At 44.2% G+C, this 72,089-nt stretch overlaps 2 protein-coding genes and 1 non-coding gene across 3 annotated transcripts in view; 1 reads left to right on the forward strand and 2 right to left on the reverse strand.

Moving 5' to 3' along the window:
• Positions 1–303: 303 nt before the first annotated feature.
• Positions 304–33,164, reverse strand: pkd2 (polycystic kidney disease 2). The gene is made up of 15 exons (XM_060851572.1): positions 32,534–33,164; positions 26,429–26,542; positions 20,623–20,756; positions 19,497–19,747; positions 18,270–18,494; positions 13,567–13,795; positions 12,847–13,017; positions 11,246–11,427; positions 10,322–10,442; positions 9,594–9,692; positions 6,167–6,288; positions 5,961–6,078; positions 5,086–5,249; positions 2,699–2,846; positions 304–1,787 (listed from the first exon to the last, which is right to left on the reverse strand). The coding sequence occupies exons 1-15, from the start codon at positions 32,883–32,885 to the stop codon at positions 1,560–1,562; spliced, it is 2,658 nt and encodes an 885-aa protein (XP_060707555.1). The 5' UTR covers positions 32,886–33,164; the 3' UTR covers positions 304–1,559.
• trnal-cag (transfer RNA leucine (anticodon CAG)) lies at positions 6,861–6,942 on the forward strand. Its single transcript has one exon. It is a non-coding gene; the product is annotated as a tRNA-Leu (tRNA).
• A 38,017-nt stretch (positions 33,165–71,181) lies between the features above and the next one.
• The window catches only part of LOC132833346 (DNA damage-inducible transcript 4-like protein), a 4,765-nt gene continuing 3,857 nt past the window's right edge, over positions 71,182–72,089 (reverse strand). The window contains exon 2 of the mRNA XM_060851535.1: positions 71,182–72,089. This exon is cut by the window's right edge and continues 782 nt beyond it. The gene's annotated coding sequence lies outside the window, so the exon portion shown is untranslated.

The following is a 72,089-nucleotide window of genomic DNA, read 5'->3' on the forward strand; positions in this document are numbered from 1 at the left end:
AATACTAGGCTGCCATGTAGTCATTTCTACCACAATGCATTACCATACCTTCACTTACATTAAGCTCCATCTACCAAGACTCGTGCCTGGTTTCTTCATGAGGGGGTCTGGTGGTGCACCAGTAGTGCCCTTGTCTCTGGCTGTGGAGATCCAGATTCAATTCCCACATGTTCCAGAAGTGTGTAATAATATGTCTGAACAGGTTTAGAAAATATATCTATTCCTCACGCCCTGTCCGACATTGGCTACACAAAAAATACAGGTAGACAATTAATTGTGCAGAAGTTTTTCTTTATTGAGTAAAGTGCTTGAATATAACAGGCCTCTAACCTAAAAAATCCACTATTAAAATGGAAGACTCGTGATCTAAAATTAAGTTGTAGTTCTACCACATGGTTCTAAAAACTAAAAATGAGTTGTTACATGATACATGCTTATATAATTAAATTAAAGCTCATATTTGGGATTATAAAATGCAGGGAATACAAAAACCCAAACTCGACAAAACTAGACACTTTATGCATTGGTACGCACAGCGTCAAGACACAACATGGATACCCATGAGATTACGCACTCCAAAATGAAGTTTGTTAAAGGTTCCTACACATCACATATTAACAGGCTTTATTTGGTTCATAAAAGTTGTGTGATGCATTAATAGGTACAAGTAAATTCTTATTCAACATCACTTGCATAATGTTAAATCTAGGCTATTTAGGAAAAAGTATACAATAGGTAGAAAGACATTTTTACAAGTTGTCTTTACATTTGGCGATAGGCACACTCCTTCTCAATTTGAAAATGTAACTGTTTAAATACAAATACTTTCTTAAAAAAAGGTTTAGATTTGCTCTGGTCTCTTATTTGGAAATGGAATTGTTTTTAATCTAATACAAAAAATATCTGTGTTGGATCTATAAGCAAATAAAGTTCCCAAATAAATTTATAAAACAAACATATGTAACATGTTTACTTAGACTGTTTCCATGTAATTCCTGTCCTGTCAGAGAGGCCCAGTGATAAAGAAACATATCACTCGTGTGAGATGTGATAAAAGTACTAAAGGAAAACCCCTAAGGCTGTAATTGTTTGCAACCTCTGTTCAGTAACGAGGGTTTTAAAAAAAATTTCCTCACAATCAATGTGCGTAAAAGCAGCAGGTCTGCATATGTCTGAAATGGATCTGGCCACATAATTTTTTTGCCTTTGAAAATTCTTATTACATTTGCCAGACAAAAACAAAAATTGTGTTAAGAGAAAACTTTTATTCATACACTGATGCATTCAACTGTGAACCTCTTTGAATTCCTGGGTGAAATGTGCAGGCAATTCTTTCGTTCTGAATGATAAGAGAGTGTACAAAAATTCATGATTATATATTTTGTGATTCACCCCAAACAGTGTTGTGTGCATTCATTCAAGCTCAGCTGATCAAGGCACAACTCGGTAAAAAAGTGATTTGAAATTAAAATGCAAAAATACTGACATACTGTCAAACAGCCATGACAATATAGGTTCAGGGATGTATGAGGGGATTAACTGACCATGGCATTAACAGACTAAACATGGCTGGCCCCTACCCCCCCAGCTTCCAGGCCATCAGTAGACTGAGAGGAGGATGGGCGAGAACTGCGGGAGCGGGATCTCCCATTTATTCCCAGAGGTGTTCCCAGATGCTGACTCAGCTGCGACACGGTCTCATCAGACTCCCAGCGTTCCAACTCCTCCCTCACCAGACGCTCCATTTGCTCTCGGTGAACGTCATTGTCACGACCCAGTCGCTCATCCTACAAGACAATTCATTAGCTTTGTATGCAATTTTACAGGGCTGCCTTTCCCAGAATTCCAAGCCCTCCCACTACAAACAGAAGGAATGTGCAACATTATCACCGAGCTTCCCTTTCTCACATTTGTTAGACGGGCTTAGAAATGAAAAGTGGAGTTTGTCATTTATTCACTTGAGTGCAAAGTAGTGTATGGAGAGTGGAGTTTGATGTAAAATAAAAATAGAAATTGCTGGAGAAACTCAGCAGATCTGGCAACATCAGTGGAGAGAGAAACACAGTTAAACTTTCACACCTGAAATGACTCATTTGGAGACACAGACGCAGCCAAAGCTGTTCAGCTTCTCCAAGGCTTTGTTTTTATTTCAGATCTCCAGTATTTTGCTTTTATTTGGATATATAAAGCCAGATTCAATCAATTCAACTCCAGTATGTCAGCATGTTTTCCTACTTTTTAAGAGGGAGCCATTCAACCCCCTCAAACCGGTTCTGCCACTCAATTAGATGATGGCTGAATTCAGCTCACGTCTGCACTGGTCACCAAATACCCATTTGATTCTAGATGAACCTTTCCACCCAGAGGTTAACAGGTATTTGGAACCCATTGCCTAGAAGTGTGGTAGATGCTGATGCCCATAAAACATTTAACTTATCTAGATGAACACTTGAAATGCCACAGCACACAAGGACATGGAGCACTTGCCTAAAAATGGGATTCAAATAGATGAGTGCCTGATGGTCAGTGTAGAAATGATGGGCCAAAAGGCCTCATCCCTGCAGTAAAAACTCTTGACTCTAATTAAAAAAAACAAAACCCACTACGGCCAAGATAATAGAGACCAGCAACACCAAGTTGACTGTTAACACCAAATACTGTAAATCCGTTTATGCTCCTAAATATTAAATAGGTTCACCTCTGTCACACCATCGAGCAATCTGCCCAGCACATCTCGCCTTTTCAGCTTGGCTCTCTCCATGGCCTCCAGCTTCACAATCACTGCGTCGATTTTTGACACAATGCTTCCAATGGAATGCTCCATTCGATCCACACGCCTCACCAGCCTGAACATCAAGGAATCGGGTCATTTGCTTTACAAACTGTTCCCAGCACTTATCACAAAATAAGCCTACTCATCTGGGAAGATGTTTTATTAATGTGGATGGCCTCTACTTTGTTCAATAAAGGTTTTACATCACAGAAACAGGCTATTCTGCCAGACCAGCCCATGCTATGTTTCATACGAGTTTCCTCTCATCACATTCCCTCTGTTCTTTCATCACCTTCCCAGTCCGTACTCCCTCACGTGCTTTCTCTTTAGACAACTTAATAATCCCAGATTGCTGTTTGGTGAATCCTAATATCCATTCTTACATTAATTTAAAATCCATGTCAGAATATTTGAAACCAACATCCTTTAAAAGTTAGCAAAGTTCCTTTCTTTTCATCTTCTGTTTCACTATTACTAAAGCAAAGGATCCCATTCCCCTTATCAGCCACCTCCCGGCCGATATACTGCTGACATCAAACATTTGGTTATCTACATATCCAGGTCTCTCGATTTCTATATTGCCTTTAAAATGCAGCTATTTCCTAATTTGTGGGCGGCACGGTGGCACAGTGGTTAGCACTGCTGCCTCACAGCGCCTGAGACCTGGGTTCAATTCCTGCCTCAGGCGACCGACTGTGTGGAGTTTGCACGTTCTCCCCGTGTCTGCGTGGGTTTCCTCCGGGTGCTCCGGTTTCCTCCCACAGTCACAAAGATGTGCAGGTCAGGTGAATTGGCCATGCTAAACTGCCCGTAGTGTTAGGTAAGGGGTAAATGTAGGGGTATGGGTGGGTTGCGCTTCGGCGGGTTGGTGTGGAGTTGAGCCGAAGGGCCTGTTTCCACACTAAGTAATCTAATCTAATCTACCTGTTCAGCCACATTATGACACATCTTTCATGCAGATAGGCCTAAAACCTAGGCCTCCTGGCTCAGAGATACTACCACTGCACTAAAGCCTTCTTCCTTTAAATTGGACCACCTAATTAGCAACCTTTCTTATTGTTCACACAAGTGATAACATCACTTGAATTGATAGATTAATTTCAAACAGCATTAATCTGTCCAATGCCACTAGGTTTTGTGATAATGGCTGGTTAAATCACAAAAACTAAAGACATTAATAAGTTTATTAAAGATTAAGCAGCAGCACGCAGAGGCTATTACCTGTTGGACCACGTAGCATCAGGTTGATTAGAAAATATAAACTATAAAGGTTGCGATTAGTATCCGTACCTGAGCCGGGAGACCTGGGTTCAAGTCATATCTGTTCCAGAGAAGTGCATTAACATCTCTTAACAGCTCGATGAGCAAGTATCATATACAGGAAGCAGCTAGTGTATCTACCTCTGAGTCAAGATGCCTGATTTCAACTCCCAGCTACTCCAGAGGGGTGTCATAACGTCTCTGAACGGGTTAATTTGAGAATATTGATATGTAGGTAGTGGGAGTGTTGTGGCACAGTGATAGTGTTCCTAACTGTGAACCAAGAAGCCCAGGATCAAGTTACATCTGCTTTATGGATGTCTAATACTATCTCTGAACAGGTTGATCAGAAAATAACAATGGACAGGTATTCGAGGCTCTTGTGGTGCAGTTGTAATATTTCTATCTCGGAGGTCAGGGATCAAATCCTACCTGTTCAATAAAGGTTTGTAAGAGCATCCTGAATAGGCTGACTAGAAAATTATTGTCATATTTCTATACAGGTAGCACCTGTAAAATTCAGGTTAAAAAGGAGCTATAAGATAGAGTTTATTGACCACTCAATCAAAAACAGTTGTCTTGGTTTCTTGTCTCATATACCATTCCAAAATCTGTTACTCTGCGCCTTAACTTACTACTTTTACATTTGTGAAAATGAATTGTGGGTACCATTTGCACCCTATCCCCAACTGATTAGCTCTCTCGGTCATTTTAAAAAGGCAGTGAAAAGTTTAGTCACATGTGAGGCAGACTTGGTAAAAAGGGCAGATTTCCTTTGCTGAAGGACATTAGTGAACCAGATTTTTAAACTAACCAGTTAACAATGGTTATATAGGCACCCTTAGAGGGTTTTCTTAAAAAGCCAGACTGTACTGAATTCAAATCTCTCCACCTGCCATGGTGGGTTTCAAGCCCATGTCCCTAAAGCAATAGGTGGGGGCTGTGCACCTCAGTCCAATGACATTATCACTGCACCATCAGCTCCAAGTCTATAGAAAATCAGTACAGTTGTAAATTATGCTCTAGATTGGGTCGATAAATGAAATGCTTACACTTGAAACTCTTCATATGATACCCCACTGGAGCTGCTGCCTCTCCTCCTTGAGCTATGCCCACTATCGTCTTCATCTTCTTCCTCAGAATCATCCATACTCCGCGGGAAGCTCCGGCCACTCGCTGACCGAGGCAGTGAGCTCCTATCCAAGTCCAAATCATCCTTTAAAACAAAGCGGAATACTCGGTGGCTAAATTTATATTGCTACCCTGATTGAATTGGAATCTACACACACACACACACACACACACACACACACTCTACTTTCTTGAATTTGACACCAGTTTGTAAATTAATACAGTGCAATACTCTTCTCACACTCATAAACAAGGCATCTTTTCTAGTTTGTACAGATTTAAGAACATCACATGGCTTCATGATTTACCATGAATTCCTAGAAGATTTCATCTCCTTGATGTTGGTTAAAAATAAAATAAAATGAGTCACTGGAATGTGTGCTCAGACCATTAATAATACTTTGTTGAGGCGGTTACCTTGATTGTTGGATGGCTGGACTGCGGTGCAAAGTGACACTAACTGCATGGAGCCAGGTCTGGCACCAAAGGTCCTGCCTGCTCGGTCTTTCCCTTTGGCAGAGACATGGTGACCCTCATGTGAAACCACCACCAGTCGTCTCTCTCTGTCTCGCTATATAATCATCAGCCCTACGGTCCAGTAGGACTATACCCTCTTGACCCCCATTATCTTTCACTTCATTAATCCAGTATCTGAAATAGATTTAACTAATCTTACTAATTTACAAAAAAAGTTACATTTGCACATGATGGCACCACAGGCTGATTTACAGATTTATTTAACATATAAAGTACATTCCAACTTACACAAATGAAGCAAAGATGATGATTAACTCACCCTCTCCTTCTCCAAGTCGTCCCTCATCTGTTGACGTTCATGTTCTGTCAGCTCCTGATCACCATCCTGATCATATTTGGCAAAGATTGCTTCTATCTCTGCATCAGTATGACCCTTCCTACAGAGTGAAAATTGCATTTTAAAAAAAAATAACTGCATACCAACTGGGAAAAAGAAATCTTCCAAGATGACAATTTTCACAGTACCCCTTCAGATCCTGACGTAACTCATCAAAGTTTAGTTTTCCTCCAGCTTGACGCAGAGTCTCAGTAATGTCATCTACTGTAGTCTTCCTCAGCCGGAGCTTCACCATAGCCTTGCTGCATCCCTGGTTTAGAAAGAGAGTTGCAGCCAGGATGAACTTTCATATGACAAGATAATAAGTTGGAAAGCAGTTGGATTGAAGATCAACACATAATGAGCAGCCAAGACTTTGGTAACCAGACAAGTTGTGTTGTACTCAAAAGTTTCATGTAGTGAATATTTACTTTCTTTTGTATGCATGAGTGGTATTTATTGCATGCATACCACTTAGCAGAAATCTTGACTGCACAGTTAAATATCCCTACCCAAAATGGAGGGCACTGACTCACTGAACTGAATCTCTTTGTGACTCCAGGCCTAATGTTTGCAATTAAGCCATGCTCATGCAAGTCAATCCTGGATTAAGAATATACTTTAGCCGCGGTGGCAACAGGATTCTGCATAATGATGTGACTACCGAAACACTGCTAATTAAACAGATAGAATACAAAAGTGGGTACCTGTGGGAAAACTGTGGCTTATTCAGAATAAAAAGATTCATTAGACAAACCCTTTCTATTTATGGCTGAATTAATCGAAAACAAAACCAGCGGTTCAGACAGCATCTGTAGAGAGACAGCCAGCTAACATCTTTCTGGTGGTGTGGCCGAGCGGTCTAAGGCGCTGGATCCAGATTCCAGGCCTGCAAGGGGCGTGGGTTCGAATCCCACCACTGCCATTTCCGCTGGTCAACTCCACCGCCGCAGCGTTGTTAAAATGCTGCTTCGATCCCTGCTGCGTTGATGTGCCAGGGGAATAAACTGTGGTGTGGAAACGTGAATATTGTAAAGTCTCTCTGCTGCCATGATGGTGTTCGCCTCCCCTGCAGAAAATCGCAAACAGCTCAGCGCTTGGTTTACGTTCCAGGCAAGTTGTGTTTTAATGGGCGGCACGGTGGCACAGTGGTTAGCACTGCTGCCTCACAGCGCCTGAGACCTGGGTTCAATTCCCGACTCAGGCGACTGACTGTGTGGAGTTTGCACGTTCACCCCGTGTCAGCGTGGGTTTCCTCCGGGTGCTCCGGTTTCCTCCCACAGTCCAAAGATGTGCGGGTCAGGTGAATTGGCCAAGCTAAATTGCCCGTAGTGTTAGGTAAGGGGTAAATGTAGGGGTATGGGTGGGTTTCGCTTCGGCGGGTCGGTGTGGACTTGTTGGGCCGAAGGGCCTGTTTCCACACTAAGTCTAATCTAATCTAATCTAATCTAATCTTGAATCTAGATCAAAGTTGATGGCGAAATGTGAATTAAGTGTTTAGGACAAAATCAAGGCAGGATTTTTCCATAAGACATCAGTGCTCCAGGGCAGGGTAGGCATGGTATATAACACGTATGTAGTTCTCAGTGAATTAAGCTTTTGAATACCTTTGGTTTCTGGTACCCAAAGTCACTAGCTTCATAAACAATTAGTGCCACATGTATCTTCATAAAACAGCATAATAATAACCACACAAGTAATGAGCCAAACCTTTGGCGATAAATCTAAGTAAGCTTCAAATCAGAACTGCAACAATACAGAATAGTGTCAGTGTGCCATGAATTGAAGATTAAATCTGTAGAATGCAACATGCCAGCTAGTGGAACAGTTCAGGGTGAGTTTTAAGCAGCCAAATCCAGAATGTGGTTTCAGAGCTGCTCCTGGCACAGATTGCACGGTGGTGCTAATGACGTTTCTTGTGAAATACTTAACTGAGTATAATTGTTTCTAATAGCAATTAAACATTTTGTCTGAAACATTCGGCACCAAATCAGACCAACAATTATTAGCTTCTAAATACAAAACATTGCAGCAGTTATAAACTTTTCTGTTCACTCATGGCAATCACTGTCTGGGCACAGCATTTACTACCGTCCCTAGTTGCCCCCCTGAACTGCTGCAGTCCATGTGCTGTAGGTAGACCCGCAATGCCCTTAGGGTAGGAATTCCAGGATTTTGATCCAGTGAGAGTGAAGGAATGGTAATATATTTCCAAGTCAGGATGGCGAGTGGTTTGGAGGGAAACTTGCAGAGGGTGATGTCACCATCTATCTGCTGCTCTGTCTATCTAGATGGTAGTCGCCGTGGGTTTAGAAAGTGCTGCCTAAGGATTTTTGTTGCATTTCTTAGTTAGGAGAGTGACAGATTCTGGAGCACAGGTCTGGTACTATCACCAGAATGATGTCAGGGTTCATAGGCTTTGCAGTATCCAGTACCTCAAACCAACGAATCAGAACAAAAGAGAGTGAATGGAATTAGACAAAGACTAGCATCTACAATATTGAGGATCACTGCATGCAGCAGAGATGGATCATTCACTTGGCACTTCTGGCAGAAGACTGGTGCAAATGTTTCAGCCTTCTTTTTTGCGCTGACGTGCTGGGCTTCTCCATCATTGAGGAGGAGGATATTTGTGGAGCCTCTTCCTCCAGCAAGTTGTTTAAATAGTCCATCACCATTCACAACTGGATGCGGCAGGACTGCAGAGCTTGAGCTAATTCATTGGTTGTGGGCTCACTTAGCTCGGTCTAACACTTGCTGCTTGGTAGCTTCATCAGGTTGTCAGCTCATTCTTTTAAGGTACATGTGATTCTGCCCCTATCATGCCCTCCTGCACTCTCCATGGAACCAGGGCTGATCCCCTGGTTGAGTGGGGCTATGCCAGGTCATGAGTCTGCAGATTATGCTGGAGTCCAATTCTACTACTGTTGATGGCTCACAGCACCTCATAGATACCCAGTCTAGAATTGCTTGATCTGTTCTAAGTTGAGACAGTGGTAATGCTATACAATACACTAGAGGCTATTCTCACTGTGAAGACAGAATGTTTTGTTTTAATTCATTCACAGGAATGAGGGCACCACTGACTGGACCAGCATTTATTGCCCTCTCCAATTGCCCAGAGGGCAGTGAAGAGTCGACCACATTGCTATGAGGCTGGAGTCACATGTAGGCTAAACCAGTAAGGACAGCAGCTTCCTTCCTTGAGGACATTAGTGAACCAGATGGTTTTTCCTGACAATCGACAATGGATTAATGATTAGTAAACTATTTCAAATTATTATTGAATTCAAATTCCACCATCTGCCAGGGCAGGATTTGAACCCGGGTCCCTCAGTCTCAGGATTAACAGCCCAGTAATGATACCATCGCCACTTTTGTGTTTTGTAAATTATTACTAGGATTACAAACTTGAACACATTGTAAGGCAGCAACATATTAAGTGGCCAGAGGACATTCTCAATCACAAAAACAATCATTAAACCCTACAACTATGTCCCCTAATGCAGAGTGCGCAAAACAATATGGTTTTCTACTGAAGCAAAGCCACATTATAGCAAAAAACAAAACCAATACCTTCTTGATAAGGTCAGTGAGTTCCATCTCATTTTTCTGCTGAGCCATGTCAGATTTCACTTCAGAGTAGGTGTCGTTAATAATGGCCAAAAACACGTTCTGGTGAAATGCACAGAAATCAAGTGAAAGACAAAATCTCAAGTAGAAATAAAACTAAATTATAAATGGAAACAATTTGTTTCACAATATGTTAGCAAATCGCCTTGGCATTGCTCACGGGGAGTCAGCAACATTAGAATGTTAGGAGCATTATGAACAATGCTCCCCTAAGTACCTGAATATTTGAAAACCTAGGACTGCTACACATTCTCCTCCAAACAGCAAAGGTATATATAAAGGATTGGGCTATTTTTACAAACTGAGAGATACTAAGAGTTATTAAAGCCAGGTCTTTGTAATAATCTTGCCTGTTTTGAAGTTTGAAGCTTAAGGTAACTCTTGACAGAACTGCACTTGAATCCAGTGTGTAAAGTATTAATTCAGATGGAATGATGGTTCTAATGAATTTGAGCCCAACTATCTTCTGCTGACTGGATCAGCACCTGATTAGCAGCCAAAGGCCACGCACTGGCAGGCTGTGAGGCAGCATCAGAGTAGACACTCACATGTAAAGATGGGTCTTGTAGTAACAGAAAATAATCAAACTAACCAAGCATGTTGCAAGTAGCATATTCGGATTTTTTAAAAACTATATACTTCCTTCAGAGATGACTGCATTTAAGACTCACCAAGAGAATAAAGAAAACGAAGAACACAAAAGTGACAAAATAAACTGGTCCCAGAATCCGGTCAGCTTCTTCAATTTTGGCAAAATCAAAATCTCCCAAAATGATGCGAAATTGAGTAAAACTACAAAAAGGGATAGAAAAAGAAAAAGAGAATACGAGGGAAAAATATTAGTTTTGCCACTTTTACTTCTCTGTCACCTCCACTTACATTTGATATCAATGAGGAATAGATAAAGACGACAGAATATGTTTTTGACAAGGGAGATCATTTCTCCATTGTTGGTAATTTATTTGTACAATGAGTTTTATTGACTAATACATAGTCAAAAATTGTCATTTTCTATGACAAATATTCCAATCTCAATATCTACATAGACTACATTAGCGCACACACACACACTAACTCGAAGTACCAGGGAATGTTGCTAGAGTCGCAACTAGCTAAAGCACCCTTTTCTTTAAAATATTCAGAAGCAGACAATAGTCCCATTTTGTCAAAAACAGCACAGACTTATAGATCCAAACAGATGGAGGGAGACCTGGAGGACTCAGGATACAAAACAGTGGAAAAAAAAAATCACTGTTTTATTTCAGGGAATCTTGTTAATCCATGAACCAGAATCAAGTTACTGCATAAAAGACTGGGGATGGAGAACTTTAAATTTACATAAAAGGGATTTAAGTTAATAACCAGGAAATAGCGGTGAGAGTGCCCAGTGCCAAATGAGTGAAAGACAGATGAGAGTGAAAGATCTTGCATGCACATATAAAAAAAACATAAAACAAAAAAAGCATTTCTAGATGGGTTGACACAGGAAAAGAAACACATAAATGTACAAGAAAATATAAAACAAGTTATAATTTTGAACTCTCCATCTGAGTCAGACTCAAATTCCCATTCTTGGCTAAAAATAAGACACTTACATGCAAGTGTGGAAAGTGTTGAAGTCATCAACCTGAGGGCCAAAGACTAGGTATGCCAACTGAGCGTAAGCCAAGAAAACAATAAAAAACATGATGGCAAATCCTATAATGTCTTTGGCACAGCGAGACATGGTAGAAGACAACTGTGTCATGGTCTTATTGATACTAATAAATTTGAAGATCTGTGAAAATAAAAAGTTTAGGTCATAAATCCATTTCACTTAATTTAACTCAAGTGTACTGAAAACCTTAAATGGCATCTCCCCATTATTAACTGCTGACCCAACCAGCAAATGTCATAGAGTACAAATATATCATTAGTGTCAAGGATTCCAGTGGTGCAGTGGTAATGTCCCTTCCTCTCAACCAGTAGACACAGGTTCAAATGATAGATGTGCTACAGGTATGTCATAAAATGTCTGAATAGGTTGATTAGAAACATCTATCACTGTTCCTTTAGTGTCGCTGGGTCAAATTCTGGAATTCTCTCCCTCACGACATTGTGCATCTACTTACAGGGTCTGCAGCAGTTCCAGAAGGCAGCTCATCACCACCTTCTCAAGGGCAACTAGGGATGGGCAATGAATGTGGGCCCACCAGCAATGCCCACATCCTCTGAACAAGTGAAGACAAAGACCAGGATTTGGCCATTCTGTCCCCAAGTCTGCTCTATCATTCAGTCTAACCACATTCGCTCCAGACCTTGCTAATACCCTTAAAACAAATAAACAAAAATGAATCTCAGGATTGAGTTTTAAATTGCTTCCCATAAACTCACTGGAGCGAAAATGTTCCACATTTTCATTCACCTTTATGTGAAGTGCTTCCTAACATCACCCTTGGGTTTAGCTTTCAATTTAAAATCCCATGACAGAGTAAATAGTTTCTCTGTATCTATTCCACGAAATCATTTAATTGTCTGAAACACTTCAGCTGAATCACCCGTCACCCAGTTATGGAAGGAATGTTGTAATATCATCACTGGACTCATACTTGAGAAAACCAAGTTAATACACTGAGTCATCAGTTCAAATCCCATAGCAGCACCACAGGAAAGGTACATTCAGTTGATTAGTTTGGTCTCGGACAGTGAAACCCATCTGGTTGACTGATGTAATTAAGTGACAGAAACCTGATTGTCCTTACCAGGCCTGGTCTACATGATTCCAGACAAACAGCAATGTGGCTGAAGTTTAACTATCTTCTGAACTGACCCTACTGAGACACTCAGTTCAGTCAGGAATGGGCAATAAATGCTCACTTTGTCAAAGATAGCAATGCCCAATGAAAGAACAAACTTAAAAAATACAGTATTCATCCAGCTCCCACCCTTTCAGGAGCAATGACTACTGTATGAATGAAAATACAGCCATGAAGTGGGGTTAGTAACCTATCGCCATGCAGCAGTTCACTGTAACATGTGGGCCAAATTTTAGCATCTTATACCCACCCTCATAGTTCACTATCCACATTTAAACATAAACATAATCATTATTACAACTTAATTGAAAATAAATGAAATCAGGAAGTTAGGAGTTTAAAAGGTTGATCAAGGAACTTAATCTGGATGTTCAAGTTGTATAACCTGGCTGTATACATACCTTAATCCATACAAAAAATATAACCATTGCTGCCATGTTGTTAAACTGAATCTGCCAATAAGCTAGAGATTCAAGATTGGGGTATGAATTCTGGTTCTCCAGTGACTCGCCCAAAAGCTCATTCACTATTGATGTGCGATAGATATTGATGCAAATTGCTATCAAGGATAACTGGAAAACAAGAAATTAAAACAATTACCTAAACCATTGAGTCAACATCACAAAGTTATACAACTTGAGTCAAGCAATGCTTATTTGGGATGAGGACGGGAGGGCACAAGAACCCAAAAATGAGAAGTTATGGTAATACTCATTGAGCACTCAACCAACACAAGATCCATGTGTGCAGTACCACTACAGAGGGTGTCCAGAGGAGGAGGAGGAGTTAATTGTTTTAAGGTACAATATTGCACAAGTGAGGAGACAGGATATGCAAAAATGCCTCATATACTTTTCCAGGTCCCAGAAATGAAGGCCTGAGAAACTAGCAGGGGCGAGAATTTCCTATGTTAAAACAGTGATTACACTTTGCCAGCTGTAAAGTGCTTTGACATCCCGAGATCACAAAAGGTTCTATTAAAATGTAAGGTTTTCTCGTTTCTATAAGTAGTGTTGCTGGCAGAAGGTCTTTCTTTCATTTCGCTAGTAATGTTAGTTAGTAATTTGAGGTTCCAGCACAAAATGCAGGAAAATAATTTCTTTCCACGGATGGACACTTACCACAATAATCACAACATCCAAACAGTTCCAAACACTCTTGAAGTAACATAACTTGTGAATATAGATCTCCAGAATCTCCTCAATTATGTAGTAAAATATGAAAATACAGAAGGCAAGTTCACAAGCTGCCAGGAAATAGTCAAATGAGGATACATAGCGAATGAGTTTCACTGTCTGAAACTGCCATGATGAAAGAGCCCCGCCTGTTGCTGGAAATTCAACCACCAACCTAGGCAAGTGGGACAAAAAGATCATTTTTGAAAGATAGGACTAACATCACTTAATTCCTGATTTAACAGAGATTATATTAAAACAAAGTACATACAACAAATTGTGAATGGTCAAGATACATCACACAACCCACAGAGTTAGATGAATAAAGGTTAGAACTATCTAAAGCAAGTCCCCTGATTTCCCTCGATTATTCTGGACTACTGTCTACAATTGTGGTTCTCTTACATAAAGGAAGGATATATTTGCATTGGAAGCAATTTAGCGAGGGTGAACCAGCCTTAATCCTGGGATGATGGGGTGGTCTTATCGGGTTTCAACTCATTGGAGTTTAGAAGAACAAGGAGTGATTTACAGAAACAGATTCCAAGAAGCTGAGATAAGATCAATGATGGAAAAATGTTTCCTTTCATAGGAGGGGCACAGATTTAAAATAAGGGGTTCCACATTGAAGACAGCAATGAGAAGGAATGTATTTTCTGTCAGGAGATGAACAATTTTCAGCATCACCTTTTGTGCAGTGAGCAGTAGAGGCTGGGTCATAAAATACATTCAAGACTGAGTTAGATAGACTTTGAATGAGAAGGAAGAGAAGGGTCATGGGACACCGTCAGGAAAGTGGAGTCCTGATGGTACTGAATGGAGAAGCAGATTTGATGAGATTGACAGCCTAAGACTGATCCCATTCCTTCAGATCTTATGTAATCAGACACAATTAACTGAAAGAAAACACTGTCAAAATTCAAAATGCTCTCTGGCAATTAGGTATATTGCCAACTTGAAAACAAATGAACTTTCTGCAAATATCATTTGTTACTTTTGGTTGAAGTGACAAATAGCTGAATAATTGCCAAATGAGGGAGAGGTTTGTTGTGAACTGCACTTTCACCGAGGAATCAGAGCAACCCCTAGAAAAATGGTGCCACCAGGTATTCCAACCACCCCTCCAAGAGGACCTAATAGTGCAGAAAATTAGGAGGATTCCTGCAGAAATTCCAGATCATGATATATTGTAGAAGCCAATCTTATTTGACCATACTCAATAATTTTACAGAAGGGAACAATCTTGCCCACAAAGCACCTAAGGAACATATACACAATTCTAAAAGTGGTTGCTGGGCCACTGTTTCTCTACCCACAGATGCTGCCAGAACTGCCGAGCTTCTCCAGCATAGTTTGCTTTCGATCACCAACGTCCACACTCCTTTGTTTTTCTCTCTAAGAAACATGAACAGCAGCATTGCCAATAGTTTCAATCACTTCAAGATTCCAAATGTGCTTGATGTATATTCACTTCTTTGTATTTCTTCACAGCTGTCACCTTCTGGTTTAGGTCAGAAACCACATGACACCAGGATATAGCCCAACAACTTTATTTGAAATCTCTTCACCTGATGAAGCAGCAGCACTCCGAAAGCTTGTTAAATAAATCTGTTGGACTATAACTTGGTGTCATGTGTCTTCTGACCTTGTCCGTCCAATCCAACACCAGCTCCTCCACATCACACTTTGATTTCTCATACTTGTAGATATTAAAAAGGCCTCCATTGCATTTAATACTTACTTGAGGTCCCACGATTAACCTGCATTTAGACTAACGTTTGCCTTTTTTTAAAAAAAAGGCAGAATATTTTATAATAATTTGAACTAAGGCTTGTTTTTAAAAATGTCCAAATTCTACTTTAACCCCTTCACTAACGACAGAAAATGATGAATGTACGTCCTCTTCAAACTTTGTTACTTATAATTTAAATTATGCAAAACTGATGATTTTTGTTCAATTAAACTTGGATTAGAGTGGTGCTGGAAAAGCACAGCAGTTCAGGCAGCATCCGAGGAGCAGGAAAATCGACGTCTCGGGCAAAAGCCCTTCATCAGGAAAGAGGCAGAGTGCCTGAAGGGTGGAGAGATAAATGAGAGTGGGGTGGGGGTGGGGTGAAAGTAGCATGGAGTACAATAGATGAGTGGGGGTGGGGATGAAGGTGATAGGCCAGGGAGGAGGGTGGAGTGGATAGGTGGGAAGGAAGATAGGCAGGTAGGACAGGTCATGGGGACAGTGCTGAGTTGGAATTTGGAACTGGGGTGAGGTGGGGGAAGGGGAAGTGAGGAAACTGGTGAAGTCCACATTGATGCCCTGGGGTTGAAGTGTTCTGATGCGAAAGATGAGGTGTTCTTCCTACAGGCATCTGATGAGGGAGCAGCAATGAAGGAGGCCCAGGACCTCCATGTCCTCGGCTAACTTGGGGGGGGGGGGGGGGGGGGGGGGGGGGTGGAAAAGAGTTGAAATGTTGGGCCACAAGGTGGCGTGGTTGATTGGTGTTGGTGTCCCAGAGATGTTCCCTAAAGCGCTCTGCTAGGAGGCATCCAGTGTCCCAAATGTAGAGGAGATCGCATTGGGAGCGATGGATACAATAAATGATATTGGTAGATGTGCAGGTAAAACTCTGATGGATGTGGAAGGCTCCTTTGGGACCTTGGATGGAGGAGAGGGAGGAAGTGTGGGCACAGGTTTTGCAATTCCTGCGGTGGCAGGGGAAGGTGCCAGGACAGGAGGGTGTGTTGTTGGGGAGCGTGGACCTGACCAGGTAGCCATGGAGGGAACGTTCTTTGTGGAAAGCAGAAAAGGGGTGGGGAGGGAAATATATCCCTGGTGGTGGGGTCTGTTTGGAGGTGGCGGAAATGTCGTCAGATGATTTGGTTTATGCGAAGGTTGGTAGGGTGGAAGGTGAGCACCAGGGGGTTCTGTCCTCGTTACAGTTGGCAGGGTGTGGTCTGAGGGCGGAAGTGCGGGATGTGGACGAGATGCGTTGGAGGGCATCTTTAACCACGTGGGAAGGGAAATTGCAGTCTCTAAAGAAGGAGGCCATCTGGTGTGTTGTGTGGTGGAACTGGTCCGCCTGGGAGCAGATATGGCGGAGGCAGAGGAATTGGGAATACGGGATGGCATTTTTGCAGGAGGTAGAGGTGTAATCCAGGTAGCTGTGGGAGTCGGTTGGTTTGTAAAAAATGTCAGTGTCCAGTCGGTTGTCATTAATGGAGATGGAGGGGTCCAGGAAGGGGAGAGAGGTGTCAGAGGTGATCCAGGTAAATTTAAAGGTCAAGGTGAAATGTGTTGGTGGAATTGATGAATTGCTCAACTTCCTCGCGGGAGCACGAGGTGGCGCCAATGCAATCATCAATGTAGTGGAGGAAGAGGTGGGGAGTGGTGCCAGCGTAACTACGGAAAATGGACTGTTCTACGTAGCCAACAAAGAGACAGGCATAGCTGGGGCCCATGCGTATGCCCATGGCTACCCCTTTGGTCTGGAAGAAGTAGGAGGATTCGAAGGAGAAATTGCTAAGGGCGAGGACCAGTTCAGCCAAACGAATGAACGAGTGTGTTAGTGGAAGGGTACTGTTGGGGACATCGGGAGAGGAAGAAACAGAGGGCTTGGAGGCCCTGGTCATGGCGGATGGAGGTGTAGAGGGACTGGAAGTCTTGGAGGAGGTGGAGTACGTGGGTGGTGTCTCGAACGTACGTGGGGAGTTCCTGGACTAGAGGGGGATAGGACAGTGTCGAGGCAGGTAGAGAAGAGTTCAGTGGGGCAGTACGAGGAGGTCTCCCACAGCACATTTTTTTTTTTACAAACCCACCGACTCCCACATCTACCTGGATTACCCCTCTTCCTATCCTACCTCCTGCAAAAATGCCATCCTGTATTCCCAATTCCTCCACCTCCACCATATCTGCTCCCAGGAGGACCAATTCCACCACAAAACACACCAGATGGCCTCCTTCTTTAGAGACCGCAATTTTCCTTCCCATGTGGTTAAAGACGCTGTCTAACGCATCTCCTCCACATCCTGCACCTCTGCCCTCAGACCCCACCCCTCCAACCGTAACAAGTTCAGATACCCCCCCGATCCTCACCTTCCACCCTTCGCATAAACCAAATCATCCAACGACATTTCCACCACCACCAGGGTTATATTTCCCTCCCCACCCCTTTCCACCTTCCGCAAAGACCGTTCCCTCCGTGACTACCTGGTCAGGTCCACACCCCCCAACAACCACCCTCCCACCTGGCACCTTCCCCTGCCACTGCAGGAATTGCAAAACCTGCACCCACACCTCCTCCCTCACCTCATCCAAGGCCCCAAAAGAGCCTTCTACATCTATCAAAAGTAGATACTGCCTGAACTGCTGTGCTTTTCCAGCACCACTTTAATCCAGAATCTGGTTTTCAGCATCTGCAGTCATTGCTTTTACCTTAGATTAAACTTGTTCAATTCCAAATAATGCTGACATATCATTTATAGCAATAAACCAAACTGCAGAGCACAACACAGGTAGAAAAACATTTTCCTTAAATATAGCAGAATTTCACCTCCTGTAAAAGTCAGGACATTTTTCTTTTACAAAAGAAAAGCCACTGAGTTTGAAGCTTCCTGCATATATGACAAACAAGAAAAGCATTTAAAACTGATCATACCTGATCACACAAAACAAGTTAATGTTAGCATTGTAGACGGAGAAAGTAATAAACACAACCCTGGTGCCTCGATCAAGCCAGAGGTTCTCTTTCAGCAGTTTTAACTTGGTCATTGTCTCATCTCTATTCCTTGCCAGGTCCAGGTAATATCCAGCTCCACTGTAGGTCGCAATTAACCCCCAGTAACGGGTCTCTTTCAAATCTTCTTCACTTGTATAAATCCAGCTGGTTTATTTTGCAAAGTGAAGTGAAATAATTACCTCATAAAAATCTGATTGCAACAGAACATGTAAAACTTTAAGTACACTTTCACATAATTCACTAAAGCAGCCATTCTTTGCAAGTGACCAAGGATTATGTGTTCCAGACTTTTTGACTACAGAAGATATCACAATTGACTCTGATATCATCTACAACAAATTGCCACAAAATTACTCTTTCTTAGATCAAGAAACAACAAATAACAGCAACAATACTTGTTAAGTATTTTTGGTGCCCGAACTGCTTTCAGCATCACAGGGCCTGAGCTACTGCCTGGCTGAGATCAGTCAATTCAGTCCAGGCACAGAAATCAAATCTGGGCGTCAGCAAAGTGTGGTTACACTGACCCAATGTGAAAAAACAACTGTGATTATTTGAAAGTAATACAGTGAATTATCTTAACTGATTAACTGGAAGAATTAGAACCAGCTGATAGACGGCAACGTAATGGAACTTGTGTGTCAGTGGAGCCCATGTTTTGATCCCCACAGAGGAAGCTGAAATGGAAAGTGATCCCATACTCCCAAGAAAGTGTACCACAACAGGGGTGAGTCAGTAACAGGACAGCACCACAGTAAACCCAACTCATTCCAGTTAAGGTTATAGACTACAGCATTTCCCTTTGTTTCCTTCTCTGAAATATTTAGGGTGTCGACGCATTTTGCTGCAAATGCAGTCAAAGCACAAAATTAAATTCATATGCTAAGCACAAAACCTCTCATACAGGATAATGCTGACAGGGAGAACAGTCAAAGTGATTGCATCACCACTAGTGCAAATGCCAAATGTTCCATTAAGAAAATTAAAAATCAGATCCAAACAACTTCTCACAGCTGCCCAGCAGACGTCATTGTCATTTCAAGATTATGTTTTCCATTGTGCAGTACAGTATTTCAGACAGTCATCACTCATTATGAAGAATTTTCACAAAACTATAGCAGAAATTAAAAATAAAATGATACATACGCTGTTTTATCCATCAGGCCAAATGGTGATGTATCTTCATTTGCAACTGAATAGACATCATAGCATTCCTTGATTTCATCTTTCAGATCTTCATGTATTTTACATGATTCATTCTTCACTTTCAGCTGCCTTATGCGAGGCACTCCCAAAAGCAGATTTTCATAGTAAATGAAGCTTCTGTTCTCAGCCAGTGTTTCATTATTATACCACATATCCCAATAAAGTCCATCTAACAAAGGGCCTTCTGCAAACTAGGAAAGATGATATTTAACACACACACACTGGATTATTCCCAATCATCTGTGAAATGTATCAATACCTAAAGGGTCTTTTGAAAGTATATATGCATACTTTTCTTTGAATCTGTAATTTCAAATGAAGACTCTTCCAGCTCCCCTCGCTTCACCACACCGCCCCCCCCCCTCCCCCCCAACCACTATATGTCGTGTAGTTGACCCAGAGGGCTGTTGGAGAGTGAATTTAGGTGGACTCAGGATGCTATTGGGGAGTAAATTTGAGGATTTTGACCCAGTATCAATGAAGGGATGTAGTTCCAATTCAAAATAGGATGAGGGGACTTTCAGGTAGTAGTGATCCCATGCATCTGCTGCTCTAATCCTTCCTTACTTTTATTATTGCAGTCTCTCTCAAACCTGGCTTCCAGATGCCATATTTGTCAAACATCTTTATCAATATTTTCCATCACAAAAATCCAGGTTATTACTTATAGTAGACAGAAACTATTCACCAAACGTTTTGTTATTTAAATTCTGTAACACTTCTCAACATATCTTTCCTCAGACATCCTCCAATTTAGTTTTATGAAGGGAGGTTTTTAAGAAGTTTTTTTAAATTGATTTTTTTAAAAAGCTATTCCAACCCCACTTCCAACAAATAGAAAACCCTTTGGTAAATGACAAAGGCACTTCAAGAAGGTGTCCAACTCTAGTTTTCTTGCAATAAAACAACACTTGGATATACCCAACTTACAGTAACTTTAAAACTAAGGCCACCAGATAATCTACAATATAAATACATACAAGTACGAGAATATGAATCATGGTTCATTATGCTTTGTGGTTGTATTTAACTCCTTACATTTGAAGTGTTCAAACTGCAACAGTACCTTCCAGAAATCATCCATGTTGGACACACTTCTGAAGTTGGTGTTTTCGTTTTTGGAAAAGGGAGTATCTAGGAAGAGACTGGCCATGACTTTGGTATAGTAGTACATATTGGAGCTGACCATTCCATAGGTCACTGTAACACAAGTGCAAACATATATGGAAACTTTATTACAAATGTTCATTCTACAGATTTTAAGGCATATAAACATTTTCAACCAGTTGGGATCCTCATGACAGTGCACATGAATACAGTGCTGTACAAGTTTAAGTAACTGGGACTGTTGAATTGGAATATTTTAGCGGCTCAATATCAAGTTGTGAGAAATTAACATAGACATACGCCACTGCATAGACCCGCTCATTCAAATGCATGGCTAATGTTATTGATTTATCTCTAGAATAAAGCTTAACTGGAGCCCTAATCTATTTTAAAGGCTGCATGTAGTGACACCTTCAGTCCCAGCTAGAATGGAGGCCATGTCTTATCTTTCCTCTGTCAATCACAAACAAAATTTGAAGTGAAATGCAAGATGCAAAAGGTTGGATATGAATTGCAAAGCAAGTTAGTTAAATTTATCTTTTCAATTTCTTACTTCAAAAACCTAGATGATAAATGGCAAGGTTTATCTCAAGAGCTAAAGAACTAAATGGCATTAAACCCATTTCTTAAAGAAACCTCACAGGCAATGTGAGTAACGCCACAGGAAATTTTTTTTTAAACTATTCATTACTAACGATTAACTATTTGCATAAGGAAGGTGATAGCCTACTGGTATTATCACTGGACTATTAATCCAGAAACCCGGGTAATGCCCTGGGGACCTGGGTTTAAATTCCACCAATGGCAGATGATGGAATCTGAAACTAATAAAAATCATGCATTAAACTTCTAACGATCATATTTGGCTATCCTAAGAACACGTGCAGTTTGGAGTTTGCAAACTGTATCAACAGGAATTACAAACATCCTGAGAGGATACAAGAATTTCTTAGCTCTTTCCATAAGACAAACTTGGGATTGAATTCCAAATGTTATTTTAAGCAAGGGATTGGTCAATGGTAAAATGCCCTTTTCTATTACAATCTGCCCAGGCAGACAGTAGTCATTTTGGTGGTTCTTGTCATGGGAAGGAATCTACATGTTTACTGTGAATTAATTGTCTTTGCTCGGTCATTCACTTTTATATTGGTTTTATATCAAGTTAGAAAACTTCCCCAACACTCTCAGGCTTGAGGAAATTTTATGTTTAAACTTAAGAGTAGCACATTCAATAACCTTGTGTGCTTTAGCACGTAATTTATGGAAATTTTTGTTTGCTACGGATTGTATAAGTCAGCAAACTCACCAGCAGAGCACAAAGATACATTTAGCATTTCAATGCTTCTGATTCCAAAACCTCTAGACCTTAAGCTCAGTAATGACAGGCCTCTTTCAAGTGCTTGCAGATCCCAAGACATCCCCAAGTTATGTCAATGTCCTAGCTCATGCTGAATGGCATTCAACCCATCTCTTAAAGAAACCTCAGGCAATGCGAGTCATGCCACAGGAAATTTATTTTTTTTTAAAACTATGCATTGCTAACTATTAACTATTCACATAAAGGAAGGTGATAGTCTACTGGTCTTATACTGGACTATTAATCCAGAAACCCAGGTAATGCCCTGGAGACTTGGGTTTAAATTCCACCAATGGCAGATGGTAGAATTTGAAACCAATAAAAATCATGGATTAAACGTCTAATGGTGATAGTGAAGCTTTTGCCAATTGTTGGAAAAACTCATCTGGATCACTAATGTCCTTTAGGGAAATCTGCCATCCTCACCTGGTCTGGCCTATGAGAGGTGTCAGGTCTATAGCAATGTAGTTGACTCTCAACTGCCCTTGGGGCAATTAGAGATAGACAATAAATACACATGCCAGCAAGAACAAGGTCAAACAACACATGCCAAAGTTTCACAATGTACAGGCAGCCGCCAGTTTCGTATCAGCAAGAGATTTTGAATCCTAAAACAATGAAACAAAAAAATTTGGTACAGAGTGAAGAAATCAAAATTAGAATTAAAATCCCTACAGTGTGGAAATGGGCCCTTCAGCCCAACAAGGTGACACCGAGCCTCCGAAGTGTAACCCATCCAGATCATTCCCCTATATTTATCCCTGGCTAATGCACCTAACCTCCACATCCCTGGACACTCTGGGCAATTTAGCATGGCCAATTCATCTAACCTGCACACCTTTGGATTGTGGGAGGAAACCGGAACACCCAGAGGAAACCCATGTAGACACGGGGAGAACGTGCAAACTCCACACACAGTCGCCCAAGGCTGGAATCGAACCCAGGTCCCTGGTGCTGAGAGGCAGTAGTGCCAACCACTGAGCCACAGTGTTGTCCCAAAATGAGGAAGGGATGTCAAACTTTATAAGAAAGTAAGCAGTTAGATCACGGAATCCTTTGCTGTATGGAGCAGGCCATTCAGCCCCTTAACTCCACACTGACCCCCTGAAGAGCATTCCATACACACCCACCCCTCTCAACCCTGAATTTCCCATGGCTAACCCATCTAACCTGCACATCCTGGCATAGTATCAGCAATTTAGCATGACCAAACCACCTAATCTGCACATCCTTAGACTGTGGGAGGAAACACGCAGAGACGTTTAAAATCCACACAATCGCCCGAGGTTGGAATCAAACTTGGGTCCCTGGCGCCGTGAGGCAACAGGGCTAACCACTGAGCCACTGTTCCACCCTGCGTTATGACTCAGCTACAGCACTTCCTATATCTCTGGGCATTACAATTTCTAAGAAAGTCATGGCCTTGGAGAAGCTGCAGAGGAAAGTTACTGTCAAGAGTGTGGTGCTGGAAAAGCACAGCAGGTCAGGCAGCATCGACAGGAGAATCGACATTTTGGGCAAAAAGCCTAGCATATGCACTCCTCACTTTCACCTAGAGGAAGGTTACTGATACTTGGGATGAGGGACTTCATCTGGGCAGAGTACAGAAGCTGGGATTGTTTCCTTCACAGCAGAGAATCCCAGAAGCAAAAAATAATCAACATTAGAGGGGTATTAATGGAAGCAATGTGAGAAGCTTCCCTTTGGGAGATCTTTTTCTTAAAAACATATCAACTTACTATGACCTGAAATACGTTGCCTTAAAGAATGGTACAAACAGATTCTACAGTAATTTTGCAAAGGGAACTGGAAATCTATTTGATTAGAAAAAGAATTGCTGGGCTACAGGGAAAGAGGAGTGAGATTGATGGGATGCCCTCATTCCTGATGAAGAACTCATGTTCAAAACATTGACTGTCCTGCTCCTTGGATGCTGCCTGACCAACAGTGCTTTTCTAGCAGTACACTTTTTGACTGGGATACCTCAAGAGTCAGCAAAGACAAGAAATGGTCTTGTGCACTGTATAATCCCACAGTTCTAAGTTTATCCTATTCCAGAGTGTCAAATCATTCCCCTGAATCCGATCAGGTGGTTTTACCAGCTGGTTAAATTTTTCAAGATGAACAATCTCAACCGATATAAACTTTACTGAATCCATCCTGAACACAAGTGAAATTAGTCTTTTTGCAACCAGAGGGTAGGGTGTAACTCACTGGAGTAGAAATCCATGGGGTGGGGCATCTTACTCACTGGAATAGAAATCTAGAGGTTCAGACTAATGTGCTGACATGGATTCAAAACCCATCGGGACAGCTGACCACATTTAAATTACATTAATACTCTTGGAATGTAGTCTCAGTAGTGGTGCCAATCTGACTCACTAACATCCTTTATGGAAGGAAATCGATTGTCCGCATCTGACCTGGCCTATGTATCACTCCAAAAGTATAGCAATGGGGCTGACTCTTAATTGCCCTCAAATTGTCGAGCAAGCCACTCAGATCAAGGGCAGTTAGGAGATGGGCAACAAATGCTTGCCTTGCCAGTGATGCCCACATCCCTCAAAAGAATTAAAAAACACATCAATTTCTATCCACCTTCAACAGCACAACAGCAGTCTACAAAGAGAAAAAAAGCTGAAGAATTCCCTTTGAATAGTTAACAATTTTAAAACGCTAAAGAAAAATGGAAGAACTGCAGATGCTGGAAATCAGAAACAAAAACAGAAATGGTTTGTAAAATAAGCAAATCTGGCAACATCTGTGGAGACAAATCAGAGCTAATATTTCGGGTCCAGTGGCCCATCTTCAGAACTCAGTTCAATTCTGAAGGGTCACTGGAGCAGAAACATCGGTGTGATTTCTGATCTCTGCTTTGTGGCTAAGGAGGATAATGGCTTGTTGATCTTTCCGAAAATGTTTGAGTACAGGAGCAAGGTAGTCTTACTTCAACTGTGCAGGGCCTTGGTGAGACCACACCTGGAGTACTGTGTGCTGTTTTGGACTCCTGAACCATACATAGAGTGCAGAGAAGGTTCACCATAGATTCCTGGGACTGTAGGTTTGCTGTATGAGGAGAGATTTAGGTTGACTGAGCCTCATTGGAATTCAGAAGAATGAGAATGGATTTCATTTAAATGTATAAAGTTCTGACAGGATTGGACAGACTGGATATAGGGATCATGCTCCTCCTTGTACACTGATTCAGAACAAGGGGTCATGTCTCTGGATACAGTGAAGGTCATTTTGGACTAAACAGAGGTGAAATTTCTTGCTCAGAAGGTGATGACCCTGCAGAATTGTCTTGTACAGAAAGCTGTGGAGCTGACGTAACTGAATATACTTAAAAGAAAGAAATAGATAGATTTCTAGAAGTTAAAGGTGTCAGTGGATATAGGGAGAGAGCAAGATATGAAACAGAAGATCAGTCATGAAGGAGCAGGCTTGATGGGTCAAATGGTGTCCTCCTGCAGTTATTTTCTATACTTTTTATTGCATATTCTGTAGTTTGGTCACTTGTATGAGGGATGCCTCAGTCTTGGCTAATTGTGATAAATACTATTATCTAATCTAGTGCACAAACTTGTTGCGTTAATCCAGCATTTTCTGCTTGTTGGAACACATGCACATTTCTGCTTCTCCCTCCAACCCTAGGCCTAAACCTCTGGGAATGGAAGAAAATTATGAGAATCTCAGGATCAAGCAAACAATTGCTCATCCATCCAAGCTGACCTGCCTCTTAATGAGCTATAAATTCATATAATACTGCAGGTGGAATGAAATGCTGAATTTATACGGAGAGAAAAATACCTACATGCATAGAAAAGTGGGAAAAAACCCTCAAAAAGAAAACAGTCCTGATAGAATGGCAGAGTGGTTGGTACCACTGTCTCATAGAATCCATGTTTGATTCCAGCCTTGGGCAATTGTCTGTGTGGAATTTGCACGTTCTCCTCATGGGGGGGGTCCAGTTTCCTCCCATAGTCCAAAAATGTGGAGGTTAGGTGAATTGGCCAGGCTAAACTGCTGTGTGTGCGCTGACTATGTCGGTTAACTATGGCAAATATGCCGTTACAGGGATAGGGTGGGAGTCTCAATGAGCCGAATGGCCTCGATCTACACTGTAGGGATTCTACAATTCTTTCCAATGATTTCTATTAGCATAACAGATGGAAAGCAGACTCACATGAAATATTGCTGCTTCTACAATTTCAAAAATTTAATTAGGATATTCCTAATCTTACTGAAGTCAATGAACTTTTGTGGCCAACACTTGGAAAAGATTCCATTGTTATGAACAAATTTCAAAATCACCATATAGAGAACACACATCATTCGGAATGTATAGAACTCAAAATAATACCACTATTTCTTTTGGCTCAACTAAGCAACTAGAGATTCCACTTACAGACACACAAAATCACCAGGAAAATACTATAGGTCACCAACTCTCGCAGCATTCTCTTCAGGTATCTTTCTCTGCTCACAGGGTGATCCACAGTCAGTCGTGTTCCCCATAAAGCTTAAAAATGAATAAAACAGGAAAGCATCATGAACTTTCGTAAAATCAGGCTACACAAAATTCAGCAACATTAAAAGTTTCAAACAGTTATAAACCAGTATACCATTCCAAAGAGGGTTATTACAAAGCAAAAAGATTTAGACTTCAAACTTTAGAGCACAAATACACATCAAAAGATCAAATTCCACAAATGTTTAAAATACCATAGTGATATAGCTTTGATGAACCACAAAAGCAATTTTTAGATGAACCCAACCACTGCATGATGTATCACGTCACATTCTCTTGCTTTAGCGTTTTGGATACACCACAAAACCATTCAAAGGTTTCCCTTAGCTATCAATGTTCCATCAGGATATCGTACTCTGTCAAATAGCCTAAAGTCGAATGAGCAACACATCCACTGACCTCCCCGACAATCAGAGATTTTACATATATTATTTGCTCACGGGAAGCAGGTGCCAACGACTGAGCCAGCATTTATCGGTCATTCCTAAATGCACTGTAGAAGGTGACTCCACTGAAGAATGTTTGGTATTTAACAATGGTGCTTCTTAGGAGGATTTCTGGATTTATCCAAGGAAAAGACTAACATTTAATAAATTAAGGTAAAGCCACTGCAGTCTTACCAGACAATTGGACTGTTTTCTCAAGAGAGAGAAGATTGGCAGGGGAGAGGGATCAGGTGATGGGAGAGATTGGGAAAGAGTCTTTCATGACAATCTCGGTTGGTGCAGGAATTGAAAACACACTGTTGGTATCACTCTACATCACAAAGCAACTGTCCAGCCAACTAAACTAAACAACCCCCAAACACTCAATATAACCACCGGTACAAAGTGGGAAATAGCTGTGTCAGGGAGCTGCAACTGAACAACAAAGCAAAAGGTCACAAAATCAAAGTTGACATGAACAGATCACATTCCTACCGGCTGGGCAGACGGAACTGTTTCTTATGGAACCAAACACATTTCAATAATAACCTCAAAGTTTAACAGTGAATCTAGTTTCTGATGAAATACAACTTTTAAAAATTTTAAATTAGTGCTTAAAAAAGCCAAATATCCACTGCGCCTGTCTCAATGCATACCTGCCAGTTAGGCATAGATGATTATTGCTGCGTTAGGCCTGGCCTTTTCTTTGAGGTTTAATGGGGGTTTGGCAATGCCTCACCATTTGAACAAACTGCCACCCCAGTCTAAATTTATTCCCAATAAGTCATAGAGGCTTACAATACAGTAAAAAAATAGCCCATTGCCTCCACACCATTCAAAACAAAGCACCTGAGTATTCCAATCCCATTTTTGAGCCTTGACCCCTAGCCCAAAGAGAGCAAGAGATTTTAGGGAGGGAATGCCAGAGGTCATAGCTCCAGACAACTGAAGTCACAGCCATCAACGGTGGAATGATGGAAAGTATGGGTTGCCTGACAGGCCAGAATTGGAGGAGGGCAGAGGTCTCAGAGGATTATAGGAGGTTAAGAGATAAAAGGGGTGGGGTGTAGGGACTGGAAGAGGTTACAGAAATAGTGAGGGGTGTAAGGATGAGAGGATCTTACAGATATAGGGAGGGCTAAAGGGACTGGATGAGGTTCCAGGGATAAGTTGGGGTGTATAGGCTGGAGGAGATTACAGAGAAAGGAAGAAATGTAGGGGCTAGAGGAGGTTAGAGATAGGAAGGGAGAGAAACCATGGAGGAATATGAAAAATGAGAGAGAAATTTGAAGTCAAGATAGATAGAGGCCAGGAGTGGGTAAGGACATTCAGTTTCTGTCATAAAAGATACAAAAATAAATGTATTGTTTGTTTATAGGATTTGGGTGTCACTGCCCGGGTTTGTAGTTATTGTCCATTCCCCAGCAGCAGGGTATGTTATGGTGGCATGGTGGCTCAGTGATTAACAGAGCTGCCTCAGTGCCAGGGACCTGGGTTCGATTCCAGACTTGGGTACTGTCTGTCTGGAGTTTGCATATTCTCCCCATGTCTGTGTAGGTTTCCACCGGCTGCTCTGGTTTCCTCCCACAGTTGGTTTCCATTTGACTCTTTCTTCCTGCATTTCATTTTAGATTTAGCATATCATTAAACAACTGAAACCTTCCTCTAGACATTAGACATCCCGGATTCAATACTCGGAAAATATGCAGAAGATTGAAATTCAGGCCGAGTGCTAAGTTTAAACTATCCCCACTGTAAGAAAAGTGCCTGTACTTTGAAGTAACTGATTGTAAGCACAGCACCTAGGGGATTCTGAGACACATAAGGCAATGCAATCCAAGCTCTTCTTTAGTACAAGAGCAAGCACAATTATCACATTTTCAGATTAATTGCTTGGAACTTTCAATGTGCTAGGAATATATTTCTTCTCCCATACTCAGTGGCACAGCTTCTCTAAGCCAATTAGATTTTAAACATTTGTGGAAATTGTCACAGTTAACACTAGGAATAATGAACTTTGATTCTACTGTGCATTAAAAACAACTTGTGGAACACATAACATACTTTTACAAACTTTGTTCCAATTTTCAAGCCCAAACTATGAAAAGTCATTTTTATAAACTTTTTGAAAAGTAATAACAGAAAAAGTTACATTACTATTCACAAACCTCACAAAAGTGTTACAATTTTTCATGTCCAAACGTTTTGCAGTGAAAGTTTGTTAAAGACATTTGCAATGAATGGTGAATCCAGAGCCAGGGGTCAGAGTTTCAGGATACAGGATAGACCACTTAGGCTTGAGAAAAAAAATTCCTTATTCAAAGGGTAGAAAACCTACCGAATTCTCTCCCACAAAAGGTGGCAGAGGTCAAGTCATTGAATACATCTAAGAAACAGATAAACTTTTTTCAGATTTTAAAAATATCAAGGGTATGGGGAGAAAGGAGTCAAATAGTATTCAGGTAGAGAATCAACCATGATCATATTGAAGGGAAGAGCAGGCACCAAGTGCCAAATGGCATACTCTTGCTCCTAACTTTTATATGTTCCTATATTAAAATCTGTTTTTAAATATTTATGACATTATGTTAAAAATTATTTTGCATAAAGTGCAAAACATTTGAAAACCACAACACACTTCTACAAACTTCAAAGACAATAGTGTCATTTTAACTTTTTTTTGTAAATTTCTTTTAAAAGTTTATGACCCAGTGTATGGAAAGGGGCATGTTAGATATCCAACTTCTCTTTGGAAATGGGGCTTGAATTTGTTCCAGAGTGGTAGGTCTTATCCCACATTGATTTTTTTGTTGTTGTAAACAATCTTTTCTTCTGTAACGTCCAGAGAAGCTTCACTAGGTTCATCTTAGATATGGAGGGACTGTCTTATGAGGAGAAAATGAATAAGTCAGGCCTTTCCCATCGCAATTTAGCAAAACGAGGCAATCGTATGGAGACATGCAGAATTCTTGAGGGAGTTAACAAGAAGTGTGTAAAGGTTGTTTCTCCGTGTGGCACATTCTAAAACCAGAGGGTATAATCTCAGAAATAAGGGGTCACACATTTAAATCGAGATGAGAAGGAATTTGTAGAATTCTTTACCACTCTTATGGTTGGATCATCAAATATATTGGGGCAGCACGGTGGCTCAGTGGTTAGCAATGCTGCCTCACGGCACCAGGTACCCAGATTCTATTCAACCCTTGGACGACTGTCTGACTGGAGTTTGCATATGAGAACGTAGAACATTACAGCGCAGTACAGGCCCTTTGGCCCTTGATGTTGTGCCAACCTGTGGAACCAACCTGAAGTTCATCTAACCTACACTATTCCATTCTCATCCACATGCCTATCCAATGACCATTTAAATGTCCTGAAAGTTCACAAGTCTACTACTGCTGTAGGCAGTGCATCCCAAGCCCCTACTACTGAGTAAAGTAACTACCTCTGACATCTGTCCTATATCTATCATCCCTCAACTTAAAGCTATGTCCCCTTGGACTAGCCATCACCATCTGAGGAAAACGGCTCTGACTGTCCACCCTATATAACCCTCTGATTATATGTCTCAATTAAGTCACCTCTCAACCTTCTTCTCTCTAAGGAAAACAGCCTCAGGTCCCTCAACCTTTTCTCATAAGACCTGCTCTCTTCACCAGGCAATATCCTAGTAAATTTCTTCTGAACCCTTTTCAATGCTTCCACATCCATCCTATAATGCGGTGACCAGAGCCGTACGCATTACTCCAAACGTGGTTGCATCAGAGTTTTGTACAGCTGCAGCATGCTCGCACGGTTCCAAAGCTCAATCCCTCTACCAATAAAAGCTAACGCATTATACGCCTTCTTAAAAAACTTATCAATCTGGGTGGCAACTTTCAAGGATCTATGTACCTGGACTGAGATCTCTCTGCTCATCTACACTACCAAGAAATCTTACCATTAGCCCAGTACTCTGCATTCCTGTTACTCCTTCCAAAGTGAATCACCTCACACTTTTCCACATTAAACTCCATTTGCCACCTCTGCAGTTTATTTATGTCCCTCTGTAACCTACAAAATCCTCTGTCACTATTCACAACTCTACCGACTTTAGTGTCATCTGCAAATGTACTAACCCATCCTTCTCTATCCTCATGCAGTCATTTATAAAAATGACAAACAACAGCGGTCTCAAAACAAATCCTTACGGAACCACAGTGGTAACTGAACTTCAGGATGAATATTTCCCATCAACCACCACCTTCTGTCTTCTTTCAGTTAGCCAATCTCTGATCCAAACTGCTAAATCACCCTCAATCCCATGCCTCTGTATTTTGTGCAATAGCTTACTGTGGGGAACCTTATCAACTGCTTTACCCGCATCCACCTGTTTGGTCACCATCTCAAAAGAATTCAATAAGGTTTGTGAGGTACAACTCCCCTTCACAAAATCGTCTCGACTATCCATGAGCAACTTATTCCTCTCTAGATGATTATAATTCCTCTCGTATAACCCTTTCCAACACTTTACCCATAACCGAAGTAAGGCTCACTGGTCTATAATTTCCAGGCTTATCTCTACTCTGTTTCTTGTACAAGGGAACATTTGCTATCTTCTAATCTTCTGGTACTATTCCTGTAGACAATGGCGACAAAAAGCTCAAAGCCAAAGGCTCAGCTATCTCCTCCCTGGCTTCCGAGAGAATCCTAGAATAAATCCCATCCGGCCAGGGAACATATTTTTACACTTTCCAGAATTGCAAACACCTCCTCCTCCTTATGTGCCTCAATCAGATCTCAGTGCGCAGGTACATAGATCCTTGAACGTTGCCACCCAGGTTGATACGGTTGTTAAAAAGGCATACGAATGTGTTAGCTTTTATCGGATTGAGTTTTGGAACCATGAGATCATGCTGCAGCCATACATGTTCTCCCTGTGGCTGTGTGGGTTTCTGCTCGGTGCTCCCGTTTCTTCCGACAGTCCAAAGATGTGCAGGTTAGGGTGGATTGGCCATGCTAAATTGCCCCCATAGTGTTCAAAGATGTATGGGCGAGGTGGATTAACCATGGGGTTGCAGGGATGGGGGGGGGAAAATGGGTCAGTGTGGACCTGTTGGGCCAAATGGCCTGTTTCCACACTTACCCTAACTATCCCTCACCCCCTCCACCTCCCCTTACACCAATCCCCAGTCCTGAAGAAGGATTACACCCGAAGCGTTGACTTCATCATCTCCGGATGTCGCCTGGCCTGCTGTATTCTTCCAGCCTCCTGCTTGTGTACCTTCTCCGAGCCGCATTCCCAAGGACAGGCTCTCACCCAAAATGTCGATTCTCCTGCTCCTCGGATGCTGCTTGACTGGCTGTGTTTTTCCAGCAACACCCAACTCTGATCTGCAGTCCTCACTGGCACCTACATGCTATGAAGTTGGAGGCTGACACAGGAAGATTATGGGGAAAGGAAGCGAAGTAAGAGTGGAGGATTTTCAGATCATTCAGTTGAATGACAGAGCAGACTAGATGGGCTGAATGGCCTGTTTGTGCTCCTGTGTTTTATGCTCTCGTTTGTCTCACTCACCTCGGGCTTTCTGCAGGAGGCTCCGGGGTAGGGCTGCCCGGAGCTGCTGCTGCTGCTGGTCCTCAGGACCAGGGCCGGGGCCGGGGCCGGGGCCGGCCTCTCCCCGGCTATCCGAGCCTCCCGTCCCGCTGCTGGCGCTGATCCCGGCCCAGTCCAGCTCCTCATCACCGGGCTCGTATCCCGGGTTCTCCCGGCTCCAAGCCTGGCGGGAGGAGGCCGAGTCCGGAGCTCGGATCCGCCGCATCTCCAGCTGTTCGGTTCCCTGGGTGCGGGACCCGGCAGCCGGGGTGAACCGGCCTCCTCCCCCCGCCGGTGCTGCTAGCGGCGGCTGAGGCCGCACCCGGGAGCTCATGGCTCGGGCCCGGGCTCCTCACTGCCAGCCCCAGGCTGCGCGTCGCCCCTAGCAACCGACTAGGCCGCAGGCTTCCCCTACTCCCACAGCCGGCCTTGCCGTCGCTTTTCTTCTTTATCCCCACCGCGGGAGCAAATCAATCCGAGCCCGTCATTCTCGGGTAGCAGACCCCCTCACCCACCGCCGGGTTACACATAAACCAAAATAAACATCCCGCTTCTCTGAGAAATATAGGCCGCGGCTTCCCCTCCCGGTCACAGGCCGCAATCCGGAGGTGGACCAATCACAGCCCGGCATTGGGCAGATGGGCGGGACTATCGTCACCGCTAGCCAGTCGGATTCAAGTCGGTCTCCGCTAAGACCAATCAGCGGTTGGTACCACCCAAGAGATGGGCGGGAAATTGACTCACTCAATCGTCGTCCGGCTGCTGGGCGAATAAACCAATCACTACCCGGATTTCGGATGAGTTAATTGATCGGTCTTTGATGGGCAGGCCGAGTGACCAACCATAGCCGAGATCTTGTCAGAGGCGGGACCAGGAGCCGATCAACCCTATCAACTGCCAGTGATTGACGGGCAGTTTGACCAATAGTATCCCAAGTGGTCGGTGTCCGAATGCGCAGGTAGTACAGGAGACCATTCAGCCCGTCGTGGCAATGCTGGCCCTCCCCGCCATAAGTGTTGGTGCAGCCAGTGACGCCTATATCCCAGGAGTGAAGTACTTCAAAATGCCCTCTCGGTTTCAGTAAGGCTTTCAACAAGGTCCCTCACGGTAGACTCATCCAGAAGGTTAAGGTGCATGGGATCCATCCACTAATATCATTTATTGTATCCATTGCTCCTGATGCAGTCTCCTCTACACTGTGGAGACTGGACGCCTCCTAGCAGAGCGCTTTAGGGAACATCTCCGGGACACCCGCACCAATCAACCACACCGCCCCGTGGCCCAACATTTCAACTCCCCCTCCCACTCTGCCGAGGACATGGAGGTCCTGGGCCTCCTTCACCGCCGCTCCCTCACCACCAGACGCCTGGAGGAAGAACGCCTCATCTTCCGCCTCAGAACACTTCAACCCCAGGGCATCAATGTGGACTTCAACAGTTTCCTCATTTCCCCTTCCCCCACCTCACCCTAGTTCCAAACTTCCAGCTCAGCACTGTCCCCATGACTTGTCCGGACTTGTCCGACCTGCCTAGCTCCTTTTCCACCTATCCACTCCACCCTCCTCCCTGACCTATCACCTTCATCCCCTCCCCCACTCACCTATTGTACTCTATGCAACTCTCTCCCCACTCCACCCTCCTCTAGCTTATCTCTCCATGCTTCCAGCTCACTGCCTTTATTCCTGATGAAGGGCTTTTGCCCGAAACGTCAATTTCGCTGCTCGTTGGATGCTGCCTGAACTGCTGTGCTCTTCCAGCACCACAGATCCAGAATCTGGTTTCCAGCATCTGCAGTCATTGTTTTTACCTCCATGGTGATTTGGCTACTTGGATTCAGAATTGGCTTGCCCATAAAGGGTAGAGGGTAGTGGTGGAAGGGTTTTTTTCTGGCTGGAGGTTTGTGACCAGTGACATTCCGCAGTGATCCGTACTGAGACCTCTGCTGTTTGTGGTAATATATAAGTGACTTTGGTCAAAATGTAGATGGGTGATTTCGTAAGTTTGCATTTGACGCAAGGGTTGGTGGATTGTGGATGGTATAGAAGGTTGTCAAAAGAAACTGTGGGATATAAATCAGTTGCAGATATAGGCAGAGAAATGACAGATGTAATTTAATGTGGGTAAGTGTGAGGTGCTGCACTTTGGGAGATCAAAGATTAAAGGAAAGTATACAGTTAATGCCAAGACCCTGAGCAGCTTTGATGTACCGAGAGATCTTGGGGTTCAAGTCCATAGCTCCTTGCAAATGGCCATTCAAGTAGATGGATGGTAAAGAAGGCGTATGGGCACACTTGCCTTTATTGATCAAGGAATTGAGTACAAGAGTCAGGATGTAATTTTGCACCTTTCTCAGACTTTGGTTAGGCCACACTTACAGCACTATGTTCAATTCAGGTCACCACATTTCAGGAAGGATGTGGAAGCTTTGGAGGGTGTGCAGAAGAGGTTTATCAGGATGCTGTCTGGATAACAGGCTATGAGCTATTAGGGGAGGCTAGAAAAATTCAGGTTGCTTTCTCTAGAGTCGCGGATGCTGAGATGAGACTTGATAGAAGTCTATAAAATTATGAGATGTGTAGATAGAGTTGATGGCTAGAATTTCTTTTCCCCAGACTTGTAATGTTTAAAACTAGGGGTCATGTAATTACGGTAAGAGGGGGAATATTCAAAAGAGTTGAGGGGCAAGTCTATTTCACATAGAGTGGTCGCACTCTGGAATGAGCTGGCAGGGTGGTGGTGGAGGCAGATTTAAAGGGCTTTTAGATAAGATAGGAGCGTTTATGAAACTTTTAGGTAAGCACCTGAATGTGCAAGAATGGAGGGGTATGGACCAAGGGCAGGCAGAAGGGAGTTGTTTAATTTGCTGCCATGTTTGGCACAACATTATGGGCCGAAGGTACTGTTCCTGTGCTGTATTGCTCTATGTTCTATGAATATCTCATTGGAACCTGCCTCCATCACATTTTCAGACCCTAACCATTTGCTAATTTGCAAAATACTTTAAAACTATGCCCTCTAGTTATGGATTCTTTTACAACTGTGTATAATTTCTTCCTACCACTCTGTCCACACCCCTCCATGATTTTGAAAACTCCATCAAATTTCCCCTCTGCCTACTCCTACTCAAGGACAACAGTCCCAACTTCTCCAATCCTTCCTCATGACTGATGTCTCATTTGTGAAACCATTCTTGTAAATTGCTTCGACACTCTCTCCGGTACATTCATGTTCTTCCTGTAACAAGGAGGCCATTCAGTCGCTCCTATCAAGCCCAGCAGTCATTGGCTGAATATTTTGGATTATCTTTTTAAGTAACATTTATTAGAGGAATAAATTCTTCTAATATATCAACTGACAACAGTACACAAATAATCTTTGAGTGAACCATCTGAAGAGATCCCATTTTATCCATTGATCACCATTCAAATTTCCCCTTTCCAAATATTGATTAAATTCTCTTCTGAATGTTATCGCTAAATCTGCATTAGCCATCCCTTCAGAAGGTCATTAAGAATGAACATCTCCTCAGTCCATTGCCTTAACTCTGTATCCACTCACTACTGACTCTCCCAGTAATATGTGTGTGTGTGTGTGTGTGTGTGTGTGTGTGTGTGTGTGAGAGAGAGAGAGAGAGTGTGTGTATGTGTGCATTAAACAGTCATTGCCTTCATTTACCAGGAGGCTGCAGTATCTACCAAGATATTTGTATCTGGGGCTGTGCCTTTTGCAGAGGCAGACAGCATATCCACACGACATCCAGAGCTGAGTGAGAATCTCAGTAAGCAAAGGTCGGCCTTGCAATCTAAGCAATCCGTACTTTCTATTCGGAGCAGTAACCAGACAGCTTTTCCACCAGATAGCATTTGGAGTCTCAATTGCTTATCGGTTAAAGGCCCATCGTTCAACAGCAAAAACTGTGACAACCCTTATTAAAGGCAATTTTCAATTCTCAAGACAGTGGTGACTTTGCATGGGGGTGACATTATGATTTCCTAAATATCCTGCTCTAACCTCCTCAATAATGGTTTCTAACAATGAAGGATGTTAGGCTCACTGCCCGATAGGTTTCTGTCCCACTTTTCCTGAACAAAAAGCGCGACAGTTATTTTCCCACTGCTGGGACATTTCCAGAATTGAAGGAATTTTAAAGGATTATAACGAATGTGTTGACAATCTGTGCAACCACTTCTTTGAAAACAGTATGGTGTAGTCCATCTGGTCTTGGATACCTGCCAGCCTTTAGCTGCAGTCATTTCCCCAGCACCATCTCCCTGGTGATGGGGATTGTTTGAAGTTACTTCCTTCTTCTTCACATCATGATTTTCAAGTATTTTTGATAGTAAGATATAGGAGCAGGATTAGACATTCTGTCCATCGAGTCTGTCCATCATTCAACCATGGCTGCACTGTTTCTCAGCCCCATTCTCCTACCTTCTCCCCAACCAAGAACCTGTCTATCTCTGTCATAAATACACTCAATAACTTGGCCTCCACAGTCCTCTACAGCAATGAGTTCCACAGATTCACATCATTCTGGCTGAAGCAATTCCTCCTCATCTCAATTCTAAAGGTTTGTCCCTTCGCTTTGAGGCTGTGCCCTCTGGTCCTAGTCTCTCTCATTAGTGGAAACATCATCTCCATGTCCAACCTATCCAGACATCCCAGTACTCTGTAAGCTTCCATGAGATCCCCCTCATCCTACTCAACTCCATCAAGTACACATCCAAAGTCATAGAATCATAGAGATGTACAATATGGAAACAGGCCCTTGGATCCAACTCGTCCATGCCAAAAAGATAATCTATATTAACCTAGTCCCATTTGCCAGCATTTGGCCTATATCCCTCTAAACCCTTCCTATTTGTACATCCATCCAGATGCCTTTTAAATGTTGTGATTGTACCAGAATCCACCACTTCCTTTGGCAGTTTGTTCTATACATGGATCACTCTCTGAGTGAAAAAGTTGCCCCTTAGCTCCCTTTCATATCTTTCCTCTCTCACCCTAAACCTATGCCCTCTAATTCTGGACTCCCCCATCCCAGGAAAAAGACCTTGTCTGTTTATCCTATCCATGCCCCTTATGATTTTATAAGTCTCTACAAGGTCACCCCTCAGCCTCCGATGCTCCAGGGAAAACAGCCCTAAACTATTCAGCTTCTCCCTATAGCTCAAACCCTTTAACCCCAATAACATCCGTGTAAGTCTTTTCTGAACCCTTTCAAATTTCAAGAGTCCATTCAACCCTTTCAAGAGTCCTTGACCGCTCCTCATACGTCAAGGCTTTCATCCCCAAGATCATTCTCATCACCCTCCCGTTGACCCCCTCCAATGCCCACCACTTCCTTCCTTAGATACATTTGCCAAAACTTCTCACAATGTTCCAAATGCCATCAGACCAGAGCCGTATACAGCCTCAGCAGTACATCTCTGCTCTTGTATTCTAATGCTCTTGAAATAAATAGTAACATTGCATTTGCTTTTCGAACGGCCATCTGAACCTGCATGTTAACCTAAACTAGGGCCCTCAAATCCCTTTGTGCTTCAGATTTCTGAAGCTTTTCCCAATTTAGAAAATTGCTTCTATTCTTCCTACCAAAGTGCATAACTTAACACTTTACCACAGTGGGTTCCATCTGCCACTCCTTTGCTCACTCTCTGAGCCTGCAGCCTCCCTGCCTCCTCAGCACCACCTGCCTCCTCAGCACTACCTGCCCCTCCATCTAGGTTTGTATCATTTGTAATCTTAGCACCAGTGTCCTCCGTTCCTTCATCCAGATCGTTAATGTATAACATGAATAGTTGTCCAAATGCTGATTCCTGCAAGGTCCCGAGTCACCAGCGACCCACTCTCTGCCCTCTGCCTTATTAAAGGTCTTCTTGAAATCCAAATATATCACATCCACTGGCTCTCCTTTGCCTAACTTGCTTGTTACCTCCTCAAAGAATTTGAACAGATTTATCAGGCATGACCTCCCCTGGGTGAAACTGTGTTGCTTCATCCCTACTTCCAAGTGCTCTTATAATGGATTCAAAACTCGGACCAAGGTCAGGCTTAACCAACATATAGTCTCTTGTTTTTTGCCTCCTTACCTTCTTAAACAGAGGTGTTCCATTAACCATTTCCCAGTTCACTTGGAACTCCAATGATTCCTGAAAGATCACCACCAATGCCTCTACACTCTGTGTGCATTTATGTACAACACCCTCAGGCCTGTATTGACTGTCCCCCTTCTCATCGTTGTCCTCTTATCTGCTGTTCCTGAAGCTAGGTTCCTGACTGTTTCCATACTCTCTGCCCTATTATCTGTCCTGGAAACTTCCCCTCACCACACACTATTTGGTTTAAAACCCAATCCCCAGCCCTAATTATGCGATTCATCAGGAATCCGGTCCCAGCCTGATTCAGGTTGACGTCATTTCATCACAACAGCTCCCTCCTTCCTCAGGATTGGGGCCAATGTTCCAAGAATTTGAAGTTGTTTCTCCCACACCAAACTTTGAGCCACACGTTTACCTCCTTAATTTTGTTCAATCAGAGTGAAAACGTACAGTTAGTTTAACAGCCTCCAACTTACCCCAGCTCTCAGCATAACCAGCCCACTCATAAGTCCCCATTGTCACCTCTCTAGATTTTCATCTTTCTTGGCCTACCATCAATAATCCCTTTGTCCATCTCTTTCTTCTCCCCCTCACCCTCTTCCTCTCCTTCTCTCCTCTCTCAGCTCTCACCATCTAACTGTTTACTCGTTTACGCCCCCACCTCATCATCATGATAAATCCCACCTTTTTCTAACTGCTATCAGTTCTGAAGAAGGGTCACTGGACTCAAAATATTAATTCTGCTTTCTCTCCACAGATACTGCCAGATCTGCTGAGTTTCTCCAACACTTTCTGTTTTTGTGACAATTCAGTATCAAGTAGCATCTTTTAAAGGACCATGATCTGAAACCACGATTAAATGCTCGTTAGCAGTCATTAGGTAAAGTCAGCACAGTCCTCCCGGACTAAAGGGAGGCTCTCTCATTGGAGAGAGAGAGATGGCTGGTGGGGGTTTAACTGATGGTCACTATGTATCAGGGTGAGGGGAGACATTGGGAGGGAAAGTGATGGATGGTAACCTCATTTGGTTCAGGGATTGAACCCATGCTCTTGGTGTCACAAGTGTGTTTTATGATGGTCCTGAAAGATCAATGAGCGACGTCCTCCTGTTGGTGAATCCTGTTCCCACCAGCATCCACAGATCCATCGTTCACAATTAGTCAGGTTATGGAAGACAGCTCCTTTAGTTTGTATGAACTGAGAAGATATTCCAAGCTTCCTCCACAATGGTTGCTTTGCAAATCAACTCTTGTTAAATCTGGGATAAAACCTGAAAGTTATTTGAAGGTGACTTGGCATGATGCAATGCAGTTTGTTTTTGAGGAGACACCGTCTACGATGTCACTCCTGCACAAACGATATCAGGAATAGAGCATGCTCGGAATCCTGTGGTCTCCCACAACCACAAACCTCCACATACTGATTGGCCATGTTCTGTTCCTTTCAATGTCTTCATGAGGATGTGCATGTCACTGGCTGGGCCAGTGTTTGTTGTGTATCCCTTATTACCAGGGAACAGTCAAGAGTCAACTCCGTTGTAGTGGGTGTGGAGTCACATGTAGGACAGACGAGGTAAGGAAAGGCATTCATCAACGAGATAGGGTTTTCCAACAATTGACACACCAGGAAATGTCACACAGTCAGGGAGGAGAGATCCCACCCAGAGTGAGGCACAGCCGGAGCTCCCAGGAAAATTGGAGGTAGTGTGGGAATTTGGTAAGGGAGTGAGTGTTGCTTTTTGCTGGCTTTTGTTGGATCATAGTTTGTAAGTTTTTTTTTAAAACGTAGTTTTTTTTAGTAACAGAATAAACTGAGGACTAGGAACAAGCAAACTGTAAGTTTATTAGTTAGTGATAACTACTAATTTGACTATCTATTACAGATTACTTTCAGATTGAAGATAAATACAGGAACTATTTACAGGTTGCAATCTGAAAGACCAGTACGATTTTTTTAAGAGTCAAATTACGAACAATGTAAATCAAGCAGAGATCCAGGGCCAGGTGATGTGTTGTAGCTGCACGATGTGGGAGCTGGTGGAGCCCATTGTGCTTCATAGCGACCATATCTGTAACAAGTGTTGGTTGTTTGAGGAACGCTGGCTCAGAGTCGATGAGCTGGAGTCTGAGCTTCAAACACTGCGACACATCAGGGAGAGGGAGGGTTAGCTGGATGCTGCATTTCAGGAGGCAGTCACATCCCTTAGATTAACAACGTCAAATTCAGTCAGTGGTCAGGGACACGAGGGTGTGACTGTAAACGAGGCAAGTAGAGGGATCCAGGGGGTCGTGTTGAAGGAGTCTCAGCCCCTGAGCTGGTCTAACAGGTTTGAGATTCTTGCTCCCTGTGTGGGTGAGAGTTGAAAATGTGTTGCTGGTTAAAGCACAGCAGGTTAGGCAGTATCCAAGGAATGGCTGGAGAGGGAAGATGAACTAACTGACCATAGCACCATGATACAGGCAACCATTCCAGAGGGAGGAGAAAAGAGAAACGTAGCTGTAATCGGGGTTAGTATAGTCAGGGGAATAGAAACTGTTCTCCGTGGCCAGGATCAGGAGTCCCGAAGGCTGTGTTGCCTGCCTGGTGCCCAGGTCCAGGATATCTCACCTGGGCTTCAGAGGATCTTGGAAAGGGAGGGGAACGATCCAGTTGTTGTGGTCCACGTGGGTACCAACGATACAGGTAGAAAGAGAAAAGAGTTTCTGCTGAGGGAATATGGGTAGCTAGGGGCTAAATAAAAAAGCAAAACTGAAAAGGTAATAACCTCCAGATTACTGACTGAGCTATGAGCTAGTTAAAGAGGTGTTCACCTTAGCTGTTCACTGAGCTGTTCACCTTAATCTCTACTCCAAGGTTGTAAATTCTCATTAAAATGAGAGTAACATCAAACTTTCAACAGCCCATCACAACTCCAGAGCAATCCAAAATTCAACCAAAACTATGCCTGCCCTTCCTAACACCCACTATATTGAAATACAATGGTTCTATCCACTACAGAACCCAAATTTCTAAATAATAACAATCAAATATCATCTCCCCTTCATCACACTGTATCCTCTGTCTTACAGAGTAACTCCTGTTATGCTCAGTAAACTACCCTCACAAGGGACCTCTTACCTTTCCTATTTCTTATGTCATTCGAAATAGAATCCAAGTCTTATTCTTTCTTGCGCACACCATCTCTCACGAATGAACCATTTACATCTTTTATAAACCTCGTCACCTTTTCCTCACTTACTACACTTTCAAAATACCGAATGCCTTTCATATTCAGGTCCCAGAGTAGGTACTCTGCAACAATGTCTTTGAGTTGATTTAATAATCAATTCCATCAACGTCAAACCTATTTATTTCTGTCTGGGAACAGGGGAAATGTTCAAAGATTTGCTTGTAGTACTGTAAATGGATCAAACAACCAGGCCCCCCTCATCCCCCACACTCCCCACCCCCCACCCCCCTCTCTCTCTCACACACACACACACTCCTACCTCACTGGGACATGATTAGGGCTCATTCAGGAGTGCCCCAACCACAGCAAGAGATCAGGAACATGACATTGAGGCATCAGACACAGTTCACAAACCCCTGCTCCACATGAGGCAGAATGTGTGAATCACCCTCATGGCACTCAACAGCTATCTCAGAACCCACTGAGAACGACCTCTCCTCCTGAAGCACTGCCAAGGAAAGAAAGGAACCTGAGTCTGTCCACGTTCTCCTTCAGTAACAAACTTAACTAATTATTTGAGAATGCATCATTTTCAATGCTTTGTGTTATTGGAAATAGATTACTACCATAAATTAAGATGTCTCTGATTACAAGCATGTGCTACATGGATAGCCAAGCGCAGAATTAGCCATGAGGTCAAAACAGACTTGGAAATGTAATCTTTCACATTACTGTGTAAAAGTGAAAACGAGAGGTGTACCCACTCTCCTCTGGACCTTATCAATGTGATGTGATCCTTTTTCCAAGCTGGAGTCAGCTGCACTGTCACATGTTTCTGATGTGTGGAAGTGGTAAACAAACAGTCCTAGGCTGGTCCAGATATCAATATCCTCCAGCCCACCTCCAGCAGTTACTATAAATATGGGAAGTGTGCTTTACTCACAGAGCAGTTCTGAATCTCAGCCCTGGCTGTCTACCTGGGAACTACCAGTGGTGACAATCAAAGTTCCCATTCAAAGGTTGAGTGAAAGGTGCCTCAGACATTACAAGGATATCCACATGTCAATCACAGATTCAATACGAGAGAATCTTTGTTTAAGGTGTCCCACGTGCTGTGGATTCTTGCACGAAGTCACTGTAATCTATTGCCCAATTTGAACACTCAGCAGTTGTCCCATTTTGTCAGTGATCTCTCAAGCTGAGTTGACAGGTACAGCAGAGAACTGATGGAATCAGGGGTCAGAGGAACTGAACGCATCACAACAAAAGATTTAGAACATAGAACATAGAACATAGAAGGATACAGCGCAGTACAGGCCCTTCGGCCCTCGATGTTGCGCCGACCGAATCCTACCTAGCCTATACTAGCCCAATAACTTCCAAATGCCTATCCAATGCCCGCTTAAATGACCATAAAGAAGGAGAGTTCACCACTGATACGGGCAGGGCATTCCATGAACTCACAACCCGCTGTGTGAAGAATCTACCCCTAACATCTGTCCTATACCTACCACCCCTTAATTTAAAGCTATGTCCCCTAGTAACACCTGACTCCATTAGCGGTAAAAGGTTCTTAGTATCTACCCTATCTAAACCCCTAATCATCTTATACACTTCTATCAGATCTCCCCTAAACCTTCTCTTCTCCAATGAGAACAGCCCCAAGTGCCTCAGCCTTTCCTCATAAGATTTTCCTACCATTCCAGGCAACATCCTGGTAAACCTCCTCTGCACTCGTTCTAAAGCTTCCACATCCTTCCTATAGTATGGTGACCAAAACTGCACACAATACTCCAGATGAGGCCGCACCAGAGTCTTATACAACTGCAACATGACCTCAGGACTCCGGAACTCAATTCCTCTGCCAATAAAGCCCAGTACACCATATGCCTTCCTCACAGCACTATTTACCTGGGTGGCAACTTTCAGAGATCTGTGTACATGGACACCAAGATCCCTCTGCTCATCCACACTACCAAGTAGCCTACCATTAGCCCAGTAATCCATCATCTTGTTATTCCTACCAAAGTGAACGACTTCGCACTTAGCTACATTGAATTCCATTTGCCACATTTCCGCCCAGCTCTGCAACTTATCTATATCCCGCTGTAACTTACCACTTCCTTCCTCACTATCCACAACTTCACCGACTTTTGTGTCATCCGCAAACTTGCTTACCCAGCTTTCAAGTCCTTCCTCTAGATCATTTATAAAGATAACAAAAAGCAATGGTCCCAAAACAGATCCTTGTGGTACACCGCTAGTAACTGCGCTCCAAGATGAACATAATCCATCAACTACTACCCTCTGTCTCCTTCCAGCCAGCCAATTCCTAATCCAAACCTCTAATGTATCCTCAATGCCATACCTCCGAAGTTTTAGCATTAGCCTACCATGGGGAACCTTATCGAACGCCTTACTAAAATCCATATACACAACATCTACTGCTTTACCCTCATCCACTTCCTTGGTCACCTTCTCAAAGAACTCAATAAGGTTTGTGAGGCACGACCTGCCCTTCACAAAACCATGCTGGCTATCCCTGATCACGTTATTCCTACCCAGATGTTCATAAATCTTATCCCTTACCATTCTCTCCAAGACTTTGCCCACCACTGAAGTCAGACTCACTGGCCTATAGTTGCTAGGGCTATCCCTACTCCCTTTCTTGAACAATTTGTATTTATTTCACAGACATCCTGAAACTCCCAAAGAGCTTCACAACCAGTTTGTGCTGAGTTTGATCTCACAGGCAGCCGTGTGGTATTATTCAAACAATCAGCTCTTTTTAAAGTGATGTTAGTTGAGGGATCACTTTCAGGTAGGTAGGGCACTATGGGGTCCCTCCACCACCACCCCACCCTCCCAAAAATCACACCATGGGATTATCTGCATCCCCGCAAGAGGATGGGCAGAGCTTTGTTTTCAGCTCTCGTCTACTAGTGCAGCCAACTATGCAGTAGCCTCTCAATACTGAGAGCATCAGTTAAAAATCACACCACACCAGGTTATAGTCCAACAGGTTTAATTGGAAGCACTAACTTTCGGAGCACTGCTCCTTCACACAACCACCTGGTGAAGGAGCAGCGCTCCGAAAGCTAGTGCTTCCAATTAAACCTGTTGGACTATAATCTGGTGTTGTGTGATTTTTAACTTTGTCCACCCCAGTCCAACACCGGCATCTCCAAATCATGAGAGCATCAGTGTGGACCTTATTAATCAAACCACAAAGCTGGGTTTGACTCCACAGCTTTCAGAAGACAACATACACCCTTGAATCCACTGAGGGCCTACAGCTTTGAGGAGGTAGCGGGATTGTAGACATATCCCTGGACTTGTAATTCAGATCCTGAGCTAATGGGTTTAAATCCCACCATGGCAGATGGTGATACTTAAACTTAACTTTTGTTTAAAATCTGGAATTAAATGCAAACCTCACGGTGACCAGATTTGTTAAAAACCCTACATTGACATCCTTTTAGCAAGGAAACCTTTCATCTTGACCTGCTGTGGCCCACATGTGGCTCTAGACGCACAGTAATGTGGCTGACTCTGAACAACCCTCTGGGCAGTCAGGGATAAGCAATAAATGCTGGCCCAGATAGCGACACCCACATCCCATCAACAATTTTGTTTTTAAAACAGTCATGAATATTTTTCTCTGCTGATTATTTTTTGTCAGAATTACACCTCTTTCTCTTAATATTGCGAGGCAACAGGATGCCTGGAAATGACCAAGAAATGATTGTCCAGTTTAACTAGAAAAGGTGTTTATCCCACATCCATGGATATGTACACTGTGAGGTAACAGCGATGCTGTAACATCGAGACTGTGATACGTGTCAGAAACAGGCATTTATCATGAAAAAGGGTCTCATTTTATATTTACATTTCTACAGTACCTTTAATGTAGTTACAGATCATCCCTTTATGTCACCATAATCTTTTAAATGTCACAGTGCTTCATGGAGGGATAAAGGAAGAGGTTAATCTGACTGATTTTCCTGAGAGTTTATAATGTAGCGAGGGATGAGGGTATTACGGGGCAATCCTGGAGGGCAGGGCCTAGGCAGCTCGGAGGAGTGAGTGAAATTGTGGCACATTCAGTTGGCAGAATCAAAGGAATTTCAGTTCTCGGAGGGTTGTGAATCTGGAGGAGATGATAGAGAGGGGGAGGACAAAACCAGGGATGAAATGTTTAAAATTGTACCAGTATTTTTGTTTTTTCCACTGGTTACCAATTATTTATTTATCTGTGCGACTTAACTCTGTGATCTGGCTGTATTCCATGCCAGACAAAGCTTTTCACAGTGCCTCGGTACGCGTGACAACAAATGCAATTCAATTCAATTGTTGCTGTCAGTCTGGGAGACAATGTTGATTCCTATCTTGATTTAAGATGGCAGCAGAGTAGAAGGGCAGCGTGCAAACTCTTCCCTGGGCTCATCTGTTCCCAAAGGCTTTCTTTTTTCATTCTACTTCTTTTTCTCATTTGTTTTTTGTTTTCTGTGGAGCAATTTGTGATGAGTTCGTGGGTGAGGTTTTGTAGTGGGTTAGTGGGTGAGGTTTCGCATTGGGTTAGTGGGTGAAGTTTTGCGTGGAGTTAGTGGGTAAGGGATTGCAATGTGTTAGTTGGTGAGGTTTTGCGGTGGGTTAGTGGGTGAAGTTTCGCAGTGGGTTAGTGGGTGAGGTTTTGCGGTGGTTTAGTGGGTGAGGTTTTGCGGTGGGTTAGTGGGTGAGGTTTTGCATTGGGTTAGTGGGTGAGGTTTCGCATTGGGTTAGTGGGTGAGATTTTGCGGTGGGTTAGTGGGTGAGGTTTTGCCGTGGGTTAGTGGATGAGGTTTTGCGGTGGGTTAGTGGGTGAGGGTTGGCAGTGGGTTAGTGGGTGAGGTTTTGCAGTGGGTTAGTGGGTGAGGTTTTGCAGTGGGTTAGTGGGTGATGTTTTGCAGTGGGTTTGTGGGTGAGGTTTTGCAGTGGGTTAGTGGGTGACGTTTTGCAGTGGATTAGTGGGTGAGGTTTTGCGTTGGGTTAGTGGGTGAGGTTTCACATTGGGTTAGTGGGTAAAGTTTTGCGGTGGTTTAGTGGGTGAGGTTTTGCAATGGTGTAGTGGGTGAGGTTTTGTGGTGGGTTAGTGGGTGAGGTTTCGCATTGGGTTAGTGGGTGAGGTTTCGCATTGGGTTAGTGGGTGAGGGTTTGCGGTGGGTTATTGGGTGAGGTTTTGCGGTGGGTTAGTGGGTGAGGGTTGGCGGTGGGTTAGTGGGTGAGGGTTTGCGGTCGGTTAGTGGATGAGGGTTTGCGGTGGGTTAGTGGGTGAGGTTTTGCAGTGGGTTAGTGGGTGAGGTTTTGCAGTGGGTTAGTGGGTGAGGTTTCGCATTGGGTTAGTGGGTGAGGGTTTGCGGTGGGTTATTGGGTGAGGTTTTGCGGTGGGTTAGTGGGTGAGGGTTTGCGGTGGGTTAGTGGGTGAGGGTTTGCGGTCGGTTAGTGGGTGAGGGTATGCGGTGGGTTAGTGGGTGAGGGTTTGCGGTCGGTTAGTGGATGAGGGTTTGCGGTGGGTTAGTGGGTGAGGGTTTGAGGTCGGTTAGTGGATGAGGGTTTGCGGTGGGTTAGTGGGTGAGGTTTCGCATTGGGTTAGTGGGTGAGGGTTTGCGGCGGGTTAGTGGGTGAGGTTTTGTGGAGGTTTAGTGGGTGAGGTTTTGCAGTGGGTTAGTGGGTGAGGTTTCGCACTGGGTTAGTGGGTGAGGTTTCGCATTGGGTTAGTGGGTGAGGGTTTGCGGTGGGTTAGTGGGTGAGGTTTTGCGGTGGGTTAGTGGGTGAGGTTTTGCCATGGGTTAGTGGGTGAGGTTTCGCATTGGGTTAGTGGGTGAGGTTTCGCATTGGGTTAGTGGGTGAGGTTTTGCGGTGGGTTAGTGGGTGAGGGTTTGCGGTGGGTTAGTGGGTGAGGTTTTGCGGTGGGTTAGTGGGTGAGGGTTTGCGGTGGGTTAGTGGGTGAGGTTTCGCGGTGGGTTAGTGGGTGAGGGTTTGCGGTGGGTTAGTGGGTGAGGTTTTGCGGTGGGTTAGTGGGTGAGGGTTTGCGGTGGGTTAGTGGGTGAGGTTTTGCACTGGGTTAGTGGGTGAGGTTTTGCATTTGGTTATTGGATGGTGTTTTGCGGTGGGTTAGTGGGTGAGGGTTTGCAGTGGGTTAGTGGGTGAGGTTTTGCGGTGGGTTAGTGGGTGAGGTTTTGCGGTGGGTTAGTGGGTGAGGGTTTGCAGTGGGTTAGTGGGTGAGGTTTGCGGTGGGTTAGTGGGTGAGGTTTTGCAGTGGGTTAGTGGGTGAGGGTTTGCAGTGGGTTAGTGGGTGAGGTTTTGCGGTGGGTTAGTGGGTGAGGGTTTGCAGTGGGTTAGTGGGTGAGGGTTTGGGGTCGGCTAGTGGGTGAGGTTTTGCGGTGGGTTAGTGGGTGAGGGTTTGCGGTGCGTTAGTGGGTGAGTTTTTGCGGTGGGTTAGTGGGTGAGGTTTTGCGGTGGGTTAGTGGGTGAGGGTTTGCGGTGCGTTAGTGGGTGAGGGTTTGCGGTGCGTTAGTGGGTGAGGTTTTGCGGTGGGTTAGTGGGTGAGATTTTGCGGTGGGTTAGTGGGTGAGGGTTTGCGGAGGGTTAGTGGGTGATGTTTTGCAGCGGGTTTGTGGGTGAGGATTTGCGGTGGGTTAGTGGGTGAGGGTGTGCGGTGGGTTAGTTGGTGAGGTTTTGCATTGGGTTAGTGGGTGAGGTTTTGCATTTGGTTATTGGAGGGTGTTTTGCGGTGGGTTAGTGGGTGAGGGTTTGCAGTGGGTTAGTGGGTGAGGGTTTGCGGTTCGTTACTGGGTGAGGTTTTGCGGTGAGTTAGTGGGTGAGGGTTTGCGGTGCGTTAGTGGGTGAGGTTTTGCGGTGGGTTAGTGGGTGAGATTTTGCGTTGGGTTAGTGGGTGAGGGTTTGCGGTGGGTTAGTGGGTGAGGTTTTGCGGTGGGTTAGTGGGTGAGGTTTTGCGGTGGGTTAGTGGGTGAGGGTTTGCGGTGCGTTAGTGGGTGAGGTTTTGCGGTGGGTTAGTGGGTGAGGGTTTGCGGTGGGTTTGTGGGTGAGGTTTTGCAGTGGGTTAGTGGGTGAGGTTTTGCAGCGGGTTTGTGGGTGAGGTTTTGCGGTGGGTTAGTGGGTGAGGTTTTGCGGTGGGTTAGTGGGTGAGGTTTTGCAGTGGGTTTGTGGGTGAGAGTTTGCGGTGGGTTAGTGGGTGAGGTTTTGCGGTGGGTTAGTGGGTGAGGTTTTGCGGTGGGTTAGTGGGTGAGGGTTTGCGGTGGGTTAGTGGGTGACGTTTTACAGTGGGTTAGTGGGTGAGGTTTTACAGTGGGTTAGTGGGTGATGTTTTACAGTGGGTTAGTGGGTGAGGGTTTGCGGTGCGTTAGTGGGTGAGGTTTTGCGGTGGGTTAGTGGGTGAGGGTTTGCGGTGGGTTTGTGGGTGAGGTTTTGCAGTGGGTTAGTGGGTGAGTGTTTGCGGTGGGTTATTTAGGGAGGTTTTGCATTGGGTTAGTGGGTGAGGTTTTGCATTTGGTTATTGGATGGTGTTTTGCGGTGGGTTAGTGGGTGAGGGTTTGCAGTGGGTTAGTGGGTGAGGGTTTGCGGTGCGTTAGTGGGTGAGGTTTTGCGGTGGGTTAGTGGGTGAGATTTTGCGGTGGGTTAGTGGGTGAGGGTTTGCGGTGGGTTAGTTGGTGAGGTTTTGCATTTGGTTATTGGATGGTGTTTTGCGGTGGGTTAGTGGGTGAGGGTTTGCAGTGGGTTAGTGGGTGAGGGTTTGCGGTTCATAAGTGGGTGAGGTTTTGTGGTGGGTTAGTGGGTGAGGGTTTGCGGTGGGTTAGTGGGTGAGGTTTTGCGGTGGGTTCCTAGGTGAGGTTTTGCAGTGGGTTAGTGGGTGAGGTTTTGCGGTGGGTTAGTGGGTGAGGGTTGGCAGTGGGTTAGTGGGTGACGTTTTACAGTGGGTTAGTGGGTGAGGTTTTGCAGCGGGTTTGTGGGTGAGGTTTTGCGGTGGGTTAGTGGGTGAGGTTTTGCGGTGGGTTAGTGGGTGAGGTTTTGCAGTGGGTTTGTGGGTGAGAGTTTGCGGTGGGTTAGTGGGTGAGGTTTTGCGGTGGGTTAGTGGGTGAGGTTTTGCGGTGGGTTAGTGGGTGAGGGTTTGCGGTGGGTTAGTGGGTGACGTTTTACAGTGGGTTAGTGGGTGAGGTTTTACAGTGGGTTAGTGGGTGATGTTTTACAGTGGGTTAGTGGGTGAGGTTTTACAGTGGGTTAGTGGGTGAGGTTTGCGGTGGGTTAGTGGGTGAGGTTTGGCGGTGGGTTAGTGGGTGAGGGTTTGCGGTGGGTTAGTGGGTGAGGGTTTGCGGTGGGTTAGTGGGTGAGGGTTTGCGGTGGGTTAGTGGGTGAGGTTTTGCAGTGGGTTAGTGGGTGAGGTTTTGCGGTGGCTTAGTGGGTGAGGGTTTGCATTTGGTTATTGGATGGTGTTTTGCGGTGGGTTAGTGGGTGAGGGTTTGCAGTGGGTTAGTGGGTGAGGTTTTGCGGTGGGTTAGTGGGTGAGGGTTTGCAGTGGGTTAGTGGGTGAGGTTTTGCGGTGGGTTTGTGGGTGAGGTTTTGCAGTGGGTTAGTGGGTGAGGCTTTGCGGTGGGTTAGTGGGTGAGGTTTTGCATTGGGTTAGTGGGTGAGGTTTTGCGGTGGGTTAGTGGGTGAGGTTTTGCGGTGGGTTAGTGGGTGAGGTTTTGCGGTGGGTTAGTGGGTGAGGGTTTGCGGTGTGTTAGTGGGTGAGGTTTTGCGGTGGGTTAGTGGGTGAGATTTTGCGGTGGGTTAGTGGGTGAGGGTTTGCGGTGGGTTAGTGGGTGAGGTTTTGCAGCGGGTTTGTGGGTGAGGTTTTGCGGTGGGTTAGTGGGAGAGGGTTTGCGGTGGGTTAGTGGGTGAGGTTTTGCATTTGGTTATTGGATGGTGTTTTGCGGTGGGTTAGTGGGTGAGGGTTTGCAGTGGGTTAGTGGGTGAGGTTTTGCGGTGGGTTAGTGGGTGAGGTTTTGCGGTGAGTTAGTGGGTGAGGGTTTGCGGTGCCTTAGTGGGTGAGGTTTTGCGGTGGGTTAGTGGGTGAGATTTTGCGTTGGGTTAGTGGGTAAGGGTTTGCGGTGGGTTAGTGGGTGAGGTTTTGCGGTGGGTTAGTGGGTGAGGTTTTGCGGTGGGTTAGTGGGTGAGGGTTTGCGTTGCGTTAGTGGGTGAGGTTTTGCGGTGGGTTAGTGGGTGAGGTTTTGCGGTGGGTTAGTGGGTGAGGTTTTGCGGTGCGTTAGTGGGTGAGGGTTTGCGGTGGGTTAGTGGGTGAGGTTTTGCAGCGGGTTTGTGGGTGAGGTTTTGCGGTGGGTTAGTGGGAGAGGGTTTGCGGTGGGTTAGTGGGTGAGGTTTTGCATTTGGTTATTGGATGGTGTTTTGCGGTGGGTTAGTGGGTGAGGGTTTGCAGTGGGTTAGTGGGTGAGGTTTTGCGGTGGGTTAGTGGGTGAGGTTTTGCGGTGAGTTAGTGGGTGAGGGTTTGCGGTGCCTTAGTGGGTGAGGTTTTGCGGTGGGTTAGTGGGTAAGGGTTTGCGGTGGGTTAGTGGGTGAGGTTTTGCGGTGGGTTAGTGGGTGAGGTTTTGCGGTGGGTTAGTGGGTGAGGGTTTGTGTTGCGTTAGTGGGTGAGGTTTTGCGGTGGGTTAGTGGGTGAGGTTTTGCGGTGGGTTAGTGGGTGAGGTTTTGCGGTGCGTTAGTGGGTGAGGTTTTGCGATGGGTTAGTGGGTGAGGTTTTGCGGTGGGTTAGTGGGTGAGATTTTGCGTTGGTTAGTGGGTGAGGGTTTGCGGTGGGTTAGTGGGTGAGGTTTTGCAGCGGGTTTGTCGGTGAGGTTTTGCAGTGGGTTAGTGGGTGAGGGTTTGCGGTGGGTTAGTTGGTGAGGTTTTGCATTGGGTTCGTGGGTGAGGTTTTGCATTTGGTTATTGGATGGTGTTTTGCGGTGGGTTAGTGGGTGAGGGTTTGCAGTGGGTTAGTGGGTGAGGGTTTGCGGTTCGTTAGTGGGTGAGGTTTTGCGGTGCGTTAGTGGGTGAGGGTTTGCGGTGCGTTAGTGGGTGAGGTTTTGCGGTGGGTTAGTGGGTGAGATTTTGCGTTGGGTTAGTGGGTGAGGGTTTGCGGTGGGTTAGTGGGTGAGGTTTTGCGGTGGGTTAGTGGGTGAGGATTTGCGGTGGGTTAGTGGGTGAGGGTTTGCGGTGGGTTAGTGGGTGCGGTGGATGAGTGGGTGAGGGTTTGCGTTGGGTTAGTGGGTGAGGTTTTGCAGTGGGTTAGTGGGTGAGGGTTTGCGGTGGATAAGTGGGTGAGGTTTTGCAGTGGGTTAGTGGGTGAGGGTTTGCCGTGGGTTAGTGGGTGAGGTTTTGCAGTGGATTAGTGGGTGAGGTTTTGCAGTGGGTTAGTGGATGAGGTTTTGCGGTGGGTTAGTGGGTGAGGTTTTGCGGTGGGTTAGTGCGTGAGGTTTTGCAGCGGGTTAGTGGGTGAGGTTTTGCGGTGGGTTAGTGGGTGAGGTTTTGCAGCGGGCTAGTGGGTGAGGTTTTGCGGTGGGTTAGTGGGTGAGGTTTTGCGGTGGGTTAGTCGGTGAGGTTTTGCGGTGGGTTAGTGGGTGAGGGTTTGCAGTGGGTTAGTGGGTGAGGGTTTGCGGTGGGTTAGTGGGTGAGGTTTTGCGGTGGGTTAGTCGGTGAATTTTTGCGGTGGGTTAGTGGGTGAGGTTTTGCGGTGGGTTAGTGGGTGAGGGTTTGCAGTGGGTTAGTGGGTGAGGGTTTGCGGTGGGTTAGTGGGTGAGGTTTTGCGGTGGGTTAGTGGGTGAGGTTTTGCAGTGGGTTAGTGGGTGAGGGTTTGCGGTGGGTTAGTGGGTGAGGTTTTGCGGTGGGTTAGTGGGTGAGGTTTTGCGGTGGGTTAGTGGGTGAGCGTTTGCGGTGGGTTAGTGGGTGATGTTTTAAGGTGGGTTAGTGGGTGAGCGTTTGCGGTGGGTTAGTGGGTGATGTTTTGCGGTGGGTTAGTGGGTGATGTTTTGCGGTGGGTTAGTGGGTGCGGTGGGTTAGTGGGTGCGGTGTGTTAGTGGGTGTGGTGGGTTAGTGGGTGCGGTGGGTTAGTGGGTGGGTGGATTGTGGGCTTCCTCCGCGCCACCCAGTGTGTGGAGACGGTGGAGGATGCAGCTCGTCACAATGACTGGCGGCAGTGCGGTAAGGCCAGCTTCGCAGGTTCAGGGCTGGCAATGGCAAATCTTCTGCAATGGGAAATCTGTGGTGGGCCGCTGGAAAGGAACACATGACAGAATGATGGCTGTGGCCTAGTCTCACAGAGGAGCCAGGGACTCCTGGTTGTAGTGGGCCCAGAGTAATGAATCCTGGCATCACTGAGTTGGCAGTAGAGCTGGGGACCCGTGGTGAGTGTGGGATCTGCACAAAACCCTAATTGGTAACAACATCCGTGAGTTGGGTCCAGAGGAAAGAGTTGGTGTTTAACGAGTGCTCACTCCTATGTTGATGGGTGTGATACAGACTGCCATGTGACAGTGGAGGCTGAGGGAGGTAGTGGTGTCAATGGTGACCCAGCTCAGGGCTCTCTCTCGCTTCTATCTTTTATCCTTTTTATTCTTAAACTATTTTAAATGGCGACAGTTGAAGCTTTTCTCTATATTTTACTGGATTTTTCACTAAAAAGCAAGTGACAACAAGTAAATCAATCATTCGATCAGTGAGTACACGGGTAATAGGGATCACACAAATTGTTGTAAATTAAAGTTGTCATCAGCGCAAAGTAATAAAAGAAGCAGTAGAAGGCCATTTAGCCCATCAAATCTACTCTGCCATCCAATATAATTGTAGTGGGTTTTAGGTTTCAACTCTCTGACTGACCACAGACGGAAGGATAGTGAGAGTGTGTCAGAATTGTCAGGTCACGGATAACACAAGCATTGACTGAGAGTTGCAGCCACAGTGGAGCTGAAGTCAAGGCAGGGCTAGGTGAAGATACTGAGGGGTAAATATTAAATATTTCCTGTGTGGTTGAGCCACTGCCAAACTTGATATTTCCATTTTCTCAACATGCTTTTCATTTGTGTTGCTCATTTGGACAGAGCTGGGTTTGGGAAGCTGTCTGTGTGGATCCAGTGATGAACCTGTTGGAGACGGGAAAGCTGTATATGTTCCAGTCTCACTCTGTGACACTTATTCCAACAGCATCAGAGTGTAGGATGCAGAAGGTTCTCGTCTGTGGTCTCACTGCTTCATGATATCCAGAAGGATCCATTGTTCTGTCATTTTCTTATTAACCTACAAGCAAGTTTGTACCAGTGACAGGCGGCAGTGTGTGTGGCCAACAACATTATATTCTTTGTAGTTGCTGAGAGGTAGAGTAAGCAGGACCTTGTCTTTGTGCGTGAGAACTGCTGGATCAGACAGTTTTTTCAACAAGTCCCAGCCCAAACAGCACAGAGACACAGGGGAATATTCAGTCCATGCTCCTCGACCCAGTCTGTATTTCATGTTGAACAGACATTGTATTCTGCTGCTAAGAAAATCCAGACTTTTTTTGTGTTGAATGGGACATTAACAAACCAAAAGGATGCATTTGTATAGCACCCATCATTGGCGTTAGGACATTGCAAAGAACTTTACAATCAATGAGCTACTTTAAATTGTGGTCACTGTTGCAATGTAGAGTTGGCCACATTTCACAGGGGCATTAGTGAACCAGATGGGATTTTCCCAAACAATCAACAATAGATTTATGGTCATCGTTAACCCTTAACTGCAGAATCATATTCAAATTCCACTATTTGCCAATGGTGGAATTTGAACCCGATTGTCCTCAGAACATTACCTGGGTCTCTGGATTAAAATTCCAGAGAATACCTTTAGGCCATCAACTCTCTGCTCTCCACAGATGCTGCAAGGCCTGCTGAGCTTCACCAGGGATTTCTGTTTGTGTTACCAACTGAAGCATTCTGATACAATGAAATTAATAAGAAAGGGTTTTAGAACTCAGACCTTTAATAAAACAACTGAGGGCTTTTCTGCTCTAGCTTGCATTTCGTTAACATGAATTCACTGTAACGTGGTTGAGAAATTGGGGACTCTGTTTCTAAAGCACAAACTTTTAATACGTGTGTTGACATAATGTGATTACATCACCAACACTTGAGGTGCTGTTTCTAAAGCGTGATTTTTCAATAATATGGGGTTGCACAAGAACACACTTTCCTCATTCCTGAAGAAGGGCTTGTGCCCGAAACGTCGAATTTCCTGTCCCTTGGATGCTGCCTGACCTGCTGCGCTTTAACCAGCAACACATTTTCAGCTCTTGCACAAGAACATTACCATCGTGTTATAGAAGAACTACCTGTTCATTATATTGTGCAGCATCAAACCAGACCAGAGCTAATCTCCTCCCGTACTGCTCCACTACCTGTCAGACAATGTGACTGGAGAATCAGTTTGTGTTTAGAGATGCGTCTTAGTGATAAACCACAAACTCTCATTGTGGATTGATACATCGCTAATGCTTTTTTCACTATTTAAACATTGGGTTACCATCCTACGTGTCACACAACGTGGTTAAAAACTGGAAATAACAGTAATCCTGTGGGTGGGTGAGAACAGTCTACTCCGGGGTCAATCACTAATACAGCCATGAGGCTGTCAGGCTGCAAGGAGGTGCACGAGTGGAACAAAGTGAAGTGGTCAGAATAACAGAGAGCTGTGTGATTTTCCTTGTTATATATTGTCAGAGAGACAGGTGACTCAGAGATTGACAACTGGCAGACACAGCAATGCACAATTTAGATAGAAAGAGAAATTATTTTAGTTAAAGTGTAGTTTAAACAAATGATCAAAATTCATTTGCTTCAAATTCTACAATAAATATAGTGATGAAAAGCTGCTTCATTCATCCTAGCTAATTTGCCCACCGTTTTCTCTGTTTTTTAAATTATCCACCTGGTTCTAGAGCTTAAATAAAAGCAAATTACTGCGGATGCTGGAATCTGAAATCAAAAGAGAAAATGCTGGAAATTCTCAGCAGATCTGGCAGCATCTGTAAGGAGAGAAAAGAGCTGACGTTTCGAGTCTATAACAGCTTTGACAAGAGTCAGTTAGACTCGAAACATCAGCTCTTTTCTCTCCTTACAGATGCTGCCAGACCTGCTGAGATTTTCCAGCATTTTCTCTTTTGGTTCTAGAGCTTTATTCTTCATGGCTGTTTAGGCTAACTCTGCATGTGATCCCTTTCTGTGCAAGAACTTCCAGCCTTACCTGTTTGAAATTGATCATTTAATTTCAGGATATGGAGCCGGTGTTGAGAGTACAAGCTTTTGGAGGGCTCCTCCTTCGTCAGGTAGCTAGTGGGGCAGGATCATGGATCACGGAATTTATAGTAAAAGATCAAAGTGTCGTACAACTGATCAATGGATTGAACAGCCTAGATTGTTGTCAAGTTTTTAATCACTTAGAATGAGGATGCAGGTTTCAATGATTAATATGTAAATCCCAGAACTTCTTTCAAGTTACAGTTCCGAGATAACTTATATAAAAAAAGTGACATTTCAGCTCAGACAGTGCATTAAAGTTGTGAGTTTAAAGTCTCTCTCTGTATCCCAACCTTGAATCAGATCGGTTCCATTTGGATACAGAACTGGCTCAAAGGTAGAAGACAGAGGGTGGTGGTGGAGGGTTGTTTTTCAGACTGGAGGCCTGTGACCAGTGGAGTGCCACAAGGATTGGTGCTGGGTCCACTAATTTTCGTCATTTACATAAATGATTTGGATGTGAGCATAAGAGGTACAGTTAGTAAGTTTGCAGATGACACCAAAATTGGAGGTGTAATGGACAGCAAAGAGGGTTACCTCAGATTACAACAGGATCTTGATCAGATGGGCCATTGGGCTGAGGAGTGGCAGATGGAATTTAATTTAGATAAGTTTGAGGTTTTGCATTTTGGAAAAGCAAATCTTAGCAAGATTTACATTCTTAATAGTAAGGTCCTAGGGAGTGTTGTTGAACAAAGAGACCTTGGAGTGCAGGTTCATAGCTCCTTAAAAGTAGAGTCACAGGTAGATAGGATAGTGAAGAAGGCGTTTGGTATGCTTTCCTTTATTGGTCAGAGTATTGAGTACAGGAGTTGGGAGGTCATGTTGTGGCTGTACAGGACATTGGTTAGACCAATTTTGGAATACTGCATGCAATTCTGGTCTCCTTCCTATCGGAAAGATATTGTGAAAGTTGAAAGGGTTCAGAAAAGATTTCCAAGAATGTTGCCAGGGTTAGAAGATTTGAGCTACAGGGAGAGGGTGAATAGGCCAGGGCTGTTTCCCTGGAGGGTCGGAGGCTGAGGGGTGACCTTATAGAAGTTTATAAATTCATGAGGGGCATGGATTGGATATGTAGAAAAAATCTTTTCACTGAGGTGAGGGAGTCCAGAACTAGAGGGCATAGGTTTAGGATGAGAGGGGAAAGATATAAAAGGGACCTAAGGGGCAACGTTTTCACGCAGAGGGTGGTGTGTGTATGGAATGAGCTGCCAGAGGATGTGGTGGAGGTTGGTACAATTGCAACATTTAAGAGGCATTTAGATGGGTATATGAACAGGAAGAGTTTGAAGGGATATGGGCCGGGTGCTGGCAGGTGGGACTAGATTGGGTTGGAATATCTGGTCAGCATGGATGGGTTGGACCGAAGGGTCTGTTTCCATTCTGTACATCTCTATGACTCTATTTCCAAAGTAGGAATTGATAAAATGTCACATTAACTGAGTGCCTACAGTTTGTGCACACTCTCTATCAAGCAGATGCACTCTGTCTCCCTCTCTCCCACACGTGCGTGTATAGGTGTACTGGGTGAATTTGCGTTCACAGATTGGTATTCATATTTGTTCAAAACGCACACCATCTGCAGGCAGGCAGTGACCAAGCAGTATCTGACTGTATCGTTTGTGCAGACTTGCAAACCCCATTCTCTCACAGTTGATGGCATGATCAGCAGCAGGGGGCTGACCAGATACAAGTAAACTCAGGAGCTGCATCTGGCAGTGCACAAAGAAGGGAGAAGGAATTCCAGAGACAGGGAGACATGAGGGAAAGGAGGGATTAGAAGAACTGGACAAGAATTTTAAAATTGAGACTTTGCTTAACCAGCAAAAGGCTCAACATGAGGCAGTGCAGGTTTTGAAAGAGCAGCAAAGCTTTGGCCATCCTGGAACTTCATGAAGGGTAGAATGTCTGAGGCCAGTTACCTGGGGTAATTTGGAAAGCCATGGAAAAGAGCGCATTGTAAAGATGTCAATTTATCGGTTTTTGCCATCAGAGTTCTGGCAGTTGGCCTCCCCCATTACTGGATTAGCTCCATGCTGGAGATTGATGGGACTGTTTACTTCACTCCCTGGATTGGAGGGAGACTGCATTCAAGTCAATGTTTGCAGACAATGATGTGAGTTCCTATTCATATACCCATCTAAATGCCTCTTAAATGTTGCAATTGTACCAGCCTCCACCACATCCTCTGGCAGCAGTGGGACAGTGAGTTCTAGTGTGAACAAAGGCACGGGGGATGAGGGTTTTAGCAGCAGATGAGCTGAGAGGAGGCAAAGGCCAGTGATGGTCAGAAATTGGAAATAGTGTATGGAATGGACTGCCAGAGGAAGTGGTGGAGGCTGGTACAATTACAACCTTTAAAAGGCATCTGGATGGGTATATGAATAGGAAGGGTTTGGTGGGATATGGACCAGGTGCTGGCAGGTGGGACTAGATTAGTTTCAGCTATCTGGTCGGCGTGGATGATTTGGACCGAAATGTCTGTATCTGTGCTGTACATCTCTATGACTCTATGTCTTCACAGTAACACCACAGAAATGTGATTGAACCTTCAGCTCAGGGTCAAATATGAAACTAAGGGTACAGAATTAAACAAAAGCCATTAAAGAAAAGGGGAAACCATAGCATTATTTTAAACTCCCCGATATTTAATTTTGCACAGGCAGTGGACCCAATGTTTAATTGCAGGAGATTCCAGGACAGTCCTGGGAAGGGAGGGCAAGTGAAATGTTCAGTCAGAGTCCTGGGAAAATGCTCCCCCAAATGTCAAGTATTCCCACAGGATCTTTACCATCCATCGTAAGATGAAGAAACAGTTATGTCCGAGGTTAGACTGCTGGAATATAAAAATAATCATAAATCAAATAACTCTCCAGGCTGGAGATCTGAAACAGAAACACAAACTGCTGAAGAAACATTAACTCAGTTTCTCTCTCCACAGAAGCTGCCAGATCTGCTGAGTTTCTCCAGCAATCTCTGTTTTAGACTGCAAGATCGACCCATTACATTTGCAAAATTGTTTAGTCACATGCAACAAATTAAATTTGAGTTAAAATTAAGTTTTGTCGTAAATAAACCAGAACTAAATAATTCTGGAGGGGTTTCCAATGTGCCAAGAGTTTTCACTTTGTTGATGGTCGCCAGTGTTTAATTGGGACAGCCTAGGTTGTAAAAGACAATGTTGCATCTTGAAGGCAGCTCTGTTTAATGCTAATTGAAAGAGATTGAAGAATCGAGAGTGTATTTGTGTGTTTCAGTGCAGGCCATGCTTGAGAAATTGGAGTAATTTGGAAAGCCATGGAAAAGAGCGCATTGTAAAGATGTCAATTTATCAGCTTTTGCCATCAGAGTTCTGGCAGTTGGCCTCCCCCATTACTAGGTTAGCTCCATGCTGGAGATTGATGGGACTGTTTACTTCACTCCCTGGTGGAGATTGGAGGGAGGCTGCATTCAGACCAAGTCAATGTTTGCAGACAATGATGTGCGTGCCATTGAGCTGCTCAGTGAACTGAGGTGTGACGCTTTGGAATCATCAGTGAACTAATGACACAGCTCAAAGACTTTACTGTGGCTTATCGGATCGCTTTTAAAAAAGAAACCTACCACTACAGCAGTTTAGAAAGTCCACCCTGTGCAGATGCAGGGATCTGATCTGCAGGTTCTGGGAGGAGTGCATGCCTCAATTCTCCAATCCAGTATGGTTTAGGTCAGTGACAAAGAGAGGAAGCAAATGGTGGAAATCTGAAGTAAAAACACCAGGTACACAAAACAGGTTACTCATCTCCTGATTGAAGTTTATAACGTTAATCCGCTCATTCCAGTGATTAAAGAAAGTTTGGACAAATATTGGGCTTTAAGGATAGGGCTTGGGTTGGGGGCATGGTGGGTGGCTGCTGGTGGGGATGGCGTGGAATTTGTTGGAGAGCTCTTTAGTACAACAGACACAGGTACAATGGGCTGAATAGCCTCCAGCTGAATGTTGATCTGAAATAGGATATTTTTAGTTTCACAGGTTGATGGGAGCAAAAGCTCAGTCTTAGTTTTAGCAAAGAGCAGATGAAGAGCGTTAGAAGGAGATGATTGGCTCTATTAAAGACAGGCTCCAATGGCAGTGTGGTAGTGTCCCCACCTCTGAGCTAGGATACCAGAGTTTGAATTCCCTCCAAACCAGAGGTATGTTGTCATGTCTCTGAACAGATTGATTCAGAGGGGAGAAAAAAGCCTAGATCAATAGCCCAAGACACAATCGCTACGATCTTTAACTCCGTTATTACCTGGGCAGCAGCACAAGAAAAAATTTAAACAAAACACAAATTAATGGTGTTTAGTTTTAAAAAACACACACGGGAGCTGCTCAAGATCCAAAACACTCACCATTCCAGTTTGATTCCTGTGACTACAAAGACAATGATCAAAATTTGAAGATAAATGAGTCAACAATTCAATGAGATCAACAATCCAGGCAAGTGGGCATAGAATGGAGAGACAAATAAATTGAATTTCCACATTGTGTTTCGATTTGTAAAGGATGATTAACACAAGTGAAATAACTCATTTTTTCCCCTGCAATCCCAAAGGTGATTGGTAGGGTACTTAATATAAATGTTGACATAAAATCACGGACGCCCAGTTTGGGCTCCCCCAGGGCCACTCAGCTCCTGACCTCATGAAAGCCTTGGTTCAAACATGGACAAAAGAGCTGAATTCCAGAGGGGAGGGAAGAGGGACAGCCTTTGACATCAAGGCTGTATTCAACTGAGTATGGGATCAAGGAGCCCTGGCAAAACTGGAAGCGATGGGTACCAGCAGGTAAACTCTCCAGTGTTTAGAGTCATATCTGACACATAGGAAGATGGTTGTGTTTGTTGGAGGTCAGTCATCTCAGCTCCAGGACATCTCTGCAGGAGTCCCTCAGAGTAGTGTTCTAGGCCCAACCATCTTCAGCTGCTTCATCAACGACCTTCCCTCCATTGTAAGATCAGACTTGGGGATGTTTGCCAATGACTACACAATGTTCAGCACCATTCGCAACTCCTCAGAAACTGAAGCAGTTCCTGTTCAAATGTAATAAGATCTGGACAATATCCAGGTTTGAGCTGACAAATGGCATTGTGACATTTGTGCCACACCAATGTCAGGCAATGAAATCTCCAAAAAGAAACAATCTAACCACCACCCCTTGCCATTCAATGACATTGTCATCACTGAATCCCCCACTATCAACATCCTGGGGGTTACCATTGACCATAAATTTGCCCTGGACCAGCATTATAAACACAGTGTCTACAAGAGCAGGTCAGAGACTAGAGATCCTGCGGTGAATAACTCCCCTCCTGACTCCCTAAAGCCTGTCCACCATCTCCAAGGCACTAGTCAGGAGTCTGATGGACTACTCCCCACTTGTCTGGATGGGGGCATCTACAACAACACTCAAGAAGCTCGACACTATCCAGGACAAAGCAGGTGCTTGATTGGCACGAATCCACAAATATCCACTCCCTCCACCATCGGCGCTCAGTAGCAGCAGAGTGCACTATCCACAAGATGCACTGCAGAAATTCACCAAAGACCCTTAGACAGAACCTTCCAAATCTACAACCACTTCCATTTAGAAGGACAAGGACAGCAGAAACATGGGAATACCACCCCCTGCAAGTTCCTCTCCGAGCCCCTCTCCATCCTGACTTGGAAATATATCGCCGTTCCTTCAGTGTCACTGGGTCAAAATCCTGGAATTCCCTCCCTAAGGGCAGTGTGGGTCTACCCACAGCACATGGACTGCAGTGGGTCAAGAAGGCAGCTCACCCCCACCTTCTCAAGGGGCAACTAGGGAAGAGGCAAAAAACACAAGCCCAGCCAGCAACACTAACGTCCCATGAGTGAATAAAAAGAGTTACAAATGAATGGGATTTTGAAGATTATAATCAGGTACTTGTCAGTAATCACAGTGAGGGTGGGAGCAATTGAACTATTGTGCAGTGCAACAAATTTAGGAATTTTAAAAGGAATTGAGCTATACACAGAAGCACTCTTGTCGCAGTTTCCTGCACACTCGCTGCCAACTCCGGTTTCAGTGTGTCTGAACCCAGGTCCCAGCTATAAACCTGGCATAAGGCCCGTGCTGACAATGTCAGATGACACTGATTGTGTCAGTTGAGGAAGTCTCATTTTCTCAGATGCTCAGCCTTTGGTCAGCAGCACCTTTTAAACATTTTTCCATCTTATTACATCCAGACTGCAGGTCAAGATTCCAATTTGTTACAATTCCAGGCGGGATACTCCAGACTTTTCCACTCTTGCATAAGGAGGGAGGGATGACGTGGGTTCTGTCTCATTCAACCCCACCGTGCCACCCAAATCAACAACATCAATTTATAAATGGATTCCTTCCCTTGTGGATAGCTTTCTCTCAAACCTGACGATTTTATGTTTTAAAAGGAGCCAATTTAATCAGGCTTTTTGGAGTTAACAAAATAGTGCATTATAGGAAGCTTTGGAAAGGGTTCAGAGATTTACTAGGATGTTGCCTGGTATGGAGGGAAGGTCTTACGAGGAAAGGCTGAGGGACTTGAGACTGTTTCATTAGAGAGAAGGAGGTTGAGAGGTGACTTAATTGCAACATTTAAGATAACCAGAGGGTTAGATAGGGTGGACAGTGAGAGCCTTTTTCCTCAGATGGTGATGGATAGCACAAGGGGACATAGCTTTAAATTAAGGGGTGAGAGATAAAGGACAGATGTCAGAGGTAGTTTCTTTACTCAGAGACTAGTAGGGGCGTGAACACACTGCCAACAACAGCAGTAAACTTTAAGGGCATTTAAACATGGATGAAAATGGAATAGTATAGGTTAGATGGGCTTCAGATTGGTTCCACTGTTCAGCGCAACATCGAGGGCCGAAGGGCCTGTACTGTGATCTCTTGTGGCTACAAAGATAACAGGCGTCTGACAATCTCTTGCTTAAAACCAAGCCATTATTTATGGATTATGATCTAAACTGCAGACCCATGTTATATTTATTCTTTTGAAGATCACACTAGGACAGGGATTAAAAAATCCAGCTTCAACTCTACTGGAATGTACTAGTGGGACTGAGTATTCCCGTGAGTTCAAAATAAGAGGTGAGTCTAACAAGATTTAGCAATGAAGACAGGTTGGATAATCTTGAGCAGAGAAGGCTGAGAGGAACCTGGTCAAGGAGTATAGGATTACAAGGGGCATGGTTAGGGTGAATAGAAAGCAGTGCTCCCCTGAGTCAAAGGATCAATAACAAGGAGCATCAGTTTAAAGTGAAAGGCAAGAGATTTAGAGGGGATTTATGGAAAATGTTTTTCACCTAGAGGGTGGTGGAACTCTGAAATGCTCTCCCTTGGAGGTTAGTTAAGGCAGGAAACCTCACAAACTTTAAAAAGTACTTGGATGAGCATCTGAAATACCATAACATTCAAGGCTAAGGGTCTGGTGTGGGAAAGTAGAATTAGTGCAGATAGGTCAGCACTGACATGGTGGGTCAAAGGGCCTCATCTGTACTATATGACTGTGTACCAATACTTTTCACTGTATCTTAATACATGAATAAATCAAATCGATGACTCTATGACTCTCAGATTCAAGTTAAAATCACCAGATGTACGGATCAGTCTCTGACTTGATTGTGAAGAGTGGATGATTAAATGTTGTAGATGTTGGAGTGAAGATTAATTATATTAACATTAATTCATTAATACTGACATTTGTAGTTGAATAGATTCTACATTTTGCTGTTTGGTTGAGATTCTGCCATTTTGATTCCTTTTGACTGTGACTGAATTCCAGTATTCAAGTTGAGACTGAGTCCTTTTGATGCTTCTTTTGTCTGGCTTTCTAGCTAGTTGGTTGCTAGCATTCAGAATGAGGAATCCCTTTTACCTGCAACACGGGGGTGACTAAAGAAGACTTCTTCAATACTTCTTCCTACATACAAGGCCTAAACCAGCGTAGTGCACATGTTTAGCCCACGAGCAGCAGGGGAACATTCAGTACCACTAGTACATTCCAGTAGAGTTGAAGCTGGATTTTTAATCCCTCTCCTTGTGTGATCTTCAGAAGAATAAATATAACATGGGTCTGCAGTTTAGATCATAATCCATAAATAATGGCTTGGTTTTAAGATAGAGATTGTCAGACTCCTGTTATCTTTGTCCCCACAAGAGATCACAGACCAGTCTATTTTAACTTGCCTCTTCTCCTGCTTTGAAGAGCTGTTGTTTGAAGTTTCTTTTGCACCTTTGGTTTGACATTCCATATTCTGTCTCTCTCTTCAGTCACCCCTTTAATTGACATTGGCAGCCATCTTTGGCTGGACCTAAACACTGTTTGGAATTAAAAATGTCCACAGTAATTCAGGGTCCTGATACAGGGTTGTGACAATATCATCAATGAGTTCATTTATGAAGAGGTTGAATAATGGTATATCAATGAAATTATGAAATGGTTCAATATAGTTTTATAAAGGAAGCTTTAATGATTTTTAAATAAGTTATTGACTGATAGAAATGCTGATTCATAAGTGTTTATTATTGGTGATAAATCCATTTTCAGCTCAGTCAATTACCAGATCAATGCTTTTAAACATATCAAGGAATCCTTTAATACAAAATATGAATTAACCAATTGCCAGAGATTCTTATGACACAGCCCTATTACTGCAGGCTCCAATAAGACTGTGATGGTAATGAGGATTAGCAAATGTTTGAACTGTAATCTGATCATCACAAATTCAAATGCATTTGGATCGAAGTTTCCAATTGCTTTCTATATTGAATCTCTGCACCTATACGTCACCCATCCCCGGGTTTTTATACCCACCTGTAAACAATTAAATAATAAACAGAGTGACACCTTTAAAGGGAAAGTCAATCCCTTTGATTCAATTTCACAACAAATTCAGTGAGTTTGATTATGGGGAGACTATGGACCAGTGAGATTATCACTAGGTTAATCATCTGGGAACCTGGGTTCACAATCTCATCATAATGGATGGTTTGAATTGAAAAAGAATCTGGAATTAACTGTCTAATGGTGACCATGAAAACCTCTCTGTTTCACTAATATCCTTTTCTGGGAAAAATATGTGCTGTCCTTACCTCGTCTGGCTAACACGTAACTCCAGAGCCACAGCAATGTGGCTGTCTCTGAACTGCCCCTGGATAGCCATGGGCACACATATGGGCCCCAGCTATGCCTGTCTCTTTGTTGGCTACGTAGAACAGTCCATCTTCCGTAGTTACACTGGCACTACTCCCCACCTCTTCCTCCGCTACATTGATGATTGCATTGGCGCCACCTCGTGCTCCCATCAACTTCACCAACACATTCCACCCTGACCTTAAATTTACCTGGACTATCTCCTGACACCTTCCTCCCCTTCCTGGACCTCTCCATCTCCATTAATGCTGACTGACTTGACACTGACACTTTTTACGAACCCACCAACTCTCACAGCTACCTGGATTACACCTCTTCCCACCCTACCTCTTGCAAAAATGCCATCCCGTATTCCCAATTCCTCCGCCTCCGCCATATCTGCTCCCAGGAGGACCAGTTCCACCACAGAACACACCAGATGGCCTCCTTCTTTAGAGACCGCAATTTCCCTTCCCATGTGGTTAAAGATGCCCTCCAACGCATCTCATCCACATCCCACACTTCCGCCCTCAGACCCTACCCCTCCAACCGTAACAAGGACAGAATGCCTGGTGCTCACCTTCCACCCTACCAACCTTCGCATAAACCAAATCATCCGCTGACATTTCCGCCACCTCCAAAAAGACCCCACCACCAGGGATATATTTTCCCTCCCCATCCCTTTCCACCTTCCGTAAAGACCGTTCCCTCCGTGACTACCTGGTCAGGTCCACGCCCCCCTACAACCCACACCTCCTCCCTCACCTCTATCCAAGGCCCTAACGGAGCCTTCCACATCCATCAAAGTTTTACCTGCACATCCACTAATATCATTTATTGTATCCTTTGCTCCTGATGCAGTCTCCTCTACATTGGGGAGACTGGGCGCCTCCTAGCAGAGCGCTTTAGGGAACATCTCCGGGACACCCGCACCAATCAACCACACCGCCCCGTGGCCCAACATTTCAACTCCCCCTCCCACTCTGCCGAAGACATGGAGGTCTTGGGCCTCCTTCACCGCCGCTCCCTCACCACCAGACGCCTGGAGGAAGAACGCCTCATCTTCCGCCTCGGAACACTTCAACCCCAGGGCATCAATGTGGACTTCAACAGTTTCCTCATTTCCCCTTCCCCCCCCTCACCCTAGTTCCAAACTTCCAGCTCAGCACTGTCCCCATGACTTGTCCGGACTTGTCCTACCTGCCTAGCTCCTTTTCCACCTATCCACTCCACCCTCTCCTCCCTGACCTATCACCTTCATCCCCTCCCCCACTCACCCATTGTACTCTATGCTACTTTCTCCCCACCCCCACCCTCCTCTCGCTTATCTCTCCACGCTTCAGGCTCTCTGCCTTTATTCCTGATGAAGGGCTTTTGCCCGAAATGTCGATTTTACTGCTTGTTGGATGCTGCCTGACCTGCTGTGCTCTTCCAGCACCCGCTGATCCCGAATCTGGATAATAAATGCTGGTCTAGTCAGCATTGCTCACATCCTATGAATGAATATAAAATAATTTGGTCTGCTACCCTTTAATTAAAACAAAAAATCTTCTGTCTGCTGTTTGTGGGATCTTCCTAAATGGAAATTGACTGCCACATTTCCACTCCTACAACAATGAGAAGACTTCAAAAGTACTCTGTTGGTTGTAATGCACTTTGGGATATTATGAAAGGTGCTAATTAAATGGACATTCTTTCTTGCACTGCAGGGAGCTGCTGTGTATTCAGACTCGGTAATTTCTTGTCGTCCTACAGTTTGCTCTTGGCTGGTTTACATCTGCCAAGATAATTTTATCACAAAGAAAGCAACCCTCCTTCAAGACACTGAGCACTGCAACCACAACAGTCTAGTCTGCTTGAACGCAAGCTGCCTCCTGGTTTCACAGGTTTATTATACAGTCAGATGTTAGAATCTGTGATTGATAGGTCATTGCTAACCAGGGATATGGAGAGTTGTGTAACCATAAACAAAGTGTCTGAGTGGTGTTCCTGATAGCAGGTCAGATGTGGGACTGAATGGTTCCCTCCTGTATCTATCAGCACCCACTCCTTCCCTCCTCTGGACCTTCCCTCGCCTTCTGAGCTTCAGCTGCTGAGGCACCTCTAGAGTTTGCTTCCCCTGAACCTCTCTGCCTCTCCACCTATGTTAAGATACAACTGATAACCTACCTCCGAGGGGGAAGTTGATGGTCTGGCGGTATAATCGCGAGGCTATTAATCCAGTGACTCCAGGTGATGTCCTGGGGGACCTGAGTTTGAATCCTGTCATGGCAAATGGTGGAATTTGAATTCAATGAATTCTGGAATTAGGGGCCTAATGATTGGCAGTGGAAAAGCCCATGTGAGCCTTCAGGGAAGGAAATCTGCCATCCTTATCTGGTCTGACCTACATGTGACTCCAGATCCACAACAACATGGTTGACTCTTCACTGCCCTCTGGGCAATTTGGGATGGGGTAATAAATGCTGGTCTAGTCAGTGACCTCATTCCGTGCATGAATAAAAAAAGCAATAATCTTATTGAATGATGAAACAGACTTGAGGGGCCGAATGGCCTTCTAATTCCAATACTTTAAGAGGTCTTGATTCAATGTAAAGTACTTTTGGTGTCCTGAGGCTGTGAATGGTGCTACATAAATGTAAGTTATCTGTTTTTCACTATCATCTTCTGTTCACGATATTCACTATGAAATCTCTTAACCCCTCATGGGGTAGTAAGATCTCTACCCATGTTCCTTCGGGTCTCTTTCAGCACTTGTCCAGACACTGTCTAGACATCGAAGTGGTGTGTGGTAAACCCGCTGACAGACTGTCGGTGTGGTGAGATCCGAATTCTCTCTGCTGGAGTGGAGAGCAGGTCCTGCTCCTGGAGTGCCCTACCTGCTGCCAGCCTTACCCTGACACTCTTCCTGGCCACATGACAGAGTGGTCAAGCTACCAAGACAACCTGACATTTACACAATGACATCACCCAGCTCTCTGCGCATTCTCCTCATTGAATGTTCCTTTTGCAAATGTTCAAGTCACAAGATTGACTTGGCTTGGCTCCAGTTTTGGAAATAAATATTCACATGCAGACACAATTCTCTCCCTGCTTTTCAGTGCAACTTTTTTTTGTGTCGTTGCCAGGCTACAGACTCTTATGTTTTCTCATACACACATTGCAAACTTTCTTTGGTGAAATCAGATAGTCTCAAGTCCACTCCCCAGCCTGGCTTCCCCTATTCACCATACCTCAAAGATTCTCAGGAAAAAACAAGGGTTCTTCCTGGTGTTTCTATTGCTGTCAGAGTCACCTCAGGTTTACTGGTGCTCACTGTTATCAATGTGGAGACTGGCCAGCAGCTGGTGGGGATGGGGAGCTGCCTTGGGACAGCCACAACTTCTTGGATGATGTGTGTCCCTCCATTGTTAAAAGCTCCCAAAGTGACTGCTGATCCTCAGTTTCTGCTCAGGTTTCAGGAAGCTACTGCATTTAGATTCATTAATGACCCACTAAATTCATCTCAAAGTTAGGATTGGCACTTTGTTTTATCCAGAGTCAAGATTGGAGTGGAGCTGGAAAAGCACAGCAGGTCAGGCAGCATCCGAGGAGCAGGAAAATTGATGCTTCACGGGCGGCACGGTGGCACAGCGGTTAGCACCGCTGTCTCACAGCGCCTGAGACTCAGGCGACTGACTGTGTGGAGTTTGCACATTCTCCCCGTGTCTGCGTGGGTTTCCTCCGGGTGCTCTGGTTTCCTCCCACAGTCCAAAGATGTGCGGGTCAGGTGAATTGGCCATGCTAAATTGCCCGTAGTGTTAGGTAAGGGGTAAATGTAGGGGTATGGGTGGGTTGCGCTTCAGTGGGTCGGTGTGGACTTGTTGGGCCAAAGGGCCTATTTCCACACTGTAAGTAATCTAACATAATCTAATCTAAAAGCTTTTGAAGGGCTTTTGCCCGAAACGTCAATTTTCCTGCTCCTTGGATGCTGCCTGACCTGCTGTGCTTTTCCAGCATCACTCTAATCTTGACTCTAATTCTCGTATCTACAGTCCTTACCTTCGCCACTTTGTTTTCTGCATTCATGGGATATGGGCTTACTGGTAATCCCAGCTTTACTGCATAGAAACACAGGAGTAGGCTATTTGGCCCTTTAAGCCTGCTATACCATTCAATATCATCATGGCTGATCAATCAACGCAGGCCCCTGCTCCCATTTTCTCCCTGTACCCTTTTACCCCTTTAGCCCCAAGAACTATACCTAACTCCTTCTTGAAATCATTCAAAGTTTTGGCCTCAGCTGCTTTCTGTGGTAGCGAATTCCATAGGCTCCCTACTCTCTGGGTGAAGACATGTCTCCTAAATGGATGGTGTCACCCATCCTTAGTTGCCCCTTGAGAAAGTGGGGGTGAGCTGCCTTCTTGAACCACTGCAGTCCATGTGCTGTGGGTAGACCCACACTGCCCTTAGGGAGGGAATTCCAGGATTCTGACCCAGTGACAGTGAAGGAATGGTGAGATATTTCCAAATCAGGATGGTGAGTGGCTTGGAGAGGAACTTGTAGGGGGTGGTGTTCCCATGTATCTGCTGCCTTTGTCCTTCTTGATGGAAGTGGCCGTGGGTTTGGAATGTGCTGGCTGAAGCTCATCGGAGGATTTCTGCAGCACATCTTCCAGACAGTACACACTACTACTGAGCATCGGTGATGGAGGGAGTGGATTTTTGTGGATGTGGTGTCAATCAAGTGACTGCTTTGTCCTGGATGGTGTCAAGCTTCGAGTGTTGTTGGAGCTGCTCCCATCCAGGAAAGTAGGGAGCATTCCATCACACTCCTGACTTGTGCCTTGGGCAGGATTTGGACAGTCAGGAGGGGAGTTACTCACTGCATGATTCCCCAGCCTCTGATTTGCTCCCATAATGAGGAGAGTCGTGTTTCTGTAATTCCACTCACCCCACCTGCCCAGAAAATAAATAATTCAAACTGCAGAACCTAATTCCTCCAGGCAGTGAATTGTTGTTAGAAATATTTTAAATTGAATATCTCATTTATTTTTCTTTCCTCTCTTTTTGCCTTTCCTTCTCTCTGTCTATCCCTCTCTATTATTACTACTGGATCTGATTCAACTCAAATTCACCCAGTTTTCTTCCCCTCGTTCCCCATCACAATCGCTGTATCATCTTGGTTAAAAAGAAGCTCCGTGCCAAACAGTTTCTGAACAGAATTGCATCATCCATTGGATCATCTAACTGGGCCACCTCGTATTGCAATAATTTAACTACAGCTGCTCAAAGTCAAAGAAAGATTCTTGCTCAAGTCAATACACATATTGCAGTTGTATTCACTGAAACCACTTTACCCATTTGCTGAATGTAGAAGGAAATATTGAACAAGTAATGGATTTCCTTGCCTCTTGATACACCGTTTAAACCTGGCTCAGAAATCTTACCAATCTGGTAAAAACAATGACTGCAGATGCTGGAAACCAGATTCTGGATCCGTGGTGCTGGAAGAGCACAGCAGTTCAGGCAGCATCCTGATGAAGGGCTTTTGCCTGAAACCTTGATTTCGCTGCTCGTTGGATGCTGCCTGAACTGCTGTGCTCTTCCAGCACCACTGATCCAGAATCTTACCAATCTGGCATATCTCCATCTCGAAACCCAGGAGCTAACGTTCAGCAAAATTCCTTTCAACGTACTGCTGCCTTGTTTCTGCTCAATGTTTGATCCTTTTCTGAGACTTTCAATTGTAAATGTTTTGTTGCTGCAGCCAACTTCAAAAGAATCTATTAAACCTTTGAACTTTTCTAAAATCTATGGAATTGAAAGGCATCAGATTACAAAATTCATTTATTGTCCAACAAATTTAACAAATTTCTTTTAAAAGGAGCATTTTCTTTTAATGCTGACTGCATTAACTTAGTACACAGGGTAAAGACTGAAACCTCCAAACAGTGTAGTGAGTAATCATTTGTCCAAATCCAGTTCAACTGTCAAAGCAGTTTGGAGAGCGCTGGCAAACTAAACAGTGAACTCCCACAATTGTAGTGCAAGTTCGACCAAAAAAAAAGTGCAAATCGATGTCACAAAAGTGCAAGTGGCAAACATGTGGTTGAGGTTTCCAGCCAGCTCTCCACATGACTCATCCCGAAACCTGGCATATAAATAGTTTGTCACATCTACCCATCTCGTTAGGCTCCATGATAGCAAAAGTATTAGATTTTGTAAAACTCTAGCAAGTCTCTTCCGTTTGGTAAAACAGCTTGTTTCATTTCTGAATATATAACCTCCAGCACTGCCCCTTCAAAGAGACCAGCTTGTTCCTGGTATAGACACTTGAAAGCATTTAAGTTTTGAAAATAATGAGAATTTTCTAGTAATTAGAAAGGTTGGAAGATACTTAGGGATTTCAGTCAACAGTTACTCAATCATCAACCCTTGGGCAAGGCTGGACTAATAGTTCCACTCCGATCAGCAAGTTTGAGAATCTATCAGCAGCTTGGATCAGTCTCAAGTCGGTTCAAACCCCATTTAACTCCAGTTTAGTCCAAAATGAAGCCTGCATTGTTCAAGATACCATCTCTTCTTTGTAAGGGATATGGTAAAACAGGGTTCTTGCAGTCTGAGGGGTAACTGTAATAATCACACAGCAATACATGACCAACAAGCTTTCTCATCGTTTCAGTGACGAATGATCGAGGACAAACAGACACCAGTCTGTAAACTCGAGATTCATTTCCCTCATGTCCACTTCAGATTGGAGTTATTCATC

This window comes from Hemiscyllium ocellatum, chromosome 36 (assembly GCF_020745735.1).
Source record: "Hemiscyllium ocellatum isolate sHemOce1 chromosome 36, sHemOce1.pat.X.cur, whole genome shotgun sequence".
Lineage (NCBI taxonomy): Eukaryota > Metazoa > Chordata > Chondrichthyes > Orectolobiformes > Hemiscylliidae > Hemiscyllium > Hemiscyllium ocellatum.

Bases quoted from the DNA above. Each gene is read 5' to 3' on its own strand.
- pkd2 (XM_060851572.1), bottom strand. From the start codon at position 32,885: ATGAGCTCCCGGGTGCGGCCTCAGCCGCCGCTAGCAGCACCGGCGGGG. The intron at 26,543-32,533 runs GTGAGTGAGACA...TTCATTTTTAAG, and splicing joins CCTCCTGCAGAAAGCCCGAG to CTTTATGGGGAACACGACTG. The intron at 18,495-19,496 runs GTATGTATCATT...AAAATAAACCAG, and splicing joins GGCCTGATGGATAAAACAGC to CTGGATTTATACAAGTGAAG.